The sequence below is a fragment of the Pipra filicauda genome, unplaced genomic scaffold (assembly GCF_003945595.2).
Source record: "Pipra filicauda isolate LSUMZ 115617 unplaced genomic scaffold, ASM394559v2 scaffold706_size140705_pilon, whole genome shotgun sequence".
Lineage (NCBI taxonomy): Eukaryota > Metazoa > Chordata > Aves > Passeriformes > Pipridae > Pipra > Pipra filicauda.
This window is the reverse complement of record NW_024104872.1, coordinates 1-69,611: the sequence shown is the minus strand read 5'-3', so window position 1 is coordinate 69,611 and position 69,611 is coordinate 1. Positions and strand designations below refer to the sequence as shown.

General features: G+C 52.1%; 2 protein-coding genes across 2 annotated transcripts; both read right to left on the bottom strand.

Moving 5' to 3' along the window:
- Positions 1-38,644: 38,644 nt before the first annotated feature.
- Positions 38,645-47,026, bottom strand: LOC113993931. The gene is made up of 23 exons (XM_027732529.2): positions 46,730-47,026; positions 46,424-46,488; positions 45,623-46,309; positions 45,326-45,462; positions 44,902-45,049; positions 44,473-44,660; positions 44,247-44,384; positions 43,859-43,973; positions 43,550-43,687; positions 43,116-43,292; positions 42,832-42,969; positions 42,328-42,476; positions 41,903-42,050; positions 41,495-41,682; positions 41,269-41,406; positions 41,028-41,142; positions 40,720-40,857; positions 40,288-40,464; positions 40,018-40,173; positions 39,759-39,860; positions 39,530-39,632; positions 39,235-39,279; positions 38,645-38,923 (listed from the first exon to the last, which is right to left on the bottom strand). Exons 1-23 carry the CDS (start codon positions 46,830-46,832, stop codon positions 38,832-38,834), a joined length of 3,585 nt encoding a protein of 1,194 aa, XP_027588330.1. The 5' UTR covers positions 46,833-47,026; the 3' UTR covers positions 38,645-38,831.
- Positions 47,027-49,630: 2,604 nt separating this feature from the next.
- Positions 49,631-61,140, bottom strand: LOC113987587 (solute carrier family 35 member F4-like). Its single transcript, XM_039389110.1, has 5 exons — positions 61,023-61,140; positions 54,268-54,393; positions 53,371-53,563; positions 51,633-51,722; positions 49,631-50,074 (listed from the first exon to the last, which is right to left on the bottom strand). Exons 2-5 carry the CDS (start codon positions 54,376-54,378, stop codon positions 49,833-49,835), a joined length of 636 nt encoding a protein of 211 aa, XP_039245044.1. The 5' UTR covers positions 54,379-54,393; positions 61,023-61,140; the 3' UTR covers positions 49,631-49,832.
- Positions 61,141-69,611: the final 8,471 nt, after the last annotated feature.

Sequence of the window (69,611 nt, the reverse complement as noted above, 5' to 3'; positions counted from 1 at the left end):
TCTGCTGTGCCCAGAGGGGCTGGGGCTATGGTGCCACTGCCCAGAGCAGCCTGCCCTGGGCAAGGCTGTGGGGCCAGAGCCGCCTGGGCTGTGCTGGGGAGAGGCCCTTGGGGTGGAGAGAGCTCAGGGCAGGTGGGAGAGCTTGGAGGGAGCTGGGCTGGGCTGGAAAGGAGCTCGGAGAGAAAGCCCTGGGTGTGTATGTGACACTGTGTGACCGTGCAGGGGGAGGACTCAGCCCAGGGGGGTTGTGGTGCAGAGCCAGGGCCTGTGGAAGGCACTGAAAACATGCAAGTGCCAGCAAGAGGAGGCTGGAATGTGCCCTTGGTGGCACCAACAGAGCAGGAATTTCTCTGCCTGGCCTGGGCTGTGCAGGGGGGACTGTGGGAAAGGCAAAGCTCCCCTGCAGTTGGGGGCTGCAGGAAAAGTCCAGAGCCCAAAGAGCCTCAAGGGCTGTGTTGGACACCAAGGCTGCAGGAGGGAAATGCAGGGCTGCTGTGCAATGGGGAGGGGGGGTTAATTCCATCAGACACTGATGTGGTGCTGAGAGACTCCATGGCTTCTCTGCCTGAGCCTTTCCTGGAAAGGTCTCTCAGGCCTCTGTGCTCGGGGAAGGGCTTCAGGGAGGAGGAGAGCACGTCCTGGCAGGAACCTGCTGAAATCCCCAAGGGACAAATGGCAGTGTCTGCCCCTGCAGGGGACTCAGCCTGGCCGTGGCACAGGCTGGAGCTGCCTGGCTGGGTGGGAGCAGCCCTGTCAGAAGCTGTGGGTGGGCAGGGAGCTGGGCAGGAGGCAGCCGTGTGCCCTGGCAGCAAGGGAGGCCAGGAGCACCCTGGGCTGTGGCACCAGGACATCAAGGATGTGCATTCTCCAGGTCACTGTGGCTGAGGAAAGCTTCAGAAAGAGCTGGGATGTTTATAAGTAGTATTTAGTTTACCTTCTGTTTGTGGGCAATGAAGAGAAACTTTCTGTGGCTCTAAGTCTCACCAGTTCCAGACCTCCCAAAGAACACAAACCTGAGGAGTTGTGGTTCCCTCTCCAGTGGCACTTGGAGCTCCCTCCGTACCCAGAGCACAGAGCTCCCTTGTCCCACAAAGTCCTTGGAAATGGAGGGATTAAGGACACAGGACAGGCTGTGGGGACCAGTTGCAGGGCATGGTCAGGGATTTGGGGTGGTTGTGACCCCAGTGCAGGACCCAGCACTTGGCCTTGTTGAACCTCCTCCAAGTGGCCTGGGCCCACAGATCCAGCCTGTCCAGATCCCTCTGCAGAGCCTTCCTGCCCTCCAGCACATCAACACTCCCCCCCAGCTTGGTGTCCCCTGGGAACTGCCTGAGGCTGCACTCGATGCCCTTGTGCAGATCATTGAGAAAGAGATTGAAGTGCCCTGAGCCCAGTGCTGAGCCCTGGGAACACCCCTGGATGGAACTCCATTGCCCACCACTCCTTGGGCCTGGCCATCCACACAGATGTTTGCCCAGTGAACAGATGCTGCAGAATGTGTTTGATAAAGGTCCTGTAAGCCCAGAATATTGGGATGAGTGCAGATTTAGCTCTGCACAATAGAGCATTTAATTAATTTTCTCTCTTTTCCTCCCTCTGTGGATTGAGGGATCTTGTGACTTCAGTGTGTGACTCACTGGGTGCAATGGGAAAATATGGACAGGAAAAAAGTAAACAGGAGACAAAAAAGGAAATATTTTCTCATTGCTTCTTTAATACAAGATATTCACTTTGAATACAATTCTGAGATCTGTCTGATTACCACAAAAGAATTGAAGACTTACAAGTAAATTATTCCCAGGGGCTTGTCTCATTACGATGCCATCACTGAAAAGAGAGCGTGGAGGAATGAGCAGACAAGGAGACCATCCCTGGGGGCTGGGAAGCAGGAACTCAGAGTCACTGGTTACAGGTGGTAAATGGACTTTGGAGTGTGGCTGTGAAATCTGTCTAAGAAACCACAAAAGAATGGGAGACTTAAAAGTAAATTATTCCCAGAGTTTTGTCTCCTTAAGATGTTTTGAGTGTCAGTGAGCCCTTTGGCACTGAATTCCTGAACTGAGGATCTAAAGACTGAACAAGCCTCTAGAGAAGTAAAATTCATCAGGAAACCTCCAAGTTGCTGAGGATGTCAGCAAGCCCCACCGAGGCCATCACTGAAAAGAGAGTGTGGAGGAATGAGCAGACAAGGAGACCATCCCTGGGGCTGGGGAAGCAGGAACTCAGAGTCACTGGTTCCAGGTGGCAAATGGACTGTGGGATGTTTCTGTGAGAGCCCCTAAAGGCTGTGCTGGTTTCAGGGGCAGTACAGTTAAATTTCTTCCCCGTGGCCAGTGCAGGGCTATATTTTGGCTTTGTGCTGAACACAGGGTTGATAATCACAGAATATGCCTAATTGGAAGGGATCCATAAGGACAACCCGTAGCCCTGCACAGGACCATTCCCAAGAGTCACACCATGAGCCTGAGAGGATCATCCAAACATTTCTTGAGCTCTGTCAGCCTTGGTGCTGTGCCCACTGCCCTGGGGAGCCTGTTCAGTGCCCAACCACCCTCTGGGGGAAGAATCTTTTTCTAAGATCCAACCTAAACCTCCCCTCACACAGCTCCAGGCCGTTCCCTCAGTCCTGTCCCTGGTCCCCCCAGAGCAGAGCTCAGGGCCTGCCCCTCCTCTGCCCCTCCCCAGGAAGTTGGACCTGCAGTGAGGTCTCCCCTCAGTCTCCTCTTCTCCAGCTGAACACACCAAGTGCCCTCAGTGTCCTCACACGCCTTCCCCCCAAGGCCCTTCCCCATCTTCCTTGCCCTCCTTTGGACACTCTCCAATGGCTCAATCTCTCCCTTCCATTGTGTCCCCCCAAACTGCCCCAATGGTGCAGGTGAGGCCGCCCCAGGGCAGAGCAGAGCGGGACAATCCCCTCCCTGGCCCGGCCGGCCATGCTGGGCCTGATGCCCCCAGGACAGGCTTGGCCCTCCTGGCTGCCAGGGCACTGCTGACTCAGGGCCAACTGGCCACCCACCAGCACCCCCAGGGCCCTTTCCCGGCACTGCTTTCCAACCTCTCCTTCCCAGTCTGTTCATCCATGCAGGGTTGCCCCATCCCAGGGCAGAATCCGGCACTTGCCTGTCATTGTTAATGTCAGAACGGCCAAAGCAACACAGATATCAGACATAGTCCAGCTGTAAGGTGATCAGGAAGCTGTTTATTGCTCTCAAGTGTTTCTTTTATACTCTTTGTACACTATTGTGCCACAACACAATTGGTCAAAAGTCTCAAGCATAAAACACTGTATATACTTTAATTGGTAATAGAGAAGACACTGCACACACTGGCACTGAGGAGGATTTGCTGCATGGACTTCCCTGGTCCTGAGGCCAATGGGACAGGCCAGGAGTTCCCCAGATCCTCCTTTTGGCCCTTCCTGTGCATGGGCATCCCATGTGCTTGTTGCCAGTCAGCTGGGACTTGTGCAGTTGTGCAGCACTGCTGGGAATGAGTGAGAGTGGCTTGGCCAGCTCCTTCTCCAGCTCCCTCAGGACTCTTGGCTGCATCCCATGTGGGCCCAGGCACTTGGGGGGGTCTCATTGGCAGAGCAGGTCACTGACCATTTCCTCCTGCATTGTGGGGGCTTCACTCAGCTCCCCATCACCAGCTTCCAGCCAAAGCCTGCCTGCCAAGGGGTCAGTTCTGCCCTCTCCTTCCTTCCCCCACAATGGAAAACTCCCTCATTTTGGGTCCCTGTGCCCCAGACGGCTCCGACCACCACCTCACCCACCAGTCCCACAATCATGGAATGCTTTGGCTTGGGAGGGGCCTTCAAGAGAATCTCAGCACCCTTAGACTAAAGATTTCCTTCCTATTATCTCCTCTAACCCTTCCCTCTCTCAGTGTGAAGCCACTGCCCCTTGTCCTGTCACTCCAGGCCCTTGTCCAAAGTCTCTCTCCATCTTTCCTGTTGGCTCCCTTCAGGCACTGCAAGGCCACAATCAGGTCAGCCCAAAGCCTTCTCTTCTCAAGACTGAACAATCCCAGTTCTCTCAGCCTTTCCTCACAGCAGAGCTGCTCCATCCCTCTGATCCTCTTGCTGCTCCCCTCTGCACTCGCTCCAACAGGTCCATGTCCTTCCTGTGCTGGAGCCCAGAGCTGGAGGCAGCTCTGCAGGTGGGGCAGCATTACAGCCACGCATGTTCCAGCAGGGACATGGTGGAACCTCCTGGAACCAAGGACCACTGGGACACTGCAGGGCCTTCTGGAACCAAAGGAGCCCTGGGACACTTGGGAATCTCATGGAATCAAGGGAGCACTGTCACCCTGGGAAAACTCCTGGAATTCAGGGCCCATTGTGACACTGCAGCTCCCCATGGAACAAAAGGAACCCTGGGACGCTGCAGAAACTCCTGGAACCAAGGGACCATTGGGACATTGAGGGGGCTGATGGAATCAGGAGGCCATTGGGGCAATCCAGGGCCTTGTGAAATCAAAGGAATTCTGGGACACTGTCAAACCTCCTGGAACCAAGGGTTCCTGGTGACATGGGTGTCCTCCTGGAACCAAGGGAGCCCGGAGATATTTCTGAACCTCCCAGAATCCAGGGGCCATTGGGACCCTGCAGAACCTCCTGCATTCAAGTGCTCCTTGTGAAACTGCAGGCTCTCCTGGAACCCAAGGATTCCTGGAACACTGCAGAGCTCACGGAACCAAGGGGCCACTGTCCCACTGCAGCTCCTTCTGAAGCACAAGGGACCCTGGGACAGTGGGAAATCTCTGAGAATCCAAAGGGCATTTGGGGACTGCAGGGCCTCATGGAACTAAAGGAACCTTTGGAGACTGTGGAAGCTCATGGAATCCAGGGGCCATTGGGACATGTGGGGCCTCCTGGAAGCAAAGGAACCCTGAGAATTTTTATGGGAACAAGTTAAGGCAGTAGCAGCTGCATTCAGTTAATCAGGATCCAAAAGGAGTGTTTTGGCCTTGACTGGTGTTTTCCACCCAGAGAGGGCTGTTTGCCAAAGTGGAAACCACTTGGAACGCTCTGCATGGCAGCCTGTGTTTTTCTCTGGTGGCTGAACACAGCCAGCACATGAGGGGAGGGGAATGTGTGGGATCAGGGCACTGCTTTGGGGCCATGCTGGGAATTCCAGTGGACTAAAAGACAAAGCCCAGGCACTGTTTCCAAAGGAACCCCAATGAAAGGGGGACGCCGGAAAGATGGGAGGACAAGTCCCGAAATGGAACTCTGTGTGTGCAGCCTCATTTTCTCCTTCAGCACCCACAGGAGAGAGGGCAAAAAGTGGGGGTTGGGCCCCCTAAACTGTTTGAGGGGAAAATTGGAGATTGAGGGGACAATGGGAAAGTGGGAGGAACAGGGAGAAGGGTGGAAAAAAGGGGGTGGTCTGGCCACTCTGATGGTCTCATGGGGGTCTTTGGGCACAGGGGGGTTGGCAAAAGGGGGTGGCCCCCCTGAGCTCCCAACTTCCTCTGGGGTTCTGGAGGCTGCAGGATCCAATCTCAGCCTTGGCTAATGACAACAGTTTCAGTTTAGAGAAATTGGAGAGGTGTGAGTGAACCACTTTTGTCCCCCAGGTTTTAATGATGGCAAATCAAATCTACTGATTTATTTAGGGTTCCAAATGACCAGACAAAAAATCTTCATCAGAATTATTTTCTGCATAGTACAAACACTAAAACTACCAGGAGTACAGCATAAGATAGGACAGTGCTCTACACTAAAGCAATTGTTGAAGCAATTCTACTCAAGCTGGCACAAAAGCAATAATCCTTAATTTGAGATGGATGGAACTCCCCCAGACCAACACTCGGAGGGAGATTTCTGCTCTCAACCTCCAGCAGTGACCTTGGGGGGTCCCCAGCCAAGGCAGGAATCTCCACACACCCCCCAAGAAGGGTTCTCTTGGAAGAAGCTGCCCCTGGGAAAGGGGACTAGCCCTTTGTGGTGGAAAGGGATGGACTGAAAAAGTCACTGGACTTCAGGGGTTGCCTCACCATCAGGGGGTTCACTTGGGGTGGAAGCAGCGGTCGAAGTTCTTCCCGCAGTCGGGGCACTGGTAGGGCTTCTCTTACTGGTGGGTCCGTTGGTGTTGGGTCAAGACACCGATCTGGGTGAAGCTCTTCCCACACTCCCCACACTTGTAGGGCCTGTCCCCGGTGTGGATGCGCCGGTGGGTGACCAGGTTGGAGTTCTGGTTGAAGCCCTTCCCGCAGTCGGTGCAGCGGAAGGGCCTCTCATCCGAGTGCGTCCGCTCATGATCATAGAGATCCCCCCTGGTTGGAAACCTCTTCCCACAATCCAAGCACTTGTAGGGCCGTTCCCCAGTGTGGATGCGCTGGTGGGTGCGGAGGTGGTAGCTCTGCCTGAAGCTCTTTCCACATTCTCCACACGTGTAGGGACGTGCCCCAGTGTGCATGTCCTGGTGTCGAAGCAGGTGAGAGCACCGACTGAAGCTCTTCCCACATTCCAAGCACCTGAAGGGCTTCTCTCTGCTGGGAGGCTGCTCAGGGACCACCAGCTCAGAGCTCCCCCTCAAGCTCTGGCCGCCTTCCCGGCACAGGCTGGCTCTTTCCTCCTCAGAGCACCCTGGGCTGGCTTTGGAGCCCCTCCTGCGGGGGGATCTCCGGCCCTTTTCCTCCCCGCTGCCTTCCTGCGCCGGGGAGCCCTTCAAAACGGCCTCTCCCACCAGGGTCTCACGGGGGGATTTGTCCTCCGGGCTCTCCGTCCTCACCTCGGGGCCTGGGGCAGGAAGCAAGAAGGACAGGCAGGGGATTTGCCTCCGGCCCACAGGGAAGGCCAAGGACATCCCCCCAACTCCGGCCCCGGCAGGACGGCGGCGCCAGCGGGGTTGTCCTGCAGCCGGGGCCATGCTCGGCTGACAGAGCCAGCACAACACCCGCCCAAAGGGACACTGACTTCCTCCTCACCTGCCTGGGGGGACCAAGGCATCTTCCTCTTCCTCGCAGCCTCCTCCTCCATCCGCCCAAGCTTTGGGAAGGACAAATCCTGATGGGGGGGAAAACAAGGGCTGAGCGCGTTGGCTTGGGGGTTCCTCCTGCCCAAGTCCATCTCTAGAACTCACCGGGCATCCTGTGACCATAAAAACCTCCGAAACACCAAGATTCAGCCCAGAAAAATCCAAACTACCGAGATTCAGGCAAAAAACCCCCTCAGAAACAGCAAGAAGACCCTCGCCACCCCAAACTGCAAACAGTTGAGATTCAGCTAAAAAATACTCCAAAATATGAAGGTTCAGCCCAAAAAAAGGTGATGGGGACTGAATTTAACCCTCCAGCAGGAAAGTCGTTTGATTTCAAGCTCGTCTTCAAGGCGCACCCTGGGATTGGAGCCTGGGCTCTAATTAACCTCTCCTGTGCTGCCAAACAGCAGGAGCTGTATGGCCAAGGGACAAACTCTGTGATCCCTGTCAGTGTCCATGGCCCCTGTCAGTGTCCTTCAGGGAAATTGGGAGGAGGAAATGAAGAAACTGGTTTGGAACTAAACTGGTGTTAAAGTGGGAAAAACCTCCTTCCATGGAAATAAAACTTAGACAGATTTTCCTGGGCTGAACAAGCTCATTCAGGGATGAAGGACTGGGACTTTTGTGGACACTTGTGCTGGTTTCTTTGGACACTCGTGTTCCTTCAGAGAGCCCCTGGAAACACTCTGCTGTTCACTCCCAGTGCCACCAGTGCCTGGGTCCTGTCTGCAGCAGCAGATTGCAGTGGGATGGGAGAAATGCTTTTCTGAGCCTCTGGGCTGGACACAGGCACAGCCTGACCCTGAACCCAAGGGAAACAAAGACAAATTCCACGGCTTTAGCTGGAGCAAGGCTGGGGGGGTTTCCTGAGAGAAGCACTACACCAGACTTTTGTGTGTGTGTGAGACAGGCAGAACCACAAATGCCTGCACAGCCCAGAGCAGTCAGTGTGGGGCTGTGCTTGCTGCTGCAGAGACCCCCAGGGAACAAACCCAGGCAGGAGTTTGGGGGGCGGTGGGTGTGTGTCCCTAAGGAGGACACTTGCCTTACTATTGCTTATTATGTGTAATATCTTACAGATCTATCATACAACACCTAAGGGTGGATTCTATAGAATATGTGCCATATATATGATACAGAATATATCTGATTATTGCTTTATCTGTCTGTCCAGACAGATACTGTGTATGAAGAGAGATTGTATTTGAGGGATATGTTCCTCTCAATACCCTGTGAGCTCCACTCCCAAGGCCAGCAAATTCCTGAAGCTCCCCCTTCTGTGCCCTGCAGGTTTTGGCAGATTTGCAAGAGCAGGGGAATCATTCCCTGCAGCCCCTTTGCACTGCAGGAAATGGGAGCCCTGTGCACATCCTGCTGCCTCCAGATTCCATTCTGGGTGTGGGAATGACCCTGTGGGGAGCAAAGAAATGCCTGGTTCTGCAGGAGCTGCAGATGCTCAAGGGGCAGCAGGACCAAGTCAGGGGCCTGGGGGGGGTCGGGGGGCTTTGAGGTCCGGGAGGGTCCTGGGGGAGCTGGGGAGGGGCTTTGGGGACTGGGGGTACAAACCAGGACAGACCAGGACAGACCAGAACAGACCAGTACCTCCTCACTGCTTCCCAGATCTCTCCTGGAGCTGGGCCACGTTGTCCTGGGACACCTGAGCCCCCCCCAGTGCCCTCCCAGTACAGCCCAGTGCCCCCAGTACAGCCCACTGTGTTCCTGTCCCAGGGTGCCAAGTGATCCCTCTTTGGGGGTGTTGGAATGGATTTGAGGGGGGGCTGTGGGAGATCTGGGGAGATCTGAGGAGTTTGGATGGGGATTTGGGGGTTTTGAGTGCCTTTAGGGAAGTTAAAAGAGGTCTTCGGGACATTGGGGGGTCAGAGGTACCTATGGGGGGAGGGGATGAAAGGGAAAATGGGGGTTAGGAGACATTTGGGGGAGGTTAATGAGGCCTGGGCGGGCAGAGGAGGGCCTGCACCAAGATCAGGTGAGTCCTGAGACCCACCCTGATGTCCCCAAGACCCTCTTGGTGTCCCCAGTTCCCCCCTTGACACCCCGAGACCCCCCTGGTGTCTCCAATGTCCCCAGGGCCTCTTCATGGCCCCAATTCTTCCCTTGACACCCCTAATTCCACTGTCCACAAACCCCATCCCTGATGTCCCCAACCCTCCATCTCATTCCAGGAGCCCCCCCTGGACCCTCTGACCACAAAAACACCCCCCACACACACTCACAGAAAGGCCAAGGGCATCTGGGGAAACATTGGGGAGAGTTGGGGGGCTTTGCAGGGCCCTGGGTGATTATTGGGGGATACTGGGACACACTGGGGGGAACTGAGGGACACTGGGAGGGACTGGGGGGTTACTGAGGGACACTGGGAGGGACTGGGGAGTTACTAGGGGATTGTTAGGACACACGGGGAGACACTGGGAGGTTACTGGGCCATACTGAGGGTTACTGGGTGCTCACTGCAGGATCACTGGGCCATCCTGGGGGGCAGTGGGAGGTCACTGGGACACACTGGCTGGTCACTGAAGGGGTCACTGGAAAGTCACTGGGATATACTGGGGTCTAGGGATCCCCTTACCCGGATGTGGTACATCTCCCCCTGGACTTTTGTGGGCACCCCCAGGACCCCTCCCCTTGGGGCTGGGGGACCCCCTGGACCCACTGATGGGCTTTAGGGGACCCTCCAAAATGCCCTCAAAACCCCTGAAATCCCCCCCTCGACACATCAAAACCTTCTCAAGGTCCCCTCAAATGCCCTCAGAGACCTCATCCCTCCCCAGCACCCTCTAAACCCTCTCAGTGACCCGCAAAACCCACCTGGGACCCCCCAGTCCCCTTCAGAAACCCCCCAATCCCCCTTAGAGACCCTCAAAACCGTCTAAGACCCCGTAAACCCCCTAGAGACCCCAAAACTGCCTAAAAGGTCCCGCCAGGACCCCCAAACCTCCTCAGAGACCCCCAAACCCCATCTGGCACCCCCCAAATCTCCTCAGAAACCAAAACCCCCTCAGAGACCCCCAAACCCCTTCAGGAACCTTCAACCACCCCCTGAGTCCCCTCAGGACACCGAACTCCCTCAGGGACCCCTCAAAACCTCCTCGGTTATCCCCGAACCCCCCCGCTAAACCCTCCCGAGCCCCCCCAGGGGGACTCACAGCACTCAGAGCGAACCGCAGGCCCCGCCGCCAGCACCGATTCCCGGCTGCGCGCGCACCGCGTTCCGAGAACGCCGCCGCAGCCAATCAGCGCGCGGCCACGCCCCCGCAGCCCCGCCCCTGCCGCGTTGGCTGCCGGGAATCGGTGATGGCGGCGGGTCGGTCGGTGAGCTCTGAGTGCAGGCGGGGGGTGCGGGAGAGCGGGGTCTGGGGATCCCCTCGGGGGCTGCGGGGAGCGCGGCTGTGGGGGGAAAGGCTGGAGGGCTCGGGAGGGTTTAGCGCGGAGGGTTCGGAGGTTCGGAGGACCCTCTCGGGGGCCGCGGGGCCCGGAGGCCTCCCAAGAACCCGGAAGGGTGATTCGATTCCTGAAAAAGTCCCTCGGAAAAAAAAATTCAAAACCTCCCAACCAAAAAAAGAACCCTAAAAAAAAGAAAAGTGAGAAAAAGGTGAAGGAAAAATAGGAAGGGCGAGGATGATTTTATTGCTTTGCTTCAGTTTTTCCTTGGTCTCCTCCTTCTCAGATTCTTTGCTCTCTTCCTTTACAGAAAGCTCTTCTGCTGTTCTGTGGTTTTGGGGTCCCTTAGGGGCTTTTAGGGGTCTCTGAGGAGGTTTTGAGGGGTCTCTGAAGGGGTTTGGTGTCCTGAGGGGACTTAGGGGGGAGGTTGAAGGTCCCTGAAGGGGTTTGGGAATCCCTGAGGGAGTTTTGGAGTCTCCGAGGGAATTGGGAGGTCCTGGGGGGCTTTGGGGGGAGGGTCTTTGAAAGAGTTTTGGAGGTTTCTAGGGGGATTTAGGGAGTCCCAGGCGGTTTTGAGGGTCCCTGAGGGGGTTTTTGGGGTCCCTGAAAGGGCCTGGAGGGTCCCAGGTGGGTTTTGCAGGTCACTGAGAGGGCTTAGGGTGTCCTGGGGGGGAGATGAGGTCTCTGAGGGGATTTGGGGTGTTTTTGAGGAGGTTTTGATGGGTCCAGAGGTGGATTTCTGAGGGAATTTCAGGGGTTTTGTGTGGATTTTATGGAGTCCCCGTGTCAATCCTGTCTGGCCACGGCCAACTAAAACTCCTATGAGGCCATTTCCTGTCCCACCACAATGTCTCTGCCAGCCCAGCGGACCAACCCCAAGGAAAGGGGATCCCAATTCCCCCCTTCGAACCCCAGAGACCCCCAAAACTCAGCATACTGAGACTCAGCATACAAAGACACCCTTTAGGTGTCCCCTAAAGCCCAGCAGTGGGGTTCAGGGGATCTCCCAGCCCTCAGGGGAGGGGTCCTGGGGGTGCCCACAAAAGTCCAGGGGGAGATGTACCACATCCGGATAAGGGGATCCCAGTGCCCCCAGTATATCCCAGTGACCTCCCAGTGAGCCCCACTATGGCCCAGTAACCCCCTCAGTGACTACCCAATGTATCCCAGTGACCTCCCACTGCCCCCCAGTATGGCCCAGTGATCCTGCAGTGAGCACCCAGTAACCCCCAGTATGGCCCAGTAACCTGCCAGTGTCTCCCTGTGTGTCCTGGTAATCCCCCAGTAACTCCCCAGTCCCTCCCAGTGCCCCCTGGTTCCCCCCAGTGTGTCCCAGTATCCCCCAGTAATCACTCAGTGCCTCTCAAAGCCCCCCAACTGTCCCCAACGTGTCCCAAAATGCCCTTGGCCTTTCTGTGAGTGTGGGAGGCAGTGTGTTTTTGTGGTCAAATGGTCCAGGGGGGCTCCTGGGGTGAGATGGAGCATTGGGGACATCAGGGATGGGTTTGGGGACAATGGGGACAGTGGGGAGGGGTTTGGGGACAGTGGAATTAGGGATGTCAAGGGGAGAGTTGGGGCCATGGGGAGGCCCTGGGGACATTGGAGACACCAGGGGGGTCTCGGGGTGTTAAGGGGGGAACTGGGGACACCAAGAGGGTCTTGGGGACACCAGAGGGGTCTCAGGAATCACCTGCTCGTGGAGCTGCCCCTCCCCACCCAAGCCGCTTTAACCCCCCCTAAATGTCCCCAACCACCATTTTTCCTTAAATCCCCTCCTCCCATAGATCCCTTTGATGCCCCAGTGCCCTCCAAACCCATTTTAACTCCCCTAAATGCACCCAAAGCACCCCAAACCCCCCCAAATTCCTATCCAACCTCCCCCCCAAATCTCCCCCAGCCTCCCCTCAAATCCCTTCCAGCCCCCCCCCAAAGAGGGATCACCCGGCACCCTGGGACAGGAACACAGTGGGCTGTACTGGGGGCACTGGGCTGTACTGGGAGGCCACTGGGGGGGGCTGAGGTGTCCCAGGACAACGTGGCCCAGCTCCAGGAGAGATCTGGGGAGCAGTGAGGAGGTACTGGTCTGTCCTGGTCTGTCCTGGTCTGTCCTGGTTTGTACTCCCAATCCCCAAAGCCTCTCCCCAGCTCCCCCAGGACCCTCCCACACCCCAAAGCTCCCCAGGCCCCCCCATGCCCCTGACTTGGTCCTGCTGCCCCTTGAGCATCTGCAGCTGCTGCAGAACCAGGCATTTCATCAGCAAATGTGCAGGTGACCCCAAGCTGGGGGTGTGTTGATGTGCTGGAAGGCAGGAGGGCTCTGCAGAGGGACCTGGCCCAGCTGGATCCATGGGCTGATTGCAAGGGGATGAGGTTCCAGCAGGCCAAGGGCCGGGTCCTGCCCTTTGGCCACAAGAAGCCCCGTCAGCCCTCCGGGCTGGGGCCAGAGTGTCTGGAGAGCAGGCAGGCAGAAAGGGAGCTGGGAGTGGGGATGGACAGGAAGCTGAAGAGGAGGCAGAGTGTGGCCAGGTGGCCAAGAGGGCCAATGGCTGGTGTCCTGTGTGAGGAAGAGTGTGTCAGCAGGAGCAGGGAAGTGATTGTTGGGCTGGAGTGAGCGCTGGAGAGGCCACCCCTGGAGTGCTGTGTCCAGCTCTGGGCCCCTGAGTTGAGGAAGGCCCTGGAGGGGCTGGAGCAGGTGCAGAGAAGAGCAGCGAGGCTGGGGAAGGGAGTGGAGCACAAGTGGTGTGAGGAGAGGCTGAGGGAGCTGGGGGTGTTGAGGCTGGAGAAGAGGAGGCTCAGGGGAGACCTCCTGACTGTCTGCAAGTCCCTGCCAGGAGGTTGGAGCCAGGTGGGGGTGGGGCTGTTGTGCCAGGAAGCAGCAGTAGGACAAGAGGGCTGGGTCTTGAGCTGTGCCAGGGGAGGTTTAGGTTGGATATGAGGAAGCAATTTTTTGTCTAGAGAGTAATCAGGCCTTGGAATGGGCTGGGCAGGGAGGGGGTGGAGTCAGCGTCCCTGGAGGTGTTGAAGGTGAGAGTGGATGTGGCCTCAGTGCCATGGTCTGGGAAGCACGGCGGGGTTGGATCCAGGGTTGGACTTGATGATCTCGGAGGTCTTTTCCAACGTGGCTGATTCTGTGATTCTCTGATTCCCATTCCTATGGCAGCACATGCTTGAGGCTCTATCCCCAGGGTGATCGAGATGTCTGTCCATATCTATCTCCAAGGTTAGTCTGTAAATGTGTGGTGTTAGAAAAGCAGGCTGAGTTGTGGGCTGGTTGTAGAAGGAGAAAGAAGCCCAGAGGCCAGTGCAAGCAGGCAGCCCTCAGCTTGCACCTGATGTCCCCTCCCTGCAGGTTCCTGTCCTTGAGCCCAGGCCCTGAGGTGAGGCTGAGAAGTGGCACGGAGGTGAGCCCAGAGCTGTCCCTGAGGTGAGGCTGAGAATAAGTGCAAGGCAGAGGTGCTGCTGAGGAAGGAGAGCCCTGTGGTTGGGAAGAAGACAAAACTGTGAATGCCCATCTCTGAGAAGGTGTTGTCTCCATCCCCTGTGTGCCAGGTGAGCTGGGGCTTTGCTGCAGAGCTGCGGGCGCTGATTTGAGCGTCTCCAAGTGCTGAGATGGTGGGCACCCAGGAACACAAACTGTGCCTGGCCACGGAGCCTGCAAGGAGGAGCAGAGACAGCGGTGGCAATGTGGGGGGTCAGGTTGTCCCTGTGCCTTCCCCTGCAGGCCCTGTCTGTCCCTGCTGGGCCCCTGTCCATCCCCATCAGGTCCCTGCCCGTCCCCCCGGGCTGAGCTCCCCCCAGGAAGTGCCGTGGAGCTGAAGCTGCTGCCATCCCCCCCTGCAGCCGCTGCCCCAGCCAAGGGAGCAGCAAAGGCAGGGCCAGGAGCAGAGGCAGCAGCAGGGGAGCCCTGGGGGGGCCGGGAAGGTCTTGTGTGGGTCAGGAAAGAGGCACTGGGCACGAGGCCGGGGCTGTGCTGAGCAGGCCCAGCCCTCACATCCCCCCAGCCAACGCCGGCTGCCCGGGGGGCTTGGGAGGGACCCCCAGCCCGTGTGCCCCACACTGAGCTGGCAGAGAGAGAGCCAAGGGACAGGGCCCTGGGTGAGGGACAGGCAGGGCCATTGCAGGGCCACGGTGAGGGCACAGCCTGTGGCAGCAGAGCTGCCCAGGGCCTGGGGCTGAGCAGAGCACGAGGCCTCTTGCAGACCCCTGGAGCAGCCTCCCACTTGCCAGCCCTGCCCTGGTGGGGTGACACTGTCCCCTCCCTAAAGGACACTCCCCCAGAACTCTTTGTGGGGGCCTTTTGTGTCTATTCCTGGTTGCTGATTCCTGCTGAGGACCTGAGGGAGCCTCTCCAATCCCATCCATGGGACACAATCTCCTCTCCAGAGCTTGACTCACTGCAGACTTTGCAGGGAAATCTGTGCTGGCAGCTGCATCCTGAACCCCAGGGCAGTTTGTATCCCTGAGTGCTGATCCATTCTGGGGACCCAAGGGATCCTCTGCCATTCCATCCATGCAGCAGGAGTCAGCCTCCTGCCCTTGACTCCCTGCAGAGGAACAAGTGCCCTCTCTCTGTTTGGGAGAAGCCAGATGCTGCCCCTGGGCCATCAGAAGTGGTGCTGAAGCCTCTTTCAGCCCAGCCCTGGTGCAGTTTTCTCATCCCCTCACCAAGTGCCCGCTCCCCCAGCCGGCACTGACCAACCAGGGCGTTTGGCACACGTGGTTTGGTGGTTTGGAGAAACAGACCCACACTGGCAGGGGGCCAGAGAACCCCAAGTAACAGCCCTGGAGAATTTTAAGTGACACTACAGTAATACAGCTTTTGATAAGGATATATAAACTCAATCAAGTCATGAAAAAATGACCTCACTCCTCTCATTCTGCCAATTAAACACCATTTTTTGTGCTGAATCTTCATATTTTGGAGTATTTCGGGCTAAACTTTAACTTTTTGCAATTTGGGGGGCGGTCCATCTCACTATTTCTTAGTGCTTTTTTCCCTGAATCTCAGTGGTTTTGTTTTTTCTGGGCTGAATCTTGGTGTTTTGGAGGTTTTTATGGACACAGGATGCCCGGTGAGTTCTAGAGATGGACTTGGGCAGGAGGAACCCCCAAGCCAACGCGCTCAGCCCTTGTTTTCCCCCCATCAGGATTTGTCCTTCCCAAAGCTTGGGCGGATGGAGGAGGAGGCTGCGAGGAAGAGGAAGATGCCTTGGTCCCCCCAGGCAGGTGAGGAGGAAGTCAGTGTCCCTTTGGGCGGGGGTTGTGCTGGCTCTGTCAGCCGAGCATGGCCCCGGCTGCAGGACAACCCCGCTGGCGCCGCCGTCCTGCCGGGGCCGGAGTTGGGGGGATGTCCTTGGCCTTCCCTGTGGGCCGGAGGCAAATCCCCTGCCTGTCCTTCTTGCTTCCTGCCCCAGGCCCCGAGCTGAGGACGGAGAGCCCGGAGGACAAATCCCCCCGTGAGACCCTGGTGGGAGAGGCCGTTTTGAAGGGCTCCCCGGCGCAGGAAGGCAGCGGGGAGGAAAAGGGCCGGAGATCCCCCCACAGGAGGGACTCCAAAGCCATCCCAGGGTGCTCTGAGGAGGAAAGAGCCAGCCTGTGCCGGGAAGGCAGCCAGAGCTTGAGGCGGAGCTCTGACCTGGTGGTCCCTGAGCAGCCTCCCAGCAGAGAGAAGCCCTTCAGGTGTTTGGAATGTGGGAAGAGCTTCAGCAGGAGCACCACCCTCCTCAGCCACCAGCACATCCACACTGGAGAACGGCCCTACCCGTGTGGGGAATGTGGGAAGAGCTTCAGGCAAAGCTCCAAGCTGATCCGACACCAGCGCATCCACAGTGGGGAATGGCCCTACACATGTAGGGAATGTGGGAAGGGCTTCAGTGACAGCTCCAACCTCTGCACCCACCAGCGCATCCACACTGGGGAACGGCCCTACACGTGTGGGGAATGTGGGAAGAGCTTCAACTGCAACTCCAACCTCCTCACCCACCGGCGCATCCACACTGGAGAACGTCCCTACACGTGTGGGGAATGTGGGAAGAGTTTCAGACACAGCTCCACCCTCCACTCCCACCAGCACATCCACACTGAGGAACTGCCCTACACGTGTGGGGAATGTGGGAAGAGCTTCAACTGCAGCTCCAGCCTCCTCAGCCACCAGCGCATCCACACTGGGGAGCGGCCCTACACGTGTGGGGAATGTGGAAAGAGCTTCAGTGACAGCTCCAATCTTCACGCCCATCAACGCATCCACACCAGGGAACGGCCCTACACATGTGGGAAATGTGGGAAGAGGTTTCAGACCAGCTCACATCTCCTCAGGCATGAGCGGACGCACACGGATGAGAGGCCCTTCCGCTGCACCGACTGCGGGAAGGGCTTCAAGCAGAATGCTCACCTCGTCACCCACCGGCGCATCCACACCAACGGACCCACCAGTAAGGGAAGCCCTGTGAGTGCCCCGACTGCAGGAAGAGCTTCGGCTGTATGACTGACATGCAGAAAAGGTTTCAAAAGGTCTTCAGGATTTTGAGTATCTGCACTCCAACATCAATTTATTCTTTTGAATATGTGTAAGTTTAACCTCATTTTAGTCTGAAAGCCAAATTCACCACTACCCCATTCCCTGATAACCGTGGGCTGATTCTGACAAGTGAGGCACAAATTACCCACTGCCCAGCAAAAACCAGTGGGGCCAGCCAGTGGTCTCTGCCCTGGCAGCCCAGTTTCCCCAGTCTCATCTCAAAATGACCAGTTACACTGAAGCAAAGAGCACTGGAACCAGTGCAACAAGCCCCAGTCTGACTTTCACACCTGCCCACGTGTCCTGTTTCTGCTGCTCTACAGACTTCCTTGTTTAAAATACAATGGAAAAATGAACAGTTTTTGGGGTTGTTTTGGTTTTGGGCTCGGGTTCTTTTCCCCCCACTGTTCTCATTAACCTCATTTCAAATCTATTTCGGTGTTTGAAGATGATTTAAAATTTTGAATGACTTTTAATGTTAATGCCTTGACCAAAGTATCAAAACATGAAAAATAAAAAAAAAAAACAACAGAAAGCTGTCCATTCTTGTCACAATCAAACACTCAGAAGTACTAACATAAGCACAGTGAAAACCCCATAAATAAGACCATTAAAATAATTTTAATATTTATGTATTATTATATTTTTACTAAGCTTAACATAAGGAAATTTAATTCCTGACATCAGCTTTCCCCACCTCCCAAAAAGGTAATTTAGTTACATCTTAGTCACCCTTGAAAGGCTCTTTCCAGTTGGGTTGGCCTCTGCCTTAGACACTCATGAGATCTGCCAAATCCAGTTTTAAGGGCAAATTTCCCCACCAGGTTCAACTGCATTGGTTGTACCAAAAGCTTTGCAAGTAACCCCACAACTTTCATCTTAAAACTCTTCTCTCAACCTTGTAAAATAATTAACAGTAAACAGACCTGGTAATGTGTTATAATTAAGAATTTCTTGTTCTCAGAGTTATGCATACATCAAAAAGATGCCACAGAATGGCCAAAATATTAATAGCAACTTCTACACTTTGGAAATCTACATTTGGTTTAAAAGATTTCACAGTGGTTGTTTCCTTAGGAATTCAGGCACATTTTACTAACAAGTTTCAATAAAGTTACAAAAACATCTTCCTCCACTAAGACACAGGCAGTCATCCCAACCTGAGGTAGGCACTGAAAAGCCCAATTTTTTTCTTAGCTGTCACGAGTCTTTCATTCCTTCTGCCACATCAATGAGGCATCAGCCCATTTTTCAAGCTGCTGTTACCTACCAGCTCCTGGTTTGGTTTCCAAGCCCAGTATTTTGGCCACGATAAAATCAGGGACCTGGGCAGTCCTGTCAGAATGACAAAGAGTACTGACCCTCCCTGCCAAGGGAGAAAAACCATTCCCAACCTCGACCAAAGGGTCAAGGCAACGATTCTGAAACAAAATTTACAAAGTTTTTCTCTTCAGTTTTTTGTTGCAATTCTCTGTTGCTCTATTAAAAGACCTCAGCAGTGAAAGACAAGGCCTGATGGCCAAACCCAGGGCTTCAGCCACTTGAGGTCTATTGAAACCTTTCTGTGAGGAAAAGCTGAGAGAACTGGGATTGTTGAGGTTGGAGAAGGGAAGGCTTTGGGGTGACCTAATTGTGGCCTTCCAGTCCCCTCAGTAAAGTCGTGGACAACACCCAGCTGGGTGTGAGTGTGGATGTGCTGGAGGGCAGGAAGGCTCTGCAGAGGGATCTGGACAGGCTGGATCAATAAGGCCAAGTGTCAGGGCCTGCCCTTGAGTCCCAACAACCCCCTGGAACGCTCCAGGCTGGGGGCAGAGGGGCTGGAGAGCTGCTCAGCAGGAAGGGACTTGGGGGTGCTGCTTGACAGGGGCTGGATATGAGGCAGAGTGTGCCCAGGGGGGCAAGAAGGCCAAGGGCATGGTGGCCTTTGTGGAGAAGAGTGTGGCCAGCAGGAGCAGAGAACTGATTGCCCCTCTGTGCTGGGCACTGGGGAGGCCCCACCTGGAGTGCTGTGTCCAGTTGTGGCCCCTCAGTGCCAAAAGGCCCCTGAGGGGCTGGAGCGTGTCCAGAGAAGGGAACGGAGCTGGGGAAGGCTCTGGAAAACATGTCTGCTGAGGGACGGCTGAGGGAACTGGGCTTGTTGAGTGTGGAGAAGGGGAGGCTCAGGGGGGACCTCATTGCTCTCTGCAATGACCTGAAAGGAGGTTTTAGTGGGGTGGGGATTGGTCTCTTCTGCAAAGCCTTTAGTGACAGGAAGAGAGGAAACGGCCTTAAATTGCTTTGGGCAAGGTTCGTATTAGATATTCCAAAACCCTTTTTCCACTGAGAGAGTGCTCAGGCATTGGAAGGAGTAGCCCAGGGAGGTGGTGCAGTCTCTGGAAGCATTCAGGTGGCATCTGGATGTAGCACTTTGGGATGGGGTTTAGGGGTGATTCTGGTGGTGCTGGGTTGACAGTTGGACTAGAAGATCTGGAAGGTCTCTTCCAACGTTGATGATTCTGTGATTCTCTGAGTTGTCATCCCTGTTTGCAGGTTTGTGCTCTAACAAGACCCTGGGGATGTTTTCTCTGTGGGGTCCAGAGGTTTCCATCTGGTCCCTCTGCTTGGAAAGCCTTCCAAATCCATTCTGGTGAGGGGACATGGTGATGCAGCAACAGCAGCCGCCTCGTGGGATGCCTGGACACCCCTGGGGAAGCAGAGCTGGGGCCACTCATTCTGTGCCCTATCCTGGCTGGGTGCTGGGGGGACTGCCCTGAGGAGAGACCAATGAAGCTTCTCCTGAGGAAAGCCTCAGCCAGAGCTCAACTTCCCAAACAATGCTGGGGCTGGGGGTGTGCCGAGGGGGAAGTTGTCCTGCAGGCAGCAGGGCAGGACAAGCAGGACACAGTCTGCTCAGGACACGGCGCATCTGAAGGACACCATGGGTTTGGGCCCATTGTTGCTGCTTTATTAAATCACAGCCGCCTCCAACTGGCTCAGTGGCGACAGAAGAGCAGTGCTCGTAGTTTGAATTGTGGTTTTTGCTGAAGATTTGAAGGCATCAGGATTCCAGTTTTCCTGCCTGTATAAAAGAGAGAGTTTCTTTTTTGTGATAACATCTACGACTGGAAAGATCCCCAGGCAGCCACCAGGGATGACGTCACAGGGATGATGTGATATCACAGGAGAGATGTGGTGTCACAGGGGGGCTGTAATGTCACAGGGAGGATGTGATGTCACAGAAAAGGATGTGATGTCACAGGGAGGATGTGATGTCATAGGAGATGTGATGTCAAAGAGGATGTGATGTCATGGGAGAATGTGATGTCACATGGGAACTCTGATGTAATGGGGGAGATGTGATATCACAGGAGAGGATGCGATGTCACAGGGGGGCTGTGATGTCACAGAAGAGGATGTGATGTCATAGGAGACATGCGATGTCACAGAGGAGGATGTGATGTCACAGGGAAGGATGTGATGTCACAGGAAACCTGCGATGTCACAGAGCAGGATGTGATGTCACAGGGGAGCTGTGATGTCGCAGAGGAGGATATGATGTCATAGGAGACATGTGATGTCACAGAGGAAGATGTGATGTCACAGGGAACTGTGATGTCACAGAGAAGGATGTGATGTCACAGAGGAGGATGTGATGTCACAGGAGAGCTGTGATGTCGCAGAGGAGGATGTGGTGTCACAGAGAGCTGTGATGTCATAGGGGGAGGATGTGATGTCACAGAGGAGGATGCGATGTCATAGGAGACCTGCGATGTCACAGAGAAGGATGTGATGTCACAGAGGAGGATGTGATGTCACATAGGAGGATGTGATGTCACAGGGGAACTGTGATGTCATAGGACAGCTGTGATGTCACAAGGGAGGATTTGATGTCATAGGAGGCATGCCATGTCACAAAGGAGAATATGTGATTTTCTATTTATTCACAATCACTAATTAAAGAATCATAACTCAGAAGTGATCTCACTCTGTGCTCCAGTGACATTAACATTAGAACAATATTGTCACTGTCTCCTGGTCTCTTGTGCTCCTCACTGGCAGGCACTTGGTGCACCCCTGGATATCCTGCTAATGAGTGAAAAAACTAACCCTTCTAAAGTTCCAGATTTTCCTCACCTCTTTGTACACAGTTGGACAAACTGGACCAAGTTCTTACTTGAAAGCCATCTGCTGGATTTAGCATTAATTACTCCTTGTTTTGATCTGAGGGAAAAAGGCTCACACAACACAATCTCTGAATGTTCCTTTGAACTTACCCACAGTGTGTTCACAAAGACACAGAGCAAGGCTTTTAGCTTTTGCTGCTCCCCTCAGTTCCAGCAGACAAAGAAATATCTCTGTGAAATAACAGCAATTGCCTTTCCATGTTACTGAACTACATTCAGTTTATCTGGTCTCAAACAAATACTCCATATTTTCTCCTTGTTTTATTTTCAAGGGCATGGGTATGGGTATTTAGATGACTGCCTTCACTGGTACAGGATAGAAACCATTCACATTGCTATAAATGAATATTATTCTCTTGAGAAAACACCTTTTCCAAAGCCTCTGACAAAAAGAAAGGGAAAAAAACTCCGGAGAGGAGTCACCCACCAACAAAGGTCTCCTCCCTAAAGATAATTCAGGCACACCCTTCAATATGGATCTCTCACTATCACCTCAAACTCTTTTTTAGTGGAAGTTTCCATAGGGAAGCTGAAGTGCATTCCTGTCTCAGACAGCCAAGGATAAGATGAGTGAGGGAATTCAGGTGCTCTCTTTAATTAATACAGGATTATTTCCCTTTCATTTGGTGAAGGTAATAATATGACTGGTGGAATGTCAGTAACAATTAAATCATAAACTCGTGCAGCACCAAAGGGAAAATTTACTTTAGTTATGGAGTATTGCCAGCAGAAATCTTGAAAATCTTATGCATATTTACACTGATAAAATACCACATGTACTTCCTGGGATACTGCAAGCTTTCTACAGTCCTTGTGGCATGTCTTTACAGAGCAAGAGTGAACATTTTGAGATGATACATTAATAAATGAGCTGCAGTTCTATTGTTTCTTGAATGTTAAGCACCACATCCTAAATGCAGGAACACGTTCAAGGTCAATGTCCTATTTTAGACCTTTTCAGCAGCTGTGATATTGTGATAATCACACTTAAAACATTCCTCTAGAAAGAGTAAATTAGCCCTTTCCACTAGAAGGATTCTTATGATGAAAAACAAATCTGAAAGAGAACAAAGTCAGATTTCTTTATTTGTTTGTTGGTTGGTTTTTTTTCAGCAATGCAGTAAATTGCTGTCCCTAACTGGGATGGCTTTTACTACCCAAGAATTTAAAAGAAAACTCCAAAGTTCACTTTAATCTGCACTTATATTACCTTTGGGATTTTTTCATTTCTCTTGGAGGCCTCAGCTGTGAAAAAATACCGTCCTTAAAATGCATTTATGCTTTCTGTATGAACCAAACCATTCCAGCTGACATACCCTTCTATCACCAATACTGCAGGGGAATGTAATATCCCACTAAAGCAGAAGGGAAAGAAGACAACTGAGCATCAGCAGCTATTCCTAAGCAAGATCAGGGGTTTAGCTCCATCTAACTGAGGGATGAGATGTGTCCCTCAGTGGGTCTCTTCCCACTCCCCCACCAGCCCTTCTACCCGACTGCAAGCTCAAAGTTCTAAAAAGAGAAGAAGAAGCTGGAGCGTCAATATTTGCCCAGTGCAAACCCCAATAATCTTTGCTGGGAGCTGACAGGAATTGCTGTTCCACTGCCCTGGGATATCCTGGCTTGAGGCGAGAGCGCAGCCCCGCCCAGAGCCCCCAACCCCTCTGAGAGCTTTTGTAGCGTCTGTTTGTCCATGTCCCTGTGGCAGAGGCTCCCCCGACATCTGCCCTGGAGCTGGTCCAGCTGCTGGACCAAACAAGGCATTGTCCAGCCTGCCTTCCCCCAGCCCCGACCGCCCCAGCCCATCTTCCATCGCTCTGCTTCCTTTTCCTGCCCCTGCTCCCCCTCCGCTCCCTTCCCTCTGCCATTTTTATTAGGAATGTTCTTGCTGTTCTCTCTGCCCGAGCATGAGCTGATCCCCAGGGGAGCCTGTGGAATGTAACCCCTCAAGCACTAAATTCCTTCCCCTGTGCCAAAGACACAGGTTTGTTGTTGCTGCCCCTCCCGCCGAGCACCAGCTCCATCTCCTGCTCCTGCCCAGGGGCTTTGCAGAAATCCAGGGCTGGGTGTGGATTGAAGGCTGTGGCAAGGGACAGGATAAAGTGGCTTCACTTCCACCCTTGGTGTCTCAGTGTTTGTGATCTTGGGAATCCTCACAAACCTGGAACAATGGCAGATTATCTGTTGTTGTAAGCTATGTACCTAGAGATTGTTTTGATATGTGTTTAAATCTTCCTTGAAAGTACAACCGATTGAAAGTACAGCTGATAGAAAATAATGTATAAAAAACAAGGGAAAAAGGAAAAAAAGAAAAAGAAAAATAAAAACAAAGAAAAGGAAGAAAAAAAAAGAAAAAGGAGAAAAAAAGAGAAAACACGAAAGAAAAAACAGGAAAAAAATTGAAAAAAAAGAACAAAGAAAAAAAGAAGAACGAGAAAGAAAAAAAAGAGAAAAAGGAATGAAGAAAGAAAAAAGAAAGAAAAGAATGAAATAAAAAAGAGAAAATGAAAGAAGACAGAAAAACTAAACCCCAACAAGTCCGATCCTCCCCCGCCGCAGGGAATACAACTCCCACAATGCACCGCGCAGGTGGGGGCGTGGCGAAGGGCGGGCAGGGGCCGTGGCCGCGCGCTGATTGGCTGCGGGGCGGGTCTGTAAAGGCGGAGGGCGCGCGGAGCGAGCGCCATTTTGTCCTCGTGGTCGGGAGTGAGCAGGACTCGCCTGCGGCCGCTGCACTTCGCTGGGTGAGTTGGCGGGGGGGCGGCGAGAGCGGGGTCTGGGGATCCCCTCGGGGGCTGCGGGGAGCGCGGCTGTGGGTGGAAAGGCTGGAGGGCTCGGGAGGGTTTAGCGGGGGGGTTCGAGGGTTCCCGGGGACGTTTTGAGGGGTCCCTAAAAGGACTCGAGGGGGAGTTTGAAGGTCCCTCGAGGGTTTTGGGGGGCTCTGATGAGGGTTTTGTTTTCTGAGAAGATTTGGGGTGTCCCAGGTGGGCTTTGGGGGTCTCTGGGGAGGTTTGGGGTTCCTGGGAGGCTTTGCAGGGACCTTCGAGGCAGTTTGGGGGTCTCTAGGGGGTTTAAGGTGTCCCAGACGGTTTGGAGGGACCGTGGGGGGGATTGGGGGTCCCTGAATGGGCTTGGGGAGTCTCAGGTGGGTTTTGTGGGTCACTGAGAGGGTTTAGAGGGTGCTGGGGAGGGATGAGGGGCCCTTGAGGAGGTTTCGATGGGTCGAGGGGGGATTTCAGTGGTTTTTAGTGGATTTTAGGGGGTCCCCTAAAGCCCAGCAGTGGGGTTCAAGGGGTCCCCCAGCCCCCAGGGGAGGGGGCCTAGGGATGCCCTCTAAAATCCAGGGGGGGAGATGTACCACATCTGGGTAAGGGGATCCCAGTGCCCCCAGTATATCCCAGTGACCTCCCTGTTACCCTCAGTATGGCCCAGTAACCCCCTCAGTGACCAGCCAGTGTGTCCCAGTGACCTCCCACTGCCCCCCAGTATGGCCCACTGATCCTGCAGTGAGCACCCAGTAACCCCCAGTATGGCCCAGTAACCTCCCAGTATCCCCCCCGTTGTCCGGGTATCCCCCAGTAACTCCCCAGTTCAATGCCAGTGCCCCCCAGTGTGCCCTAGTTCCCCCCCAGGCCCTCCCAGTGCCCTCCCAGTGTCCCTCAGTAACCCCCCAGTCCTCCCAGTGCTCTCTGGTTCCCCCCAGTGTGTCCCAGTATCCCCCAGTAATCATCCAGTGCCCCACAAAGCCCCCCAACTGTCCCCAGATGCCCTTGGCCTTTCTATGGGAGGGGGAGCATTTTTGGGGTCAGAGGATCCAGGGAAGAGCAGCGAGGCTGGGGAAGGGAGTGGAGCACAAGTGGTGTGAGGAGAGGCTGAGGGAGCTGGGGGTGTTGAGGCTGGAGAAGAGGAGGCTCAGGGGAGACCTCCTGACTGTCTGCAAGTCCCTGCCAGGAGGTTGGAGCCAGGTGGGGGTGGGGCTGTTGTGCCAGGAAGCAGCAGTAGGACAAGAGGGCTGGGTCTTGAGCTGTGCCAGGGGAGGTTTAGGTTGGATATTAGGAAGCAATTTTTTGCTGGGAGAGTCATCAGGCCTTGGAATGGGCTGGGCAGGGAGGGGGTGGAGTCAGCGTCCCTGGAGGTGTTGAAGGTGAGAGTGGATGTGGCCTCAGTGCCATGGTCTGGGAAGCACAGCGGGGTTGGATCCAGGGTTGGACTTGAGGACCTCGGAGGTCTTTTCCAATGTGGCTGATTCTGTGATTCTGTGATTGCCATTCCTATGGCAGCACATGCTTGAGGCTCTATCCCCAGGGTGATCGAGATGTCTGTCCATATCTATCTCCAAGGTTAGTCTGTAAATGTGTGGTGTTAGAAAAGCAGGCTGAGTTCTGGGCTGGTTGTAGAAGGAGAAGGAAGCCCAGAGGCCAGTGCAAGCAGGCAGCCCTCAGCTTGCACCTGATGTCCCCTCCCTGCAGGTTCCTGTCCTTGAGCCCAGGCCCTGAGGTGAGGCTGAGAAGTGGCGCGGAGGTGAGCCCAGAGCTGTCCCTGAGGTGAGGCTGAGAATAAGTGCAAGGCAGAGGTGCTGCTGAGGAAGGAGAGCCCTGTGGTGGGAAAGACCTGAAGCTGTGAATGCCCATCTCTGAGAAGGTGCTGTGTCCATCCCCTGTGTGCCAGGTGAGCTGGGGCTTTGCTGCAGAGCTGCGGGCGCTGATTTGAGCGTCTCCAAGTGCTGAGATGGTGGGCACCCAGGAACACAAACTGTGCCTGGCCACGGAGCCTGCAAGGAGGAGCAGAGACAGCGGTGTCAGTGTGGGGGGCCAGGTTGTCCCTGTGCCTTCCCCTGCAGGCCCTGTCTGTCCCTGCTGGGCCCCTGTCCATCCCCATCAGGTCCCTGCCCGTCCCCCCGGGCTGAGCTCCCCCCAGGAAGTGCCGTGGAGCTGAAGCTGCTGCCATCCCCCCCTGCAGCCGCTGCCCCAGCCAAGGGAGCAGCAAAGGCAGGGCCAGGAGCAGAGGCAGCAGCAGGGGAGCCCTGGGGGGGCCGGGAAGCTCTTGTGTGGGTCAGGAAAGAGGTGCTGGGCACGAGGCCGGGGCTGTGCTGAGCAGGCCCAGCCCTCACATCCCCCCAGCCAACGCCTGTGGGGCTGTTTGGTTGCCTTGGGCACAGCCGGCCCTTGTGCAGGGCTGTGCCCTTGGGGCCTCTTCGGGGTGGGCAGGAGGTGTTTTTTGGGGGTGCCGGGCTGGGTTGGCAGCAGAGTTCCAGCGGTGGGTGGGGGGATGTGGGTCCCCCCCACAGTGGGGGTTGGTGTTGCTGGGTCAGGCCCCGCCGGCTCCATTGTCAGCCCGGTGCCGGCGGGGGGGACACAGCGGGTTTGGGGCCCCCCGGGAGTACCGGGGGTGGGTGTGGAGCCCGGGAGCTGCCGAGTGTGGAGGGCGGAGCGGGGAGATGGCAGAGCTGGGGGACCCCCGGCAGCCTGGAGGGGGGAGCACGGAGAGGGAGGAGCCCCGGGAGCCTGAAAGGGGGGATGGAGAAGGGGAAGCCTGGACAGTGGGGACCCCTGGGATCCCTGGGACAACAAAGTGCAGAACCTGGAGAGGGGGAATGTCTGGGAACTTGGCATCCCGAAGGCGAGAGTCAGAGGAGAAGGGACCCTTGGAACCCCCAACACTCTCAGCATTTCTAAGTGGGACCCCCGGCATCCCAGGCAGGGGAGACCCTCCAAACCCCACAGAGAAGAGACCAGAGAGGGGGAATTCCTGTGAGAGTCTTTTTGGGCTGAATCTTCATATTTTTGAGTATTTTTTGGTTGAACCTTAACTTTTTGGAGTTTGGTGGGAGTTCATCTTGCTGTTTCTGAGGGGTTTTTTGCCTGAATCTGGGTGGTTTGGGTTTTTCTGGGCTGAAACTTTGTGTTTTGGAGGTTTTTATGGGCACAGGATGCCCGGTGAGTTCTAGAGATGGACTTGGGCAGGAGGAACCCCCAAGCCAACGCGCTCAGCCCTTGTTTTCCCCCCATCAGGATCTGTCCTTCCCAAAGCTTGGGCGGATGGAGGAGGAGGCTGCGAGGAAGAGGAAGATGCCTTGGTCCCCCCAGGCAGGTGAGGAGGAAGTCAGTGTCCCTTTGGGCGGGTGTTGTGCTGGCTCTGTCAGCCGAGCATGGCCCCGGCTGCAGGACAACCCCGCTGGCGCCGCCGTCCTGCCGGGGCCGGAGTTGGGGGGATGTCCTTGGCCTTCCCTGTGGGCCGGAGGCAAATCCCCTGCCTGTCCTTCTTGCTTCCTGCCCCAGGCCCCGAGGTGAGGACGGAGAGCCCGGAGGACAAATCCCCCCGTGAGACCCTGGTGGGAGAGGCCGTTTTGAAGGGCTCCCCGGCGCAGGAAGGCAGCGGGGAGGAAAAGGGCCGGAGATCCCCCCGCAGGAGGGGCTCCAAAGCCAGCCCAGGGTGCTCTGAGGAGGAAAGAGCCAGCCTGTGCCGGGAAGGCGGCCGGAGCTTGAGGGGGAGCTCTGAGCTGGTGGTCCCTGAGCAGCCTTCCAGCAGGGAGAAGCCCTTCAGGTGCTTGGAATGTGGGAAGAGCTTCAGGGACAGCTTCAACCTGCTCAGACACCAGCACATCCACACTGGAGAACGTCCCTACACGTGTAGGGAATGTGGGAAGAGCTTCAGGGACAGCTTCAACCTGCTTAGACACCAGCACATCCACACTGGGGAACGGCCCTACAAGTGTGGGGAATGTGGCAAGGGGTTTCAGACCAGCTACGATCTCCTGAAGCACAAGCCGACACACACAGGGGAGTGGGCCTTCCACTGCACCTACTGTGGGAAGGGATTCAACCGGAACTCCACCACCGGCGCATCCACAGCGGGGAGAGGCCATACAAGAGGGCCCTACAAGTGTCCCTCTTTGAGACTGGGAGCAGAGATCTCCCCCCAAGCATTGTTCTGGGGGAGTTCCATTCATCTCTAATTAAGAATTATTGCTTTTGTCCTAACTTGAGTAGAATTGCTTTCACAATTGCTTTAGTGTAGAGCACTGTCCTATCTTATCCTGTACTCCTGGTAGTTTCAGTATGTATATTGGGCAGTAAATAATTCTGATGAAGATCTTTTGTCTGATCATTTGGAACCCTAAACAATTCATTTATATCAATAGATCTGATTTTCCATCATTAAAACTTGGGAAACAAAAGTTGTTGAGTCACAACTCTGTAATTCCTGTAAACTGAAACTGCTGACATAAAGCAAGGCTGAGATTGGATCCAGCAGCCCCCAGCACCCCACAGGAAGTTGGGAGCTCAGGGGGACTAGCCCCCTTTGCCAGCTCCTCTTTGCCCAAAGACCCCCATGGGACTGTCAGACCCACCAGACCCCCCCCCCCTTTTCCACCCTTCTCCCTGTTCCTTCCACCTTTTCATGGTCCCCTCATCCCAGCCCCCCCCGATCAGTTTAGGGGTCCTAACCCCTACTTTTTTCCCCCTCTCTCACCAATTCCATATCATTTCTCCAGTCCCCCGCCCTCTCATGCTCAGTTTCAGATCCCACCACCCCTTTATCCCCTCTGACCCCTGCTTTTCCCAGAGACCTTCCTCTTCTCAACCCCTGTTCACCCGAGAGCTCCTCACCTGCAGCCAGGGGGGGCTCCCAGCACCACCAGTGCCCAGAGAAGTCTCCCCAGAAAAAAGGCTGGGTTGGGTCCTGGGTGGGCTTTGAGTGTGTTTGGGGGTCCTTAGGGAGCTCTGGGGAAGCTTTCAGGGTATCCTGGCACATTTTGGGGTGTGCTGGGTGCCTATTGAGAGGGGAAATCACAGGGGGGTCCCCATTCCCGATCCATCCTGGGACCAGTTCTGCCCCCCCCGAACTCGGCTCCACCTCTCGGGGTCCCCCCCCACTGCCCCCCAATAACCAGGACTAGGGAGAACTGGGAAGCTTTACTGGGATCACTGGGAGCAGCCGGGCGGAGGCAGAGTGACAGCAGGGGAGGGGGGGACACACGACCCCCCCAAAATCCTCACAGGGACAGGGGGGGTCCAGGCTGGGCCCGAGGCCCCGGGGAGGGGCTGCGGCCGCCGCCGGCTCAGGAGCTCTGTGGGGAGAGAAAAGGGGGTGACACCGGGGTGGGGGGTCCCCGGGGGGGCACAGACGCTCTGGGGGGACACACGACCCCCTGGGACCCCCCTCACCTTCTGGCGCAGGTAGAAGCCGAGCCCCAGCGCCAGGGAGACGAAGGCCAAGAGGAAGCCCCCGGCCCCTCCTTGGCAGCAATTGCTGAGGCTGATGGAGCCCGGCAGGGCCGGGGCCGCCGGCGGTGTCCGATCCCGGCAGGAAGCGGGGAGGGCCCCGGGGAGCGGCGGCGGCGGGCGGGGCCCTGGGGGAGCCGCCCCGAGGGGTCCCCGCCGCCCGTGGCACTGAAGGAGCCGCCCCGGGACGGGCCCTGGCGGGGGTCGCCAGAGAGGGGGGGCGAGCTCGGAACGGAATCAGCTCCGGAGAATAAACCAAGGAAAACCAAAGGGCCGCGCCGGGGGAGTCTCCGCCGCCCCGGAGCTCAAAGAGCTGCCCCGCGGGACGGGCGAGGAGGGGCGGCGGTGAAACAGTCGCCCGGGGTGTGGCGAGGGAGGCGGGAATGGGATAAAAGAGAGAGAATAGAGAGAGAAATCGCTTTGTCTCCCCCGCCCCAACTCCCTTTTGTATACAGATAAAAGCAGGGATTAACATCTGCTTCCCTTCCCCCTTTTCCCCTCAGGGGAAAAAAAAACAAAAAAGAAAACCATAGAAAAGGAGGGGAAAAGCCAATTCTGGAAAACTATCTGGTCTGAGATAAGTTGTGTTGCCAAAGGAAACGCTGACTCCAGAGGTGCCCTAGGTGGGGCAGAGCCCCCACCCTGCCCACTCCCACACTTCAGCTCAACACTGGGGTTTTCCCCTCCCTGGCACTGCCCAGTCCAGCCCCTCCCTGGTCCCCCCATCTCCCTGCCCCTGCCCCAGCCCAGCAGAGCAGCACACTCAGGGCTGGCCCTGCAGCAGGACATGGAGGCCATGGAGCTCAGGGACAGGCCCTCTGGGTCTGCAATGCTCAGCACATCATCAGCTCAGGCAGCTCCTGCAGCCCCAGGGCCAGCCCCGCTCCCCAGCACAGCAGCAGAGAATCGGCCCCGGGCTCCTCAGGCCCCATTTGCCATCTCCAGGGGCACTGGCCACCACCAGCACCAGCTGGAGCAGCCTCAGCCCCTCAGCCCCCACAGTGGCACCCTGAGGGCAGCACACGGACTCCAGGGAGAAACCAGCAAGGCAAGGACCCTCTGGAGAGTCTGCTCCTTGGCCTTCTTGAGAGCCCTGGAGAAGAAGAGCTGAGGCTTCAGGCTGTGCCCGGAGCAAATGGAGCCCCTTGTGTGGTGGAAAGAGTGCAGTGGAGCCCAGCTCATGCCAGCAGGGCCATGGCCACAGGACTGACCCAGCCCAGCCCAGGGACCAAGGCCCAGAGCACTGAGGCCTCAGCCCAGGCCCAGAAGGGGAAGGGGGCAGGAGAAAAAGAGCAGCTCTCAACAGGCCAAATGCTGCTGCTCCCTGGCACTGCTGCTGTGCTGGGACTCTCTTTCCCTGCCCCTCTGCACACAGGCACTGCCCTGCCAGACTCATCAGAGGTCTCAGAAGATTGAACTCAGAGAAACAAGTCACTGAAGGATCCTTGACTTTGTTTCAATGCATTCCTCATTTACACAGGCTCTGAGTTAAATTCAAGATGTAGACAGTGAACCAGACATGGGATGAATAATCAATATTCACTGTACACAACTTTATCCCAGGAGAAAACCCACGTGAAAACCCTAACCCAGCACCACAAAACCCTGAGCAGGCAGGCTGGAACAAGGAGTCCCATTCTGAATGCTCTGGAAGAGAAAACAGGCCATTTGTGCCTTCAGAAAAGCATCCAGTCATCATTTCCCTCAGGGCATCCTTGAAGTAAAAGACTTCTTAAGACAGATGCCAGAGCTTGGCAGCAGGCTGTCCTTCTCAGCTTGGAAAATCTCTGCTAACTTACCTAACAATGGTACAAACCCCCCACATTAAGGTTGTCAAACAGCTGCATCTGCAGGATTCATGTTCCAGCCTTACCTAATGCACAATTATCACACCTCTTTTTAAAATTAAAGGGGAGAAAAAAAAAAGTGGGGGGTGAGGGGAGACTCCCCACCCCAGTCATCCATCAAGTGTACATCCTGGCCACTGCTCCCAAGAAATTGAATATATGCTAAAGAGATATAAAAAGACATAAAAAGCTTTCAGAAATAAAAGTGCTTCAGAAGCTAGATTTTAATATTGCCAGGTGGGTTTTTGCCAGATTATAAAGTTGACTGAAATGCCAGGATACTGCATTTTGGAAGCAGCAGCAGCTCACATATTGCCTTGTATTAGTGGCTGAAGTCTGTTGCTGATTCCAAAGCTGGACTATCATCATCTGTGGGGGAGAGTAGATAAATAAATAAATAAAAACTGGCATTCCCTACCAACCCTGCTGCCTTGAAGCACTCTTTTCAAGTGCGGCCTCCACAGGAAAAATAAAGTTAAGAGCACTTTATTTTGATTATAGTGCTTTCCCCAGGCAGGAATTTTTATTTCAGTTAGAATCTTTGAACCATTACATTTTCAGTGAGGCATTTTTATATTTACAGTTGACATCTTCATAGAAGAATGAAATCTTTGAGCAACAACTCTAAAGCATGAAGGCTACCTGCAGGAAATACTTAAATTATTTTACACCCAAATAGAGCCTGTTGTTTTTAGCTAAAATTTAATAAACCTTAAATCAATGACCTTTCTTTTACTGAAAGCCTGCCCTTTGGAAAACTAACTTTCCCGAGAAACATATTTGGGTGAATAAATGCCAAACAAAGGGCTATTGAAATCTAAACATTTTGTCAATTTATAGCTTGTGAACATTTAGTTTTCAAATTCCCGACTGCTACCTAATGTACAGAACAGTGGTGCCTTGATTGAATCACATATCATTGATTTCAGAGTGTCACAGGGATCTCATTGACAGGAATCAATTGGAATCCAAAATCAATCAAATATGTTCTTGCACTGTCATTCATTGAATTTGAATATCCCCAAATTAATTGTAAGCATGTGAAAGAACCTAGAAATAAATTTTGAAAAGGTACAAAAATAAGAATCAGTAAACTTTGAGAAGATAATAGTGCATCTGAGCATGTTTCCTGCCTGCTGGGGTAAGTTAATGGTGAATCACACCTTCCCTTCCCAGCACAGGCTGAGATATATTCTTTTTGGAACATGAAAATACCCAGGGACTGAAGGCAGAGGACACACCAGTCAGTGATCCAGCATTATTTTATGAACAGCCTGTTACACACCCAATATCAAACATGCTGCCAGGATATTACAAAATGCACAGGTGTGTTACACTCTGAAAAACTGCACATTGTAAGTGAGCCACTGCACTTCAGGAGAAAGAAAGGAGAGAATTCCTGAATCTACCAAAAGCAGGAATAGATGTGGCCACTTATCCAAAGAGCTGTTCTTGTTGCTGTGAACTCCTCTCTAAACACATTCCCCTGTAATTCTGTCAGGGTAATAAATCCTTCCATTCATTACAGCACACTCAAAAGCACCCTGCTATTTAATTTCAATGGAAAAATGGCCCAAAGTGTCTAAAACATTTCCTTTTGCTCATGTAAAAATGCTGGCATTTCACTTCCTTCCTGATAAGCCAGTGCCAATGGACCTGATTATTCTTTTCTTATTCAAAGCACATCAGTAGTTCCAAAGCACTCTCCATCTTATCAGGTGTCTGAACAGCACAGTTACTGAAAACAGTTTGTCCTGCTCCTCTCTCCTTCTGCCAGGCTATCAGATAAACCCAACTAACTCTCTGTATTTACACACCATCAAACATAAGCTGTGTCTTCAACCCACTGTAGCCTGTTTCTGGCGTGTTACAGGTTTGCTGCTTGACATTAGTTGTACCCAAAACAGCAGCAGTGAATTAGCTTAGAACAAAGATATAGTCACTCCATAGCACGGAACACAAAAGGGACACAGGATAGGAAAAGAAAAGAGAAACATTTTGTGAAGTAAGAATGATCACTCTGATCTCAGCAGTTCACAGGTACTTATCTGGTGCTACCTGAAAAAGAGCATGGAAGCAGTAGGGTTCAAAAGCATTCAAAACAGACCTGACACAGGCCTCAGGAGTAGAAAAATAATTTCTTTTTTTGTTTATTTTATTCTCCTGTCCTCTCAGAACTGTCTCTGATTTGCAAGGGGTGAGAAAGTGAAAGGAAGGAAAATGGTAACAGCATCTGAAAGCATTTAAATGCCTTTACAGTTTTTGTCTGTGACAAGACTGATTTTCATGATCCAACCTTCATTTGGCACTAAAAGACTCTCATAATAAAAAAAAACAAAAAAACACTCTCCCCCAAACAAGCCTCTTGGCAACTCTCCTTTTCATTCAGTGTCTCAGATACAGAATTTTCAGTGCTGACTACTGAGGAATAACACAAGATCAACTCCTTCAGAAGGGCCACGGCTTTGAAGGTTTTGCTTCCTGCACAGCCACAGGGAATAGGCACAGCACCTCCCTTCCTCCTTCTCAGGATGACAGGATATCCTTGGGATGAGGAAATCTTGCATTCACAGAGCATTAAACTGCCACAGTGGTGATGGGGGGAAATATCCACTTCTTGCTCTAAGAATTTTACCATTCTCCAGAGATAATTTTACTAGCAATGCTGTGCACTTGCTTTTGGAAACATGCTCTGAATCTGTTTTAGACAGCAGAGGAGTTTTAGCCTTTTTTTTCTTAATTAGATGCTTTTTTTGTTGTTGTTTTTTTTTCCTTAAAAATGAAAATAATTGTGCAGAAGAAACCTCATAGACTTGTCACAGTACCCCTAAGCAATAAATATCAACTTAAACATAAAAGGACAGTGGCATTCATTCTCCACAAAGACAGGACCAAATCCTGCACCCAATTTGATGACAGAAAAAAAAAAATTAAAAGTAAATAAAAAATACATTCTTGATGCTTTGTTACATTTCCAATATATGGAGAACTGTACAAACTGCCAGTAGCAGAGTGCTCAGAGTACATAAAGGAGTGTGATTTCCCCATTTTGTAAATATTGTTTTTACTAGATTTTCGTGTCTTGTATTTCTTTAAAAATATTCATGTATGAGATTGAAAGAAGTGTTTCTTCCAAAAACAGCTCTAGAAACCAACCCAGAAATAGGGGGAGAGGGTTGAAAGAGCAGCAATCACAGGTACAAGAATGGTCTGAATAAAGCAAGTCACCTCCTGCCCACCCATCCTGGCACCTGCTGGGAAGGAATTTTGGAAATGCTGAGGAACAAGCTGGCACTACATTTTAGATATGACTTTTTCATCTCTACATCTACAGGACTTTAAACTGTTTCATATCTAGCTGGCTTGGAGGGGGGAGCACACACACAACTGGCTTATAATTTTTTAATTATTTTTACTTTTCTTTAAATTTTTTATTTCCTTTTTGTTTCTTTGTTTGGGGTTTTATTTCTGAGGACATTCAAAACAAGAGACAGCAACTCCACATCATCTTCTCATTTTAACTTGCCAAAGCCATCAATCTCTGATCCATTAGAATTTCACTGGAGCCAACAGGACATTTTGTGACAGCTTGACCAGTTGTTTAAGGAAAGAGTGTGTGATGGAGCAAAGCTAAATGGACACATCTGGGATACTTCTGACACTCCTCAGCAGGGCTAATATTGATTTGTTTTCTTTGGCTAGGTAAGTGCTGCCCAAACACATTACCCAGGGTGTGTAGTTCCAATCCAAATGATGAAAAGGAGATGTGCAGGTTTTTTTCCACTTACAGCAACATGAAAAGACACAGAGGAGGAAGAGACACCCACGCTAAGCTACAGAGTAATAACCTCAAAAACCTCAAATCACTTGATCTTGAAGTTTGGTTTCAGAACAAAACTCTTGAAGAGAATCTTATGCCCTCCCATATAAAGACAGCAGCTCAAAGCTGCAAAGGGTTTTGCTCAGGGAAAGGGAATATAATCTTCAGTGTATGATAAAAGGATATATTTGGACTATTCTCACATGCATAGGGGTAGCTAATTATATTTCAGCAGGTTATCATATAAATAAATGTGCCCAATTCTGTACAAGGACACTCTAAATGGCTTGATTAGACCGAGAACAAGGAACTTCTATTCCATACACCCTGATATACCAACTTACCACAGCACATGGCCATCCTTCTCCAATTTCACATTTAAGGTTCTATGTTAGTGTCACAAAAAGTTTTGTTTTGTTTTGCCTCATGAATTATTTTGATCTAAATCCTCAAATTTCGTCAAGATTTCATACAAATTCAGAATGGTGACCCATGGTAAAAATCAGACATTCAGCGGTACAGAAAAACAACTGTCCTAGTTAGAACAGCTGGGACCAATTCATCACTGGATGGGTATAACCCAAAACTGTGTATTCTATAGCCTTCCATGCCATTTCCCAGAAACTGTTATCAATAGAGCATTTACACCCTCTGCCCATAGCAGCCTGACTCCTCAGGCTATAAACTAGGTGCTAAGAGGCCTGCGAGATAGGAAGATGTTCCTGTCCTCACACCCTTCTATGGAATTCCCCGCTCTGAGGGAAGGACTGAGCATTCCTACCTGAACTGGGGAATATATAAACTTGGAGTTTTGGAACCTTTTTACCACTCATGGGATCCAGAGGAAGACCGCAGCTCACCGCTCTCAACCAGACTGAGACCACCACCCTCAACTGGACTCCAATCACCACTTTTGACCAGACTGCAACAGCTCTCCCACCAGCAGGGTTTTCCCCTCTCCCTTTACTTTGGACTCGGGGGGGGGGCAAGGAACACCACTTTGTTCATGCCCCAGGGTGCTGGGTTATACATTTGGGTTTTGTGGGTTAAGACCAATTGTTTGTCTGTATAATCGTACTTATTGTATTATTTTATTAAATTGCTATTCTGACTTATAATCTCTCTTTTGAGTTGAGTTCATTTCCCTTGCTGGTTTACCTTTAAACCAGCACACTGTTCCATACATTCTTGTGCTGGGTGAACACAGTTTCACTCTGAGCTAGTTCTGGGTTATTGCCAATCAATGTCACTTGCATGCAGCCCAGAGAAGCTCCTTTATGCCTTAGTCCTGATGGTAAGGGAGAGAAATAGTACGGGCTCTAAAGTTGTGCCTTTGTTTCCAAGACGGCAAAGGAGGAGCAAATGATTCCATTGATCCAAACAGCAGTTTGCTTGTAAAAGTTTGAGAAAAAAAAAAACAAAAACAAAACCAAGAAACCAAAAAAACCCTACATTTCTTCTGAGTAGAGAAGGTGCAGAGGAGATGAGAATTTTTGAGGCCAAGATGGTTATAAACATTTGGAGGCCAAGAAGCTCAGTGTGTGCTGAGGTAATGAGCACAATAAAATCAGGTGGGGAGGAAGGAGAGCTGAGTGTGTAGAGAACAGATCAACATCTTGATCCTATGGCAAGGAGATGGCTGGTGCTTTCTGCTGTCAGCCAGGGTCTGTGGCTGAGGTGTGATGCTTGTGCTTTGGGGTGCTTGCAGGGGTTGATGAATAGGTGTAGAGCAGATTGGTGGTATTTTTGTTGTTGTTCGGGAGCACTCAGGTACCCTGTGGGTAGGCTTGAGGTTGATGTCCTGAAGGTGTTGTCTCTGAGACAGTCAGTGCTGCGAGTGAGTGTGGGACAGAAGGGCCCCAGCCCAGCTGCAATGGCTGAGCTGAGGTGTTGCCTGAGGCAGAGCAGAGTTGCCGGGGGTTTGCTGAGTGGGTGTGTGCCCAGCTTGCCAGGCTCCCTGTGGCACTGGAGAGAAAGTGCTGGTGGGACCTGTGCTAAAGCAGTTTTAAATGTGCCCCAGAGCCCCAGGGACAAGGGCAGCCTGAAGTGCCCTTGTCCCTGTGTGTGTGTGCCCACGGCACAAGGGGCAAAAGCAAGGCAGGAGCGGGCCCGTGAGCTGCAGGGCTGAGGTTTGTGGCGATTGAGTTCCACAAAGATGCAGGTCAGGGGGAGAAAGCGAATGTTTATTACTGTAAGGGGAAGGGGAGGGATGAAGCTTCTTAAGGTAATGGGAAAGGGAGGGATGAGGTGTGGGCAGGAGAAGGGAAGGGGAGGGGAGGGAGGAGAAGGTTTGGGAAGGGAAGGCTTGGGAAGGGAAGGGAAGGTTTGACAAGGGGAGGAGAGGGAAGGGAAGGTTTGGGAAGGGAAGGGGAGGGGAGAAGAGGGGAGGGAAGGGGAGGGAAGATTTGGGGAGGGGAGGGGAGAGGAGGGAAGGTTTGGGAAGGTTTGAGGAGGGAAGGAAAGGGGATGGAGGGGAAGGGAGGGGAGGGGATCTGATATTACTCTAAGGGGAAGGGGAGGGATGAATCTTCTTAAGCTAAGGGGAAAGGGAGGGATGAAGTGTGGACAGGGGAAGGTTTGGGGAGGAAAGGGAAGTTTGGGAGGAGGGGAGGGAGGAGGAGGGGAGAGGAGGGGAGCTGATGTTTATTAATCTAAGGGGAAGGGAAGGGATGAACCTTCTTAAGCTAAGGGGAAAGGGAGGATTAAGTGTGAGCAGGAGAAGGTTTGGGAAGGTTTGGGAATGGAAGGGAAGGTTTGGGAAGGGAAGAGAAGGTTTGGCAAGGGGAGGGGAGGGAAGGGAAGGTTTGGGAAGGTTTGGGGAGGGAAGGAAAGGGGATGGAGGGGAAGGGGGGGAGGGGAGCTGATATTAATCTAAGGGGAAGGGGAGGGATGAATCTTCTTAAGCTAAGGGGAAAGGGAGGGATGAAGTGTGGACAGGGGAAGGTTTAGGGAGGAAAGGGAAGTTTGGGAAGGGAAGGGGAGGGGAGAGGAGGGGAGAGGAGGGGAGCTGATGTTTATTAATCTAAGGGGAAGGGAAGGGATGAACCTTCTTAAGCTAAGGGGAAAGGGAGGATTAAGTGTGAGCAGGAGAAGGTTTGGAAAGGTTTGGGAAAGGGAAGGGAAGGTTTGGGAAGGTTTGGGGGGGGCAGGGGGGGGAAGGGGAGGGGAGGGAAGGTTTGGGGGGAAGTGGAGCTTGTGTTTATTACTCTAAGGGGAAGGGGAGGGATGAAGCTTCTTAAGTTAAGGGGAAAGGGAGGGATGAAGTGTGGGCAGGAGAAGGGAAGGGGAGGGGAGAGAAGGTTTGGGAAGGGAAGGCTTGGGAAGGGAAGGGAAGGTTTGGCAAGGGGAGGGGAGGGAATGGAAGGTTTGGGAAGGTTTGGGGAGGGAAGGAAAGGGGATGGAGGGGAAGGGAGGGGAGCTGATATTAATCTAAGGGGAAGGGGAGGGATGAATCTTCTTAAGCTAAGGGGAAAGGGAGGGATGAAGTGTGGACAGGGGAAGGTTTGGGGAGGAAAGGGAAGGTTGGGGAAGGGGAGGGGAGAGGAGGGGAGCTGATGTTTATTAATCTAAGGGGAAGGGAAGGGATGAACCTTCTTAAGCTAAGGGGAAAGGGAGGATTAAGTGTGGGCAGGAGAAGGTTTGGGAAGGTTTGGGAAGGTTTGGAAAGGTTTGGGAAGGTTTGGGAAGGTTTGGGAAGGGAAGGTTTGGGAAGGGAAGGGGCTGTTCATAGAGGTGGGCAGGCCAGGAGCTGCCTGGCCTTGCCGGCTGGCTCAGTTGGGCCCAGCATCAGCTGAATCTCCAGCTCCCATGAGAAGTGGTCTCGTCCCTTGGTCTTCCGGTGCTGTTGGAGGGACGCAGGTTGTCTGGCTGGAGATTACTTTGTTACTGCCCGTCTAAAAGCGGACAAGAATTCAGTCCGCATGGTGCAGTAGGACGGGCAGTCGTCCTGGCTCATGGCTTCAAAGGCTGGAAGAGAGAGGAACGGAGCCACGGTCAGAGCCTGGATGTGTGGGAACCTGAGGAGCCCTTCCTGCCAGGGCCATCCCAGCCAGCTCTTGCCATGGCCAGCAGGGAGCAGGGGTCAACAGGATGAGCGGGAAGGTGCTGGCCCCCAATCCTCTCCCTGCCCCTGAAATGTGTCCCTGCTCTGCCCACAGCGCCCCTTGTCCGTGCAGGGAGCAGAGCCCCGCGCAGGCAGGACAGGGACTGCAGCTCCCTGCCCAGGGTCTGTGCTCCCCGCTGCCAGCCCCCAGTGAGAGCCCACTGTCCTCACTCACCCCTCATGAGGAGCTGCAGGTCTTGCATGTGCCAGGCAGCAATCCCTGGGAACAGAGAGTGTGTCAGGGCCCCAGCAGCACAGCATCCCCCCAAGGCCTCCTGGCCTGGCAGGGCTGATCCGGGGCCTTCCGGCATCAGGACACCCAAGGGTGTGGCTGGCAGAGGGCGGCAGCAGCCGCCAGGGCACTCGGGGCTCCCCAGCACATCCCTGGGCCACATCCTGCTGCTGCTGGAGCAGCAGGGTCTGGGGCTGAGCTGCAGTGGGGAGGGAGGGACCGCGGGCTTGGGGCTCACCCATGAACCTGACGGCCGCCTCTCGCAGGGGCTGCTGCGGGCTCTGCAGGTAGGGCAGGGCCTGGTGCAGGTGCTCGGCCCTTCGGCTCACGTCCTTGTCCATCTGCAGAGAGCAGGGGGGTGTCTGTGGCTGCAGCAGGGGCAGGGGCACAGGGCCAGCCCCGCACACTTGGCATCAGGGCCTGGGGGCTTGTCCAGCCTGAGGCTGGGCCTTCAGGGTCATCCTTACCAGGCAATCACAGAACTTGAAGTGCTGCTCTTTCCTCAGCAGCTTCTCCAGGTCCCTTCTCTTGAGGAACCTGGCAGCGCAAAGCAGCACTTCCCGAGAGGCCTGCAGAGCAGCAGAGAGTGGGACATGGCATCACAGCCCAGGGCACAGCCCCTGTGTCCCTGCTCAAAGGCCAGCAGGAGGCTGGAGCCCTTGAGGCCCCAGGGCAGGAGGCAGCCCAGCCCCGTGCACAGGGACACCAGAGCCCACGAGTGCTCACCTCTGCCACGCACTGGTTCTCGTCATGCCCATGGATGAACAGTGGGACCAGGCTCTGGTGCACCTGTGTCTCCAAGAGCTGTGTTCCCTCTTCCACCAGCAGCTCCATCACCTCTCGGAAGAGGCGAATAGAGAGCAGCTGCACGTGGGTGTTGTCCTGGGACAAGAGAGGAGAAAAAGACCTCAGCACTGGATGCTCCAGGCCAACCAGGTACAGGCACAGGCCTGAACATCCACTAAGCGCCTAGAGGTGGAGGGCACAAAGCCTTACATTGTCAAAGAGTGGCCGGAGTGCCTCAGCCAGCTTGGGGGCAGTGGAGACGAATGCCCGAATGTCTTCATCCTGGAGCATACTCTCAAACACAGAGAGGGTCATCACGACCAGCTCTCCATCTGCATCAGGCAGCAGCTCCAGGAGGCTTTCAGCCAGGCTGCAGATGCTTTGGGCCTGTGTGGAACACAGTGCTGTGCTGTCAAGCCCTGAACAGCTGCCCCACCGACAGCTCTCTGGCAGTGCAACCCCACGCTACTGCCCCGGGGTCCAGAGGCCAAAGGCCTGTCCCACAGGGCCAGGGCAGCAGAACAGGGAGGCAGGAGAGCTGGGAGCAGCTGCCACAGCTCCCAAAGCCCAGCCAAGCCCAAGGGACTGCCTTCCCCAGCCCCAGGCTGCCCGTGTGGCTTCAGCCGGGTGTCCCCTTCTCACCATTGAGGGATCCACAGCAAGCACCAGGAGGCCTCGGAGTGCCAGGCGCTGCCTCTCTTGGCACTGGCTCTGCAGGTTCCTTGAGAGGATGGGCAGGACACTGTCATGACATGTAATCCCGTCCAGAAAGTCCAGGACCTGGAAGGCAGAGAGCAGTGACGGGGTGCCCAGGCAGCAAGAGCCTGAACCACCCAGGGCTGGGCCCAGGCAGCAGCACAGGGTGCAGGCACCGTCCCGGGCAGCTGTGGCTGCCAGAGGGCAGAGAGGGGGAGGCAGGCAGGCCAGGCAGTGCTCGCCATCGGGCTCACCTCGACAAGGAAGGCCAGGGCAGGCAGCTCCCAACGGGGGTCCTCAGAGCTGAGCAGCCCCAGCAGGTGGATTGCCATCCGGGAATAGAAAGGGAGCAAGATGTGGCGCATCTCCCTGTCAGGGGGAAAGAAGGAACCATGGAGCCTGAGCAGGGTGGGCAAAGCTCTCCCAGCAGGCTGTGTGGGGTGCCCCATGCCCAGGGCAGAGATGATGGGGGCAGCGGGGACAAGGGTGTCTCACCTGGCCAGCAGCCCCACTGCATAGTGCTGGGTGTCAGCACAGAGGAGCGTGTCCCAGCCACGCTTGTGCTCCACTAACACCACCTCATTGTCCCACTGCAGCCGGCAGAAGAGGGCCTTGATGGTCTGGACCAAAAACCTGTGTGCAGAGCAAAGACCAGGTCATGCTGGGAGCCCTGGCCCCAGCCCTGAGGGCATGGCAGGGAGAGAGGACTGGGATGGAGCACCTGCTGGGCTGGGTGGGAAGGCGGTGTTGCTCCAGGCATCCCCTCCAGAAGGTGTTCACCTCTTCTGGCACCTGCTCTGTGCTCATGGACACTTGGAACAGCAGAGCCACGAGCAGGCGGGGGATGTAATTCATCACTGCATCCTGGCACTTGGGCTCCTGGATGATCAGCCACAGTGCCAGGGTTGCCTGCAATCAAAGCACACAGAGACAGCGCTCAGTGCAAGATGTCCACGTGTCAGGGCCCGAGTGTGGGAGGGAGAGGCCAGGGGAGAGGCAGGGGGAGCAGCCGGCCTGGTGCCCCTGAACCTGCTCCTCAGCCACATTTGCAGCCCAAGGCCTGAGGCAGGGAGATGCAGGGGTGGGGGAGGTGATGTGGGGGGAGCAGAGGCCACTTCTAGAAACTCACAGCCAGGGCAAACACGTCTCTGTTGTCGCCATCGGAGGTGAACATTCCATGCACTGGCCAGTCCTCCATCACTTGGAGCAGTGTTGGCAGCACCTTCTCCACTGCTGTTCCTGAGGAGCCGATGCTTCTCCACATCATTGCAGCAGCTCTGTGGAACCAGAGCTCTGGGTCAGGGGGGTCTCAGCTACAGCACTGTGGCCTGGGCAGCTGTGGGGGCCCATGTGACAGAGCCACGGTGCCTTGAGGGGCAGGGAGGGCATGTGGCAGTAGGATTGGGGGCTGACAGGCCAGGGCTGGGAAATGGAGGGGCCCAAGGGTCCTGGAAGTCTCCATCTGTCTGGCAGACCACATAGGACAGGCTCTGCAGGGTGAGGGGTTGTAAGGGTTGGTGATCCCTGGGCCAGCAAGGCAGCTGGGCCCTGTACCTGTCACACTCTGGGGCACAGCGCAGGAGAGTCATCACCACATCATGTGGGTGTGCCTCAGCGAGCCTGCAGATGTTAGTGTGCATCCTGACACCTGGAGCCATGTGGGAGGTGAGGCACTGGTGCATGGATCTCACGATGGTCGGCACCTGGAGAGGCAGTGGGGGAGAGTTGGAGAGCTGCCAGAGGGAGCAGGTTGCCCAGCTTGCCCAAGAAGTACTTCCCTTCCCACCACACAGTGTGGCCTCAAAGGCTTAGGGGGCCAGCGGACCTGGCATGAGAGGCCATGAGACCCCTGGGGCACTTGAGCCCTGGCCACAGGCAGCTTACTTGCTGTCGATTGGAGACACCTTTCTCCTCCATAAAAATCTGGAAGAGGGGGTGTCTTGAGCTTCTGTGGCCAGGTCTTGGTGCCTGGGCAGGAGGAGGCTGGAGCCCATGAAGCCCCAGGGCAGGAGGCAGCCCAGCCCCTGCCACGGGGACCCCACAGCCCACAGTGCTCACCTCTGCCACACACTGGTGCTCATCATAGTGCAGGAAAAACCACAGCACCAGGCTCTGGTGCATCTGCATCTCCAAGGGCTTTGTTCCCCCTTCCACCAGTACCTCCATCACCGTTTGGAAGAAGTGAAAGGAGGACAGCTGCACATGGGTGCAAAAGAAGAGAAAAAGACCTCAGCACTGGATGCTCCAGGCCAACCAGGCACAGGCACAAGCCTGAACATCCACAAGGCACAAAGTTTCCTGGCAGCAGCCAGTGCCCATGGACTGGGGACACAAAGCCTTACGTTGTCAAAGAGTGGCCGGAGCGCCTCAGCCAGCTTGGGGGCAGTGGAGATGAGTGCCCGAATGTCTTTGTCCCGGAGCACAGTCACAAACACAGAGAGGGTCATCACGACCAGCTCTCCGTCTGCATCAGGCAGCAGCTCCAGGAGGTGTTGAGACAGGCTGCAGATGCTTTGGGCCTGTGTGGAACACAGTGCTGTGCTGTCAAGCCCTGAACAGCTGCAACAGTGGTGGGGCACTCTGGCGGTGCAACCCCACCCTGCTGCCCCGGGGCCCAGAGGCCAAAGGCCTGTCCCACAGGGCCCAGGCAGCAGAACAGGGAGGCAGGAGAGCTGGGAAGAGCATCCACAGCTCCCAAAGCCCTGCCAAGCCCAAGGGACTGCCTTCCCCAGCCCCAGGCTGCCTGTGTGGCTTCAGCCGGGTGTCCCCTTCTCACCATTGACAGATCCATCCAGAGCACCATGCGGCCTCGGAGAGCCAGGCGACGTCTCTCTGGGCACTCGCTCTGCAGGTGCCTTGACAGGATCTGCTCAACACTGCTCTGACATCTCCTTCCGTCCAGATAGTCCAGGAGCTGGAAGGCAGGGAGCAGTAATGGGGTGCCCGGGCAGCAGGAGCCCGGAGCTGCCCAGGGCTGGGCCCAGGTAGCAGCACAGGGCACAGGCACTGTCCTGGGCAGCTGTGGCTGTGAGAGGGCAGAGAGGGGGAGGCAGGCGGGCCAGGCAGCGCTCGCCATCAGGCTCACCTCCACCAGGAACTCCAGGGCAGGCAGCTCCCAACGGGGGTCCTCAGAGCTGAGCAGCCCCAGCAGGTGGATTGCCAGTGGGGAATGGGAGGGGGTCAGTTGGCGGCGCATCTCCCTGTCAGGGAGAAAAGCATGAACCCTGAGCAGGGTGGGCAAAGCTCTCCCAGCAGTGACTCACAGAGTCTTGGTCTTTTCCCAGCAGCCCAGGATGGGACGTGGGCACTATGGCAGGTGGCTCCTCCTGTGCACCCACCTCGCGCAGCCTTTCTCAAGCTGCTCGGCCATCCCTTGGGGCCAAGGCCCTCTGCCCTACACCCATAGGGGCTGTGTGGAGTGCCCCGTGCCCAGGGTAGAGATGATGGGAGCAGCAGGGACAAGATTGTCTCACCTGACATGCAGACCCACTGCATAGTGATGGCTGTCGGAATTCAGGAGTGGGTCCCAGGCAAGCCTGCGCTTCCTTGCCATCCAAATATCCTCCCACGGCAGGTGGCAGAGCAGGGCCTTGATGGTCTCTACCAAAAACCTGTGTGCAGAGCAAAGGCCAGGTCATGCTGGGAGCGCTGGCCCCAGCCCCGAGGGCATGGCAGGGAGAGAGGACTGGGATGGAGCACCTGCTGGGCTGGGTGGGAAGGCGGTGTTGCTCCAGGCATCCCCTCCAGAAGGTGTTCACCTCTTCTGGCACCTGCTCTGTGCTCATGGACACTTGGAACAGCAGAGCCACGAGCAGGCGGGGGATGTAATTCATCACTGCATCCTGGCACTTGGGCTCCTGGATGATCAGCCACAGTGCCAGGGTTGCCTGCAATCAAAGCACACAGAGACAGCGCTCAGTGCGAGAGGTCCACGTGGCAGGGCCCGAGTGTGGGAGGGAGAGGCCAGGGGAGAGGCAGGAGGAGCAGCTGGCCTGGTGCCCCTGAACCTGCCCCTCAGCCACATTTGCAGCCCAAGGCCTGAGGCACGGAGATGCAGGGGTGGGGGAGGATGGAGAGCCACTGGAGAGGCGACGTGGGAAGGAGCAGAGGCCACTTCTAGAAACTCACAGCCAGGGCAAACACGTCTCTGTTGTCGCCATCGGAGGTGGACATTCCGTGCACTGGCCAGTCCTCCATCACTCGGAGCAGTACTGGCAGCACCTTCTCCACTGCTGTTCCTGAGGAGCCGATGCTTCTCCACATCATTGCAGCAGCTCTGTGGAGCCAGAACTCTGCGTCAGGGGGTCTCAGCCCCAGCACTGTGGCCTGGGCAGCTGTGGGGGCCCAGGTGACAGAGCCACGGTGCCTTGAGGGGCAGGGAGGCCACATGGCAGCAGGATCGGGGGCTGACAGGCCAGGGCTGGGAAATGGAGTGGCCCAAGGGTCCTGGAAGTCTGCATCTGTCTGGCAGACCACATGGGACAAGCTCTGCAGGGTGAGGGTTTGTAAGGGTTGGTGATCCCTGAGCCAACAAGGCAACTGGGCCCTGTACCTGTCACACTCTGGGGCACAGCTCAGGAGAGTCATCACCACATCCCGTGGGTGTGCCTCAGCGAGCCTGCAGATGTCAGTGTGTGGAGACACGTGGGAGGTGAGGTCATGGTGGATGTACCAAACGATGGTCGGCACCTGGAGAGACAGTGGGGGACAGTTGAGGAGCTGCCAGAGGGAGCAGGTGCTTCCCTTCCCACCACACAGTGTGGCCTCAAAGGCTTAGGGGGCCAGCAGACCCAACTTGAGAGGCCACGAGACCCCTGGGGGACTTAAACCCTGGCCACAGGCTGCTTACTGGCTTCCAACTGGAGACACCTTTCCCCTCCAAAAAGTGCACACTGGGAGCATCAGTCACACTCTCAGCTGGTGTGGTGGCAGCGTTTCCGATGCCCTCACTCGCTGCATCACCCTCTGCCATGAGGTCACTTGTTGTGGTTTCGGTGTTGGTTGTGTCATCGGTCACGGCAGTCTCAGGGTTTGCTGCGTCATCCATGGGTGCCTCATCAGAGCTTGCTCTGCCCTCAGTCGGCATCGGTGTGATGTCAGCCTGTGCCACGAGATCAGTGTCAGAGCCGGTTGTGTCACCAGGCAAAGCGGTGTCAGGCTTTGCTGTGCCGTCCATCGGTGCCGCATCAGAGGGTGATGTGCCATCAATGGCCATCGGCGCCATGTCAGCCTTGGCCATGACATCAGTCGCTGTGGTGTCAGAGCTGGTTGTGTCTTCAGCCAAAGCGGTGTCGGGCTTTGCTGTGCAATGACTGGGTTCTGTGTCATCCTTTGCAATGAGGTTGGCCAGTGCGGTGTCAGGGTTGGCCGTGTCCTCACTCACAGCGGTGTCAGAGGTTGCCGTGCAATCAATCGGCGCGGTGCTGCCATCAGGCTTTTCTTTGAGCTCAGCTGGCCTGGTGTCAGGCTCTGACACGAGCTCAGGTGGTGTGGTTCTGGGTGTTCTACGCCGAATGCGCATGATTTTCAGCAACCTCTGCAGGAGAAGAAAGGGCAGGGAAGAGAGGGAAGTCCGTAGGAGCGCTCCACCAGCAGTGCCAGGCGGAGCAGGGACAGCAGGCCCAGCCCAGGGGGGGATGGCTGCAGGTACCTGAACTGCTCTGTGGAAGCGGCCCCGGGGGCGGTCCTGCTCCTCTGTCCGGTCCTGGCCTGGATCTGTCAAAGAGCGAGCGCAGGTGGAGCTGAGGGGCTGCAGGAGAGGCCAGGGAACACAGCCCAGCCCTGCACTCCACAGGCAGGGCCGGCCCTGGGGTGCCCAGTGGATGGAGCAGGGATGCTGGGGGGTCAGCCTGGGCCCCTCTTCCCCCCTCCTTTTTCCCTGGACGTGTCCAGAGGGGACAGGAGGGGGCCAAGCTGGCTGCAGCCACCAGCCCTGTGGCCCAGCTCCAGCACTCACCCTGCTGCAGGGGCTCCTCAGCTTGCTGTGCTGGGGCCACCCCAGGACCTCTCCTGTTCTTCCTCCTCAGCAGCCTGAACAGGCTGAAGCGTCTCCCTGCCATCCCACAGTGTGGTCTCAAGGGAACTTGCACAAGAGACGCTTCAGAAAAAAACCTGGTGGGCAAATCTCACAAAATGGCCTCGAGGGCACCTTCCACAGGGACTGCAGGTGACCAAGTCCCGTGGTCTGGCCTCGTAGGCACCTTCCACAGGGACTGCAGATGACCAAGTCCCGTGGTCTGGCCTCGTAGGCACCTTCCACAGGCACCTTCCACAGGCACTGGTGATGCCCAGAAAAGCTCCGGGTCACCAAGGCCTGTGGCCTGGCCTCGAGGGCCACTCCCACAGGGAGTGGGGATGCCTCGGAAAAACCTCCGGGTCACCAACTCCTGTGGTGTGGCCTCGAGGGAACTTGCAAGAAAAAGAACTCTCAGAATCGCTTCGGGTCAGCAACGAATGAGTTGGCTGCGAGGAGACTCCTCACAGCACCGCTCAGTCCCGTCCTGACCAGACGCGTGCTCCGAGCACTGTGGCGCGGCCGCGTTGCCGCCCAACACCTATATCAGGACGTGTCACAAAGGGCCCTTGGACACCCTGCCCTGTCCCACCCCATTGGCGACGGCCACCATGTCACAAAGGGCCCTGTGACACATGGACACGGGCCCTGGGGCCTTCCCCAACCTGGCCAACCTGCCCCAGGTTGGAAGGAATCCATTCCCTAAAGCATCTGAGACAGCTGGACGTGAACTTTAGGAATGGCTCCAAAAAGGAGCAAACAATCCCCTCCTGTGTCTGCTCATGGCAGCAGAAAGAGCCCTCTTGGCTGCCAACACAGCAGCAGTGGGAAGGGCACGGGGCCTCCACAGAAGCTGGCATGGCCTCCTTGGGAGAAGTCTTGGCTGGTGGCCATCTAAACACGGGGGCTGTGACACAATGTGTGGGCAAGGGCACGAACGCTGCTCTGACCCCTTTAGTCGCAGCTGCACTGAAATCAGCAGCAACTCATTTGCCTTCAAATGGTCCATTGAGAGTCAATTTCAAAAACTAAACAGAAGCAAAAAACCCTGGCATTGTTTGGTTTGCAAAGGGTTTTTTATTAAGGGATAAGAATAGAATAATTCCGGTAAGGGATAAAAGCCCTCAAGGAACAAAAGTTCCCTCAGTCTTCCAAAAGCACCCCAAACAAGGGAGGATATTGCAAAAACACTAATCCTTCCTCTGCTGCAGAGAGCTAACTGGCCAGGAAAGCTCTGAAGGGCTTGAAAATACAAAGCCAAATCTGTATTGGATGATTTGGAGTTGAGAGAGTGAGTGCTCCAGCCTTTCTAAGGCCTTCCCACTCATCCTAGGGACACTCAGGTGGGTGCTTTCAAGTTCAGTGACGTTCCTTGAAGGATCCAGTCCTGTGCCTGAAGATGCTTCTATGAGTCTGCTTGCCAAAAGTCCTCATCAATGTATACTGATTGAAAGTTTTGTTTTTCCCGTGTGTTCAGTTTGGCAGGAGCTAAAATTTCAGTAAAACACATCCCCTAATCTAGTAATGTAAATGAATATATCAACTCCAAAACCAACTTGAGGTGGTGTCCAAGCTGCCATCGGTGTTTTACCATCAGTATCTCCTGTTCCACAGACTTCACTTTTTTAGGATATTTTTCTATGTCTAGCTCCTTTCAAAAGCAGCAGACAAGGAGCTGTAAAAGTGTACCCAAACCTTACACTTCTGGGTTTAATGCACAGGTAGCAGTTGGTTTGGGTTGGTTTCTACAGCCCTAATGCTTCAGCCATGTGATAAAGGAGCCCAGCTGTGGGTTTTTTAAATATACGCAAGTATTTTATCAGCTCTGCTCGTTGCAAGGAACAGTTTGGACATGGACGTTAAAGGATCAAATAAAAACCTCAAAGGGAAGAATAAAATCTAAAAGTGCCTTTGTTATTATTTACATGACTATTTTTTCCTGTCAAAAACATCTATATAAAAAAAAAATACCCACAAGCAAAAAAACTCCTTCTAGCTGCTGAGCAAACTTACAAACTGTGGGCAGTAGAGCCAGCAGAGCTCAGCAACCTGTGATACTTTCCAGGTGTTTCTATTCTCCCTTTAAAAATAAAAAAGAAAAGGGAAAAAAATGCTTGTCTGCATATCAAGTGCTCTCAAATAAAGACAGTCTTGCATGGTCAGTTCTAGGAATGCTGTAAGCCAGCCTAAACTACACAGCAATAGGCTTAAGGAAGGGACTGGAAGGTTGTTTGATTTGTTTTGGCTTTTGAAAGACTTTTCCACAGTGGAGGTTAAGGAAAATATTGTTTTGTCCCAAAACCCTAGAAAATAGGAACTGAAAATAGGAATTTCCCAGGGACGCTGGCAATCTGGGGTGTTCCATGTCTCCTGAGAAGCTTGTTGTGCAGCTGGGAGTGCAGCTTTTCTGGGGGAAAAAGAGATGAATAAAATAATTTTTGGCTTTACCAAAGGCATCCAAATCCCAGCACCAATTCTAGAAAGGTGGTGTTAGAAAGAGGCACAGCTCAGCGTGGTTTGGGATGGAGGCTTCATGTTTTGCTGATATTTTCTGATAATAATTCCAAATGTAAATGAGAACATCAGGGTCTTTCACAAATGAATTCTCAAAAATGCCAGGAGAGGTTTGAAATGGTTTTCCAAACCTAGTACCTTGCTGAAAGGTCACCTTATTGAAGGCAAGTCGAGATGTTCAATTCTGAGATTTGGCTGGAAATATCCAAGATTTGTATCCTTGAGAATGCCTCTCAAGGCAAAAGCAGAAGGAGATAAATGATGTAAACTTGATCCACATTTTAAACCCACCACTTCACTGAGACGCCAGCAGAAATGTCTTTTTTATTACAAAACATTTTATTGTAGTTATTTACACCTGTTCCTCGATAAGTGTATAAATGTAAACATTTATTATAGATGTATTTCTCTTATCTTACAGTCCATCCCTTGTTCAGGTTAAATGTCATTTTTTTTTAAGCATACAGGTGGTGAGGGGATTTCAGCTATATTCACAGAATATACATCTGCGTGCAGGGGAGGTCCACCAGCCCTAAGCCAGTGGCACAGACACTGTCCCGTTAGCTCTGCTCCTGCTCCTCGTGTGTACGCTGGACTCTGGGATCTCGTCGGCGTGATCCTCACTCTTCTTCTCCTTCAGGCTGTTGATGAACCTCAGGGTTATCTCATCCCATTCCTCGGGGAGCAGCATGAGCAGGAACCCGATGCAGATGATGATGGTGGCTCCCAACCTCACCACGCTGAAGATCATTTTGTGCTTCACCAGATCCATGGCTGCAGGGAAGGAAACAACAACAACATCAAACCAGCAGTGGGATGTGTCACCAAAACCAGGACAAATCAAACTCTGTAGCTATTTTTTTAGTATTGGAAAGCAGGCATTACTTTATTACCTTGTTATTTCTATGCATTTATATACTTTAATAATAATCTATTACCATTATTATCAGGGTGCTTGTGGGGTCACTCCACCAGACACACACACCCACTTTCAATACTTTTCACTATTTTATGCATTTTTAGCAAACAAAGGAATTAATGCTCATTGGCTATAAATTTCATAATCCTCTTCATTAATTAGTATTCTATCTTCTATTGGTTATTGATTGCTCACTTCACATGCTAATTAATCCGCATTTTCAGTCTTTTTGTTATCTTTTTCCCAGACAGAGAGAGTTTCAGCACAATTGCTGAATTGTCTTTGTTAGTTTTTTCCTTGTCTCTGTTTTCCAACATATGGATGATGGCATCAGAGCAGCCTGGCACGGCTCTGTGACCCGTGTGCTGCACTCTGGCTGTGACAGTGGCCATGTAGCTCTCAGATCTTCAGAGCGAGCAGCACCCTTAGTTCAGAGAACAGCTTTGACCTGATAGCACAGTACTGGAAGTGCCATATCTCTTCCATCCCTCACCACCTCAGCAGGCTCTGAGGAAGCCTTGTGGGATCCAAGCCTCAAGGTTTCCATGTGAAAGGGTCTATGAGGAGCAGCTGAGGGAGCTGGGGGGGCTCAGCCTGGAGAAAAGGAGGCTCAGGGTGACCTTCTCACTCTCTACAACTCCCTGAGAGGAGGTTGTAGACAGGTGGGTGTTTGCCTCTCAGGTAACAAGTGATAGAGCAAGTGGAAATGGCCTCAGGTTGGATATTAGGAAATATTTATTAATTGAAAGAATGGTTAAGGACTGGACCAGGCTCCTCAGGGAAGTGGTGGAGTCACCATCCCTGAAAGTGTTCAAGAAGCGAGTAGACGTGGCACTTCACTGTATGGTTAACTGGCCATGGGCATATTTTGTTGAGGGTTTGACTTGGAGGTCCGACCTCCAATCTCCTTGGAGATTTTGAAGGTCTTTTCCAACCTTAATGAATCTATGATTCCATGATTTCTTCTCTGAGAGGGAAGGTACTTTATGGTAACTCTTCATCTTCAACAGTTTGCACCAGCAGAATGTTTCCTTGGGCTGCACAGACCAGGGACTGGGAGAGAGCAGCACGTGGGTCAGAGAGCTGGAGTCGGTGCCTCCCAGACCCACAACCAGCACCAAGAGGGCACCTGAGCCCTTGGGCAGCCTCCTTCAGTACTGATTGTTCTGCAGCTCTGACCTGCATCCCCCTAAAAATAGATGTTTCTTTGAAAACATGCTCAAATCCCAGGAGCGGCGAGACTGAGAGGGTGGAAGAGCAGAGGCAGAGGCTGTTCAACAAGACAGGACTCTGGAATAAATTTCCACGTATACCCCCTGCCCTGGTGACAACAGATTTTGAGTATTTGGACAATAAACTGCTTGTGCTGTCTGTGTGCCCGTGGGGTTATTTTTCCACCACCAGCCGTGGTACCTGCATTTCCAGGGACGCTGAGCACTGTGCCGATGGAGATCAGGATGGGGTATGTGAGCACGACACCAACGTTAACCAGGATATTGAAAGCTAGGGAAAACCAGAGCAAATCATACATGATTACAGGGAAAAACACTAGAGTGAGATATTTCTCTTCCACTTCACCCTACAAGTGTGATATCAGTATCCACACCACAATTATGTAGTTGTCACAAAGTGAGTGATTTTGGTTTTTTTATTTAGGAGTGTGAAATGAGGGGAAGTTCTGACTGGTGTAATGGGAAGGGCTGGATGGCCTTTCACAAACTGTAATACCAAGGTTATCACACTCATATTTCATGGCTTTTCCCAAGCTTTAATCAGATACAAACAACCTGTTTTTGCTGCCAGAAACCTTCATTTGTTCCCCTACCAGAAGGGTGGTGACCCCAGCTTGCCCTCTTGGCTGAGGCTGTGTTGTCCTTGTCTCAGTGGGACATTTCCCTGACAAAAGGCTGCAAACCCTCCACCTGGACCACACCCCAAAGGTGACAGCAGCAGGAACTCATACTCTAAAGGACACTAAACACAATTAGCTAACGAATTTAACTGCAAACTAAGCAGACTGGGGCAAGACCACAGCCTTGGTGCCATGCTGAAGGCAAAATGAAATCTGACAGATATACAAATATTCAACACCTTAAATTTAGGCATTAGTTTTTTGTTTTTTTTTTACATGACAGCGTTACCAGCCAGCTACAATTTCCTTGGGAGATCAAAAGCAAGCTGCAGAAACTTCCAAAAATTTTCTTCTGGTCACTCAGTCCTGCTGCTGAGTCCCCTACATAAAAGGAGCAAAGGGTTGCTCCTCCTTGTCTGCTCCATCAGGTTGTTCCCTCATGGCTGGGGTTATACACTTTGGTAGATTGATGGGTGATAAATTAGCCCTGCTTTTTGTCCCTCAGGAGCTCACAGAGGAGTTGAAATTCTGGTTCAAGGCGCTCACAGAGCTCAGCTGTCAGCCCAACCACGTCTCAGGACGGGCTGTGTACCAGGCATTCTCTTTGCTTCCATTTGATAAACGTGTAGTGGAGACAGAAACCTCTTCAATTATGAAATAACAGAGACTTTACTAAAGGAAAGGATGTTGTTATATCTGGAAATTAAAACGCCCCCGGGCTGAATCCAACAGATACTGTGCCTGGCTGGAGAATGGCAATTCTGGCTCAGGAAGAGGGAGCTTTATTGAAGGGCTGTGTGAGCCTTGCCCAGCACCTGCAGCACCCACAGAAAGGTGCCCCAGCACTGGGCATCCATGTGTCAGTGCACAAACACCCCACAGAGCGTGCCAGGAAGACACTGAGAACACACAGCCCTTTGAAATGGGATTTAGAGCAGCCAAGCTATTCCAGAGACAGGGGAATTGGTGTGGAACTAGAGTAGGGATGAAAAGTGAATCATTAGTATGGTTGCTTCATGTTTACTCCCTGCTATTATTATCACTATTAATTATTAATTATAATTATCACTTATATCTTAATTATTAATTATATATTAATAGTTAGTATTATTTCATTAAGAATAATGAAAAATATAAATCATTTCCAAGGAGTACCAATTTGCACTGGGACCAGACTTAATCTGTGAGAGAGCTCTGATGTTTAGGAGGACAGGGGGGAATTGTTTGTGCCAGAGGCTAATTTTGTATTGGTGGGGAGAAAAGAGCTGGAAAAATGAGTATTTCTTTTTTATCACATACCTAACCAGAGGCCAGCTACTCCACACAGGTAACCCCAGGGCACAGCAGAGAAAGGGTACCAGTACTCCACTTTTGTAAAATACAGTATGATTGGGGTGACAGAGATGAAGATGAAATTGAAGAAGCCCAGGGTAGACACAAAATGAGCTGCTTCCCCCAAGTTTGCACTTCCAAGGAACATTTTGAACAAAACCTGCAAAGGAGAGGAGAGAGGAGGGGTTTAGAAGTCATGACAGTCACGGGAGCAAAGTTCTCCTGCACAAATTCATTACCGACGTGAGCAAACTCTGAAACTGGGAGGCAAATTCTGATCCCACTACAACAAACTCCAAAATTTACACGTACTTCACCCTCCTCAAGCCAAAGATAAACACAGCCACGCTCAGCCCAACCTGTTTCTGAGACATGACTCTGCCTTTTCCATCCCTCACCTTCCAGAGCAGCCACTGCTTCCAAGCATTCTCAGGTGTGCTGAGCTCACACCAGGGCTCCAAGCCCAGCAGGAGCCCAGCGTGTGCAGTGCAGGCCTGGGGTGAGCCCTGCATTCCCACTCGGGGAGAACAGCACATCCCACACCCAGGCTCTCCATTCTGCACGTGGAAAGTCCCTTTGAAACAGTGTTTTTAAACAGCGTTGGCATGATTAAAAAATTATCTTAAACTCCTTATAGCATAGCAATGAAGATTTCATTAAAGACTCATAAAGACCCTGAATATTTGGCAGGTGACAACTAATTACCCTCATCGTGGATTTCCTGATGTGGTGACATCACCTGGTCACAACATGAATGATGCAGGAAATAAAACATTTATTTTACAGCCACTCTCTCTGTACTTGTGCATTTTTAACAGCTGATAATGGTGAATATAAGAACCCAAACGAACAGTCGTGACCTACCTTATACAAGGCAGATGTGGAGGCTGATCCCACAGCATATGCCACCCCAATGATTGACTCTCCCTGGAAACCATCTGCATATGCCATCATCACAATTCCTGTGATTGCCATGATTGCTGCAACTATCTGCACAGACAAAGCAAAGCAGTGTAAAGCTCAGAGCTACTTCAGCCCGTGGGAAGAGATCCTCACTGTGTGGGGTTCTCATGTGTCACTGGCTACTTTCTCTGACTTGGAGCATTCTTGTTTTCCCTTAAATGGGAAAAAATATGGGAGAAATGTAAAGCATAATGAAAGTGTGTGCACTGGTAGTGGTATGGATCTATAGCATTGCAAATTCTGCTGGGACCTACTGACAGGACCTGCACCATTACCTGTTTTATCAGTTAAACATTCCCTTTGGAAAGATTGCTCCAAGATCAAGAAATTCTAAGACATTGTGTTACATTATGCAACAAGGGAAGTATTTAGCAACACCCCAAATTTGACCCGAAATACAAACATTAGATGGCCAAACGTTCTGGACATTAGTCCAGGGGAATGACTCCTGTCTTGTGGAATGCCAGAGTACCACTGGGAGCTTTTCCAGGCTGTTCTGGCCAGCTTTCTTGGACAGACACGACCTAGTTTCTCCATGAAGCCTTTACCTTTGTGCTTAGGTTTCTGACCTCATTTGGAAATGTCAGACAGGGCATCTAAGAAGCTTCAGAGAAAAAGAACAGGAATAATTAACTACACCATATCTGAAACCCTGGGTCCTGACTCCAAGGACCTTAAGAAAGTGATAGCGAGCCCAACATGTTTTATTCTTTGGAAAACTCCCCCTCTCCACCTAATTGCCCTCAGCATGTAAATAAGGAGTGGGAATTTCAAACACAATGAAGACCCAACTTCCACTGAGTGCAGAGGAAAAGGTGTTTCCTGAGTCAGTGTACAATTCCTGAGGCAACACCAAAGGGAGATGGGCACTTGCTTCTTGGAAAACATCACTGAACTCCAATTAAGAAATATTTGGTACTAGACAAACCTAAGCTTCACATGCTTCAGCCCACAGACTTTAAAGGCATCTTGATCCAATCATGTGCCCTTCTGCAGAGCAGCCTGACTTTCAGAGCTCACAGTTTGACCAAGAGTCCCAGGAAACGCATTGATATTCCTGCCAAGCACTTGTGAGCCAGACTGAGGCAGTGAACACAAAAATCCCACAAAACAATTTGAACAGAGCCAGTCAGTCCCATGATTCAAGGGACACACAGGACAGGGACAAACACCTGACCCAGGTAAAGGTGTCCATACATGGGGAGACAATGGGAAACTGCCAGAGTAGAGACTACAGGTAGAAATGTTAGGGCTCCTAAATCTCATAGGTACCCAGGCCAACATCTTCACAGAGGAACTCATCTCCTGGTTGCAGCTTTAATTACTTCCCTCTCACCATTATCCCTATTTTACCAGTACCTGAGGCACACAGGTACCCCCCTGGCATTGCAGTGGCTGTGCCAAAGGCAGTCAAAAATCACACTGCATGTCTGTGTTCCACCTTACTTCCATTTAAAACATCCAAGCTCCAAGATACAGGTCCACAAAGCTGCCACCTAAGCCTGAAGATATCACTGATACCTCCAAATTCACCATGAAATGGCACTTGAAATCCAAGTCCCCCAGCTTAATGATGTGGGCTGGAGTCACTTGTGTAATCACAGTCTCTCAGTGGTTTGATGAGATCTGAAAGGGCTTTAGCAAGAAGGGACCAAGACAGCTTCCCTCCTCTCCTTCCCAGGATCCCAGAAGTCAGGCCATCCTGGGAGACTCCACAGAAGTCCCAGCCTTGAAGCAATGCTGAATTACACCGAAGACCCCTCAGACATCCATGGCCTCTCCTCTCAGTTTCCAGAAGCCCCCCTTTCCCTGCTCCACTGCCTGGCTGGGTTCATTGCAGGCTGCACTAAACACCTTGCCTTGCACGTAATTCAGATGCAGCATTTCAGCTGTCAGCTGGAATATTTCAGCTGGAATGTTTCATGCAGTTTGTCTCACAAGGCAAACCAGAAGAGTCCAGTGCAGTTAACCCCTCCTTCCAAGGGAAAGGATCAAGATGTCGGGGTTGACAGAGAACCTGTCAGCAGCCTGGCAATTAGTGACGAGGAATGTAAACAACTTTTAGGAAATATTTACTGTAATGCCGGACGGAACAAATGTAATGCAGCCCAGACCAAAGGTCACCAATCAAAATGTGCATAGTGTCACCAACAGCATGTCACAGCATGCACAGTGTCTTCAGTGTCACCAATAAGAGTGTGTGCAGTGTCTACAGTTTTTTATGCTTGAGACTTCTGACCAATTGTGTTGTGGCACGATAGTGTACAAAGAGTATAAAAGAAACACTTGAGAGCAATAAACAGCTTCCTGTTCACCTTACACCTGGACTACGTCTGATATCTGTGTTGCTTTGGCCGTTCTGACATTATCAGTGACAGCAAAAAGAAAAAGTGCCACTTTTTGTAGTCTCAATATTTTTTTATCATCTCCACTCAAGTGTTCCACTGTCTGCTACACAGTGGGAGGGAAGAACTCTGGCCAGTGAAAGGAATTAGACATCTACTCCTCACTACTTCCCTTCTTTTGCCCCCACAGTCTCCATCTGCCAGCAACTGTCTTCAGCTACTCACTGCTTTTCCAAACTGCCCTGCTTATCCCACATGTGCACACTTCTCTCCTGCTGGGATCTGGCCCAGACAAACCTGAAAATAACCTGAAAGTGCCACCTCCACCAGCACTTCCTCCACAGCTGCTTTCAAGGATTTCTCTTCAATTTGCCAAGGAAATGTTTCCAGATCATACTTCCATCTACAAGTCAGAACACCAGCCTGCACCAGGACTCCTGCTTGTTTTCCCTGCCCTTGCTGACAGGAGGTGCAGAGGCAGGATGTCAGCACTTCATTACCAACAGCCTTAAGGGGGGATGACTCAACTTTTTAACCTTGGAAGAAGAGCAGCTTTTCCTTTTCCTCTCCTGTTTTTTGGGGTTAGTTTTTTTTTTTACCTTCTGAATAAAAGAACACGTGTAAATAGAAATAATCTGAACCCAACTTTTCAGAAGACTGACACCTTGGAGCAGCTTCCTCTTAACCCTCTCTCCAGGTTGGAGGAGTGGCCAGATGAAGAGTTACCAGCCCATCCTGGCTTCCAGAATGGCACAGCTGGTGGTTAGAGATTCATCCCACAGTTATCTAGAATATGCCCAAACTTGTTCTGCCCTTCCTAATTCCTAACTCAGACCAATGGCTCCAAACCCAGCATCTGGGAGGCTGATTAGGTTGGCAAGAACATTTCCCTGTGTGATAACAGTGTGGGCACAAGGACTGGGAGTGTGTCATAAGAAATCTGACTTGCATACATGGGGTAGGAGATAAAAAAAAAACACAGATAAGCAGAAAATGTTTGCAAGGAAGAATTGGCAGCAAATCTGTCAGAAGATTAGTGCAGGTGACTATCAAATACAGGAGAAAACGTGATGAAAGGAGTAACTCATGACTCTTTATCTGAGCTATGAAATGAACAGTAACTTCAGCCACTGATGAGAGATTTTTTTAAATACAGAAGTGAGTTTGCAGTTGTAGCATTTTCCACATTAAAGCCTACAGCTGGTAAATAATAAAATAAGCAATTAAAAAGCAATCAAGCTTGCTGTTTCAAATAACAACAGTCTTCTTGCTCCCCTCCTTCCCCCAAGCCCCAGAACTTCACCACATCTCAGGTCTGTACTACTCACACACATCACTTGGCAGAGGAAAGCCACACAAAACAAAAGATAAAGAATAATGACTTGTTTTGGTAGGTACTGATGGTCACGTGTGTGGAATGGGAGGTCCCAAGAGGAGTGTCAGCTTGGTGGATGGTCCCTCTTGGGAAGTACAGTAAGTCACCTGGCTGCAAGAAAATTGATATATTTAGGGCACCAGGTCAAACCTTATTGCAGTCAGAGAAAATACTCCCTGAGCAGACAGTCTGACAATATATATCCTTTAGAATCACAAAATGGAGCAGTCCTGCAATGTACACTTTAATAACATAAAGAACACTAAGCCAGAAGTTCAGAACCTTAAACTTTCCAACCTGCTGTCAATATTTGCTGAAAAGGTGAAACAAGCTTTTTAACATCACAGAACACACAGACTCCCACTGAGCTGCAGGAAGAGGACAAAGAAGCAGCTGAGAGGGACCTGCTGGCAACACAGTGGGCTGGCAGAGGAGCAGTGAAATGGGGATTTGGTCAGATCACATCAAAAGAAAAGGCTAGTATTCCACGAGAAAAGCCAAATATTCTGTAAAAATGGTAATCTGTTACAATAGTGTTGTCTGAGATTTTCAGTTAAAGCACTTAAAAAACAGGTATGACCTTCCTCCTCCTCCTCCCTATCTTTCTTCTCACCTATGTAAATTAAAACTCCACACTGAAAAAAAACTAGATAAGGAAAGTCAAGACAAAAAAGGTGTAAAGCACATAAAATTGCCTCCAAGAAGGAAATAAAAGTTTACTTGTGGCTTGTCCTGTAAACACCTACAGAGTTGGACAGCACAGTCAAAGAAAACTGCCTTCCTTACCAGAGTGGGGACCACAGCAACCAAGAGTATTCTGAATTCTCTTCATTTGAAAGATGGAGAAAGGAAATATTCTAGAAAGATGTTTAGGGAGGAAATAGAGTCAAACAACAGCATCCCTCTCAGAGGCAGCCACAAAGAGACAACCAAACTTTGACAGCAGCCACCCAGAAGAAATGGGTCACAGGAAGTGAACAACAGCAAACAGAAGAAAAATAAATTAAAAACTTGGATAACTTTTAAGCCCATCATTATTCCATAAAAATGAAAGGCACTGAAGTCTGGTCCAAAATATTCCAGAAATGAAAAAGGGAACTGTAGTTTACCAGACTTTGCATCACCCAGTACACGATGACGATTGAATATTCCCCTCTGTCAAACAACACAGCTCATGATGTCAGCATCCCATCCAATGTGTCACACTGTTCCTAAAACACCTACACCATCCAACATGTCACACTATTCCTCAAACACCTACACCATCCAACATGTCACACTATTCCTCAAACACCTACACCATCCAACATGTCACACTATTCCTCAAACACCGACACCCAAATGCAGCTCTGGACACTGAGAAGAGCAGAGAGAGGCTCCATAACAGGCCAAAAGGCAGAGAAACTCCTGAGGATTCCAGCATGGAGCAGCAGCACCAGCTGGACAAGTAACACTTCAAAAGCAGGTCAAACAGAACAGGACAAGCACCAGATTCCCTGCTGACACTCAGTAATCTTCATGAAATGTGCCTTTTATTCCAAAAATCAACCACCAACCAAACACTTGAATTTCAGGTTTGGAAAAAGGAAGAGCAATTAATACAGCGAGTTCATATGGGGTTTGGGTCATGCTTTTCTTTATCAGCCAAGGATAAATATTTAAACCTCATTCACCAGAACAGTGACAATGTTCAGTGCAGCAGTAAGTCTCAGTGCACAGAAGGATTAGCCTGAGGGATTACAGGCAGCATGTAAAAGCATAAAAATGTTTTATAACCATACACAAACCCAGTGTTTTTTCTGCACACAACTCCACAAACATGACCTAGGAGTCAGGGTGCCCAACCTGGAGAGTACCAGTCAATTTACAGAAATAACTGGGGGTTTTGGCCCATTATTTAAATACTAGAAGCAAAGGATACCTTTAAAAAAGGATACAGACAACTCTCACCCAAATTTCTCGTGCTCGCAGTGTGCAAACCCTCCCCTCATTAATTTTTAGATGGCTACAATTCAGAGAAATTTAAATTTGAACTCATTTTTTTTGTCTCTATTTAGAGACAACAGACAGAGGAGTTGTGAAGTGGGATCTGTTTTATCCTAAGGCAGGCATTTGGAAATCCCTGTTTCTCTCCAGTCACTTCAGTAAGTGCTAGAGAACTAACCCAAAAGGAACATCTGCCACACAAATAGCCAAAATTTCAGGTGGAAGAGGCTTATCCCCAACAGAGCATCAGAAACCTCTATAGGGTGCCCAATGGGGGTAGATGGCATGAGTTAGAAATGCTGGATGTGAGGCTGCTGAATAACAAGCATAAGGAAAATGAAACTCCAGGTGTATTGAATGGAAATGAAAATATTAAAAAGCAAAATACACATATAAGGATTGGATTTTTTGATTTGGTTTAAGTGGGATAGTCCAATTTTTTCTTTATAACACAGTGTATATTTGTATGTTTCTTTTAGAAGCTGATTTAAAATGCATTTGGACCACAGGAATTCATCATATCAGTAACTTCTTAAAGACAGCAGGACCAACAAGCACAACCAGTCTGCTGTTACAGTCCAGCTGAAGAAAGAGCAAGTACTTAGTAAAGGAAAAAGGACTTGTAAATTCTTGGGGCCTGAATGAAGTGAAAATGAAAAAACAGGTGCTAGAAAGCTTCTGCAGCTGTGAAAACAAACTTCTCTTTTTATCTAAGGGAAATACCAGGTCTGGAAAACCCAGTTTACATGATATTATGATTAGATATTACTATTAGTAAATTTTCAGGAAAAATACGTAAGAGAAACGACCACAAGGAAACACAAATAAAAAAAAAACTTTTTCCTATAATGTTTAGTGGGGGGGAGGGTTAGAAGCACACACACAACAGCAAACACTGCCATCAGCAAAAGCCCATGCACAATTTCCCAGGCAAGGTTGTGCTGTCCTACCTCAACATCATCATAGTGAGGAGGAAGGCCCTGGGATCCCTGGGCAGTGATGGAAACATTGGACCCCACCAGAGACCCAAAGCAGCACTCCAGCTTCTCCTGAAAATCTTCCACAGCTCCTCCTGTAAAAAAAAAGATGCTGTTACTTGCTGAAGAGCTCAGCCAAGCCCAGCCCACATCCTCCCCATGGCTTGGGAAGAATGATCACATCAGGGACACAGAGGCTGGGAAGGAAGGTGCTCTGTACCAGTGTTTCTCCTGAAGGAGAGCACTGGAGATGCAAAGGGGATCTGCCAGGAGAGTCACTGCTAAGCCAAAAAGTCTGGTGCCCCAACCTGGGTTTGTTCTCTTCCCTGTGCCATCTTTAGGCTGCACAACCAGACAGACAAGGCTGAACAGAGGAAAATAATCCCACAAACAGCAGAACACCATAAGACAATAAGCACATGCAGGACCTGCATTCTCTCACCAGAGAGAACATACAAAGGTTAGAGACCTTTCACCAGCTACTCCAATCATTTGGGAATATTCAAAACCAAACTTGACTCATCCACACCCCACATGTGACAGACAAGGCACCGAAGGGAAACAGCAGAACGTGCCAAGTACCAGATCCACACAAGTGCAGCTTGGCCATTAAAGCTGACAGCAGCCAGGAACACTATACCTGGGACTCAGCTTGTATTTGGGATCTCATTTGGGTCCACCTCACAATTCAATTGTGCTGACACCTTCAAGGCTACCTGAATCAAAGCACCTCCAAGAATCCAAGTCCTTTACACAACTGTGCAGCACCACTGTCTCCTTCTCAAACTCAAGGACTGAGAACACTCAGCTAAAATGGGCTGGTACCTTTCCACGGTGCAATTCACTGGCAAGAACACTGGAAATATTTCACATGGTTTCACACCTTACCCTCCATTAAAGGGAAGTGGCTCAAAAGCCACAAAGTTTGCACAAGGAAACAGTGGGGCAGAAGGGATAATTTAAGCACAGATGCCTAATCATCAATTTTGTGCATTTGGTTTTTGTTTCCAAACTTTTATGTGACAGAGCAAAATTTTAAAAAGAATATATTATTATACATATTATAGCATGAATCAGATTTTGTTCTTACTGCAGAGCAGTGAAACATGATGGACAGTGCAAAAGTATAAACTGTGTTTTAATACAGCTCATGTAAAGATTTCAGCAGGTCATCAATGTCAACCACTTGCCCTGGGGACAGAGATGAAGCCATGTCTAGTGCAACTCAAACACACCACATTATTAAGCCAGCATCAATTATATCCAGGGAAACAATCCCACCTTAAATCTCTGAGGCTGATGAAACTGTATTGTTGCCTTTTTCTGGTCAAAATCCTTCTTCAGCTGCATGTAATTCACTTTGCCTTCTTTATTTATTATTATCTTCCTTGGGCATGGTTCCTGTTCAAGAGGAGAGAGGACCAAAACAATCAACCAGCAACACAACCTCAAGAGCTCACGGGCCCAGAGCAACAACTCTTCCCCTACCCAGTGGGATATCAGAGTATCCCGGGAACAGCTCTGGTTTCAGAGCCTCACTATTTGCTCCAAAGCATTAACAGTTTACAGAAGACAGGGAACATTGTTAGGCCTTCCTGTTGATGCTCTGTAATTACTACATTTACAAGTTTAAAACTTGTCAAATTTACCAGTTTAAGAACTAAAAGGCCAAGATTCTGCTCTCAGTCCTGTCGAGCTGTCAAACTTTGCTTATGTAGAACAAAAAGAATTCTTTCACACAAGCACAGACATTTCATTTTAAAGCTGGAAGTCATTTACTTTGTTTTTCCCAGGCAGAGAGTATGATTGTGTACCATTATGCCAAAATAAAGAAGTTGATCTACAAATGGTTTGGCTGCCAAATTCTCAGGAAAGTTAAGGGGGAAATCAAGTAACGGTAGGTAACTGTGCAAGTCTGGAAAGCCAACACCTGAGAAGTTTGAACGTGCTGATGCCATAATTTCTAAGTAAAAATGACAGCTCTACTCCCTACACCCATTTGATAGGAAATGCTATCAATTTGTTGAGATACTTTTATTTACACAGATCCCGTACTTTGAAACTTAAACTCCAGTTCTGGTATTTACATGCAGCACTAAGTTCTTCTGTGCAGCAGGACACCCTTGCTGGCCCACTAACTCCTGGGCAGTGTTTCATCAGCAGCTCCTGCACAGCCTGTCCCTCAACAGTAACCAAGGGTCACCTCAGCCCTGCAGGAGGGAATTCACATCACCTCCTTCCTGAGAGAATGAACATTCCCAACTGCAGCACGAGGCAAGGGAATGCGTACAAAATTAAAGACTGAAAATCAGTCCCTGACTGACAGCAAGATCTGAAGATGCTGCTGAAGGCACCAAGATCTAAAGCTGACATCCCCAAATGACAGCAACACAAATGCAACCAAGCCTGGATTAATAGTTTTGAATTCAAATTCCAGACCTAAATCCATTGTACCAACCTCTCAGCTCATTCACACTGATTTAAAGAAGTTACATTCAGATATTTACTATTCATAGAGCGCAGCTTCATTTACAACACGGGCTGTTCTGTAGCGTTCTGCTGGTTATTACAGCTGTTCCAAGCCCCCTGCCATGGGCAGGGATACCTTCCACAAGATCTAGTTGCTCAAACCCCCATCCAACAGGATCCAACCAGGCCTTGAGCACTGCCAGGGATGGGGCATCCACAGCTTCTCGGGGCAACCTGAGCCAATGCCTCACCACCCTCCAGCAGAAAAAAATTCTCCCTTACATTTAGTCTAAACCTAAACCGTTCAGCTTAAACCCATTGCCCCTTGTCCTGCAGCTACAGGCCCTCATAAAAAGTCCCTCTCCATCTTTCTTGCACCACTTAAGTCCTGACAGGCTGCAAGGAGGTCTCCACAGAGACTTCTCCAGACTGAGCCATCCCAACTCTCCCAGCCTGTCTCCGCAGCTGCTCCATCCCTCTCATCATCTTCCTGGCCTTCCCTGGACTTGATCCAAGAGGTCTGTGCCCTTCTCACGCTGGGAGCTCCAGAGCTGGATGCAGCGCTCCAGGTGGAGAATCACCAGAGCGCGGCAGAGGGGCAGAACCCCCTCCCTCACCCACGGCCCGCTGAATGGGATGCAGGATACGCCCGGATTTCTGGGCTGGGAGCTCAGCGCCAGCTCAGCCCCAACTTTCCATCCACCAGCACCCCCAATTCCTTCCGTGCCGGGCTGGAGGACAAAGCCCAGCGCAGAACCCCACACGGGAGCAGCTGCTCCCCGCCAGGGCTGTTCCCTCCCACACCACGGCAGCTCCCTGGGAAGCGGCGGGAATACCGCCAGGCACAGCGGGAATAGCGCCGGGCACAGCGGGAATAACGCCGGGCACGGCGGGAATAGCGCCGGGCACAGCGGGAATAGCGCCGGGCACAGCGGGAATACCGCCGGGCACAGCGGCTCCGAGGACACGCGGTGTCCCCGCTCCCCCTCCCGGCTCCCGCCGCCTCCATCCAGCCCCTTCCCGTCCCGCGGCCCCGCACTCACCCGGGCAGGAGGGAGGATCGCGGGGGATCGGGGCGGGCCGGGATGGATCGGGGCGGGCGAGGGGAGGCGAGGCCAGGCTGGATGTGCCGGGTGGGAGCGGGAGGCGATCCTGCCGCGCTGGGAGTCACGGCAGGAGCCGCTTCCGGGCGGCCAGTCGGAAATCCGGCGGCATTCCAGTGTCATTCCAGGGTGTATTCCAGTGGGAACGCAGCAGCACTAAGGTTAATCAATCTGCTTCATACAACGGTGCCTGGGCTTCAGCTGCGTTATTTGTTTTTTTTTTTCCTGGACCAAAAATCTTCTTCTGGAGTCTCCCTGAGTCTCCCTCAAAGAAAACTTTGGAATCCTCACCGAGCACGTGAAAACTTCCAGAAATATTTTTAGATGCCTGTTAATGGTTTGGTTTACGTTGGCTAATGATGTCAGAAACAAAAGGAAATGTTAGGTAGGCTTTGCTGAAGCTTTGTTCTTGTGTACTGGCTTGAAGGATACGAAGCAGAACTAGCAGAAATAAAAAAGGTGGATTTTGGAAACCTCAGCAGCCTTACAGTGCACGGCCGATGTTGGTACAAAGTGACACTGCCATAAGTGCAACTAGAAGGACCTTTCAATGACAGGTAAGAGAGGGGACTGTGTCCTGTCAACAACTTAAGGAGGGAGAATAACAGAGCCTTGCACATCTCCAGCACCAGTTCAAATCCTTCCCTTTACGGAAAGTGGGTTTCAGTCTTGTTCCTCCTCACAGTGTGGTTGTTACACAGTCAGAACTTCTGCTTCCCTGGCACCAGCTGGATCATTTGGAACAAATGTCGTGATTCCAGTGGGTTCTGCATTCATGGATGCATCCAGCAAATTCCTGTGTGCTGAGCAGAGAAAGTGGCAAAGTATAATATATAGAAAAGGGGGATGGAGGAGAGAAAAAGGCAAACGCTGCTCATACTGTTCAGTCCTTGTTCCTTTACCACCTGGACCGCTCTGTCGCCAGCTGACCAAAATATCCTGGTCACTTGAACGTGAAATAAGGAGTAATCAGCATGTGGCTGGGTTACCAGCAGAGAGATTTTGGCAGGGGTGAACCTACAGCTGTCCTAATTGTAGAAATGTGTACAAATTAGATAAAAAAATTTAAGTTTCTCTAGAAAGCTTTTTTTTTCATAGGCCTGTGAGCTTCAAAGAAAAAGAAGACAATCTCCACTTTCTAATTCTGAGTTCATCACTACATCCCTCAACATCCAGGACATTTTGCAAAATTTATTAAACTTCAAATATTTTAATGTAAATGCTCACCAATAGTTGGGATATTCAAAGTGAAAAATAGGTCACTGTCATGAAATTCTCTTTATTTCTTTCATGAGAATTAGCAAGCTTTGAAGAAGGAAGTAGTTCTCCAGACTTAAAAGGTTGCATCACCTAAATTAACACTCACAGGATGGGCGTACCAGCAGATGCTAAAAATAGAGAGGCCACATCCTGCACCTCAGCCGGTCACAGACACCCTTAAAAGATGTTATTTCTGTTCCAAAAATCCACAAAGTACCTCAGCATAACTGCCTGGACACCATCAGGGTGAATACTCAAACAAATACACATTTACATAATGGCTGTGGTGTTTTTAATTTGCTGTGGGACATAAACCCCACACATCTGACCGGCTGCAAAACCAGTAGGAATGGGGAAATACTTTTGAGTACCTTTTTAAAGACTTCCGGGCTGATCTGGAGAGACAAATTGGCTGAAAGTATTCCCATCCCAGTGGGGAAGGTAACACAGCTTCAGAGGAGGGTGGTGGGCACTGTAACCAGCCCTCTAGCACCCCCCAGACGAGAAATAATGCGTTTAAATACCGTTTGTTATTTTTAACTACTAATACAAGCAACAGATTTCTGAAGTGTAATTGATCCCGGTATCATCCCTGTCACTGCCTTAAGAAAATAAAAATTATAACCTTTGCTGTAAAAATATCCAGTCAAGTTTCATCAGCATTTACAAGGGCCTGTAGTGACAGCACAAGGGGGAATGGCTTCAAACTGAGAGAGGGCAGGTTTAGATGGGATATTACGAAACAAATTCTTCCCTGTGAGGGTGGTGAGGCACTGAAACAAGTTACCCCAAGAATTTATGGATGCCCTATCCCTGGAAGTGTTCAAGGCCACGTTGGATGGAGCTCTGAGCAACCTGGGACAGTGGAAGGTGGAAGGACTGCCAATTCCAGCACAGGGCTCCTGCAAGCACACGACTCTACCTCCACCCTGGAAAGAAAGCCCTTACCCTCCGTCTCTCATGTGCAGTTGGTGGGGCAGCCTGGGCACTCGGTGGGCAGCAAGAGCTTTCTGTGGTGGCACCTTTTGTCTGGCAGGAATCTTCAGTTGGATTCAATTTTGGGGAGGTGGGACCGGCCATTGCAGCGCAGGGCTGAAAAAAGAGAGCAACAGCCCTTTTTCCCAGGAAAGCAAGCCTGTAACCTTTGGGTTTCAGGTGCAGTTGGTGGGTTTTACAGACTGGTCAGGGGCTGCAATGTGGTTCTTTAGATGATTACTTCGAAGGCGAGATTAAGGCACAAAACTCCAAATGTTAGGTCTCAAACAGACAATTTGCTTTCTTTGTAGCAATAAGTAATGGTAAAATCGAGGTAGGAGGGGAGAAGAAGAGGGAGAGATAAGGAAAAGGAAAGTACAAAAAGGTTACCACCCCCAGTGAGAGATCCAGGTGTAGTCAGCCTCAGGCAGTCATGGAAGGGCCGCTGGAGAGAAGCAGGGGGGAAACAGACTGGATGCAAGACAGACAGGAGACGGAGCAGGTGGGACATGAGCAGGACAGAGGCAGGCAGGATGGAGCGAGGAGTGGGGACCAGCAGGGGACCCTGGCCAACACTGACTGGACTCACCACCACGCTGGGCACTGCCTTAAATCCCCCCCTGTGGGCGCTCACTGGCCAGCCTGGCACCGGGCACACCTTTACACGATGTTGAATGGCTAAGCTGCTGGTATACAGGCAGGCTGGCTCTGCCAAGGCGGGAAAATGTACCAGCTTTCTGTTGGAGACTCTCCAGGGGTTCCCCAAGACTCCAGCAAGCAGTCTAAAATGTTTTCCTAGGCTGACGAAGACAGCCCTGCAAAGAGCTAAAGCCGGTGTCCGCAATTCTGTTCAGTCACTGGGCTCCGGGGGAGGTTCCTGGTAGCCTGCAAAACTTTCACTTGGAAAGTACATCACCTGATGGAAATACTTTCGTTAGTGTGAAGTGGTTAATTGCCGCTTGGGACACTTTAAAGACTTGAAAGAAGCCTTGCACAAGGAGCTTAATTGCTCCAGTAACACCTATAGAGCCTCCATGGGACAGATAATTACCAGTTCCTTATTGCAGAGGTCAATATCAAAACAAAGTAGAGAGTAAGAAATAAAAAATCTATTACAACCAACAACTGGTCCTAGCAGCCAAAGCTTCCAGGCTTTCTTTCCTGGGGCAAAGGGCTGCTGTTCCCTTCTTTCAGCCCTGAGCTGCAATGGCCGGTCCCACCTCCCCAAAACTGAACACAAATGAACATTCCTCCCAGACAAAAAGGTGCCACCACAGAAAGGTCTTGCTGCCCAAGAAGTGCCCAGGCTGCCACACAAACTGCACCTCAAAGCCAGAGGATGCAGACTTTTTTTCCTGAGGGAAAGGGCTGCTGTTCCCTTTTTTCAGCCCTGCACTGCAATTGCCAATCTAACTCCCAAAATTGAATCCAAATGAAGATTCCTGCCAGACAAAAGGTGCCACCGCAGAAAGCTCTTGCTGCCCAAGAAGTGCCCAAGCTGCCCCACCAACTGTACCTCCAAGCCAAAGCTTCCAGGCTTTCTTTCCTTGGGGCAAGGCTGTTGTTTCTTTCTTTTCAGAACCCTGCACTCGACTCCCAAAATTGAAGACGGACAAAGATTCCTCCCAGACATGAGGTGCCCAGTCCAGGCCTCCCTGGACACTCTGCCAGTGCCACATCAAGATCCTGTGCAGCAACAGGATCCTACAGCAAAAGCAGGTGTTCCCGACTCCAGGGCTCTTCCCCGATCCAGTATGGCAAGAGCAGGAGACGGAGTATCTCGGCACCTCAGTTACTTCTGGCAAGAGACTCCATCCCTCCCAGAGCCTCTGGGAGACCTGCCGGAGTCACACACAGGAGTCCCTCTGGCCAGGTCTCCCTGGGGAAGAGGGAAGAGCGGGGAAGAGCAGAGCCCGCTCCTCGCCGAGGATGCACATGGCAGCAAAAGGCTGCGGGTAGGAGTGGGAGCCCAGGCCATTGCAGTCTAAGATTCCCAGGAGCAGGTGGCCCAGCAGCTCCTGTCCCCAAGACACCGGTTCTCAATCCACAGCTCCCAAGAAGCTGCGGCTTTGCCGGAGGAGAAGATCCTTTCTCTGGATCTGGACAAGATCGTCCAGTGACGAAGGCAAGTGCTTCCAACTCCAGGGCTGTCTCTTGAGCCGCCTCTAGAGTAGAATATCAGGGAATATCTCCGCATCTCTGTTCCTCCCTGCGATAGCCTCCATCCCTTCCCCCAGCTCTGGCAGTCCTGGTGGACTGCAGGCAGATTAGCCTCTGCCTAAGGGACAAAATCCAGCCTATACGGCAAGGACTTCAAGTATTTCAGTTTTGAGCCAGTAGGGCACTGCAGTACTGTTGTGTAAACACTAAATAAGGAGAAGGGGAAGGAAGAAAATAGAAACTTTTTTTTTTGGTTGCAAATAGGTTTTTGTCGCGTGGGTTTAGGGTGGATATTTGGGAAAGGTTCTTCCCTCCGAGGGTGGTTGGCACTGGACCAGGCTCCCCAGGGCAGTGGTCACAGCACCAAGGCTGGCAGAGTTCAGGCACACGGTGTGACTCTTGGGGTCGGTGCCGTGCCGGGCAAAGGCTTGGACTCGACGCTCCTTGTGGGTCCATTCCAACTGAGCATGTTCTGTGATGGTGAGATGAGTTCCTTCTCTTTCAACACTTTTGTTCTTTTTAGGGCTCCTCGCTGCCCGGGGGCCGAAGCCCGCCTTCCGCGCGCCTGCTTCCCTGGCCGTTGTGGCGGCCGCAG

Excerpts from the sequence above, each read along its gene's own strand:
- LOC113993931 (XM_027732529.2), bottom strand. The coding sequence starts at position 46,832 with ATGGCAGGGAGACGCTTCAGCCTGTTCAGGCTGCTGAGGAGGAAGAAC. Across the intron at positions 42,970-43,115 it reads TCCGGCCACTCTTTGACAAC|CTGTCCTCCTTTCACTTCTT; the intron begins GTAAGGCTTTGT and ends ACCCATGTGCAG. Across the intron at positions 40,858-41,027 it reads CCCTGGCCTTCCTTGTCGAG|GTCCTGGACTTTCTGGACGG; the intron begins GTGAGCCCGATG and ends TCTGCCTTCCAG.
- LOC113987587 (XM_039389110.1), bottom strand. The coding sequence starts at position 54,378 with ATGGCAATCACAGGAATTGTGATGATGGCATATGCAGATGGTTTCCAG. Across the intron at positions 53,564-54,267 it reads CCACATCTGCCTTGTATAAG|GTTTTGTTCAAAATGTTCCT; the intron begins GTAGGTCACGAC and ends TCTCCTTTGCAG. Across the intron at positions 51,723-53,370 it reads AGTAGCTGGCCTCTGGTTAG|CTTTCAATATCCTGGTTAAC; the intron begins GTATGTGATAAA and ends GGTTTTCCCTAG.